This window comes from Gekko japonicus, unplaced genomic scaffold (genome assembly GCF_001447785.1).
Source record: "Gekko japonicus isolate JY-2015 unplaced genomic scaffold, Gekko_japonicus_V1.1 scaffold669, whole genome shotgun sequence".
NCBI lineage: Eukaryota > Metazoa > Chordata > Lepidosauria > Squamata > Gekkonidae > Gekko > Gekko japonicus.
In genome coordinates, this window is record NW_015167073.1 from 288,393 (window position 1) to 339,167 (window position 50,775).

Genomic DNA, 50,775 nt, shown 5'->3' on the forward strand with positions numbered 1-50,775 from the left:
TCCCTTCCCCTCCCCACAACAGACACCCTGTGAGGTGGGTGGGGCTGAGAGAACTCTGACACAAACTGCTCTTTTTTAAGGACAGCTGTGCCAGAGCTTGTGACTGACCCAAGGTCACATCAGCAGGTGCAAGTGGAGGAGTGGGGAATCAAACCCGGTTCTCCCAGATTAGAGTCCGCACACTTAACCACTACACCAAACTGGCTCTGCCATTGCCTTCCTCTGCAGAGCCTTCCTTGGTGGTCTCCCTTCCAAATACTGACCCTGCTTGGCTTCTGAAATCTGACAAGATCAGGTCATACACCGTGCCACCTTCCCTCTTTCCCTGACATTAGTTCTGGAGAAACGGATGTGCAGTTGGTTGGATCATGGTGGGGATATGTCCAGTCCAAAGAGCATTGTTTTTTTCTTCTTTTTATCTTTATTTAGGCTCTCAAGTTTAGAGAAATTAAGGGCGATGAGAGGCAGAAAGGGATAAGATAAAAGTGTCCAAGCCCTCTTCAGGCAGTGTATTAAGTGAAGTCAATACCTTTTCAGGATGGAGAATGCCCACAATCTTAGCCAGAGCAGATGGTCCTGATAGGCCCATCCACAGAAGCATCAATGACCAATAGGAGTTCCACACCTTCCTCTTACATACTGCAACATATAAGCTTACCTCAATTCTCCACCCAGGCGTTCCTCAAGCAGAGATACATTTTTCATACTAGTGGCTAACATTAAGGCATGCGACAGCTGGGTGGTTTTTAGTCTGCTTTCTGGTGCCAGATGTTAAAAGATCATGTGAAAGACAACTGGATTGTCCCCGGTTATGGGAACATTTTCTCTCACCCTGTGATGGAGGCTTTTCTATGTTGCTCTGAAAGAGCTGTTGACTGTCGTTTTCTTCTTCCAGTATGAAAACTTCAAGCTGGAAAAATGACAAGATCCTGTGGAATGAATTATGGGCCATATTACTGGTTGGGGATACATTGTAGGGTTGATTGAGTCTCGGAGCCTTCATTCCAAAGAGGAAGGAAGAACACAGTGATATCCATTTTTTCCAAGGAGGTGCTTCAAAGCTCAGGCCAGTGTGGGAGCTGCTTTGAGATAAATGGTCCATCAAATCTGTCTATATCTGGACTGGCAGCACAGCTTCTGAGTCTCTGATAGACTTCCATAACATAAATCCTGAGATCTTTAAGTGGCAAGCCAGAGACTTCATGCATTCCAAGGATATCCTTTAACACTAAGCTCTGGTTACCAAACCCCCTTGAGGAGGGCTCATACAACAATTTTGCAAAGCCTTTTAAGATAAAGAGTCCACACAACCCATTTTCTTCAACAGTTTGACTACTCTCAGCATTAGAAGACTGACAGCATTGTGGTGTCTTTCCCTGTGACCTGTCCAAGATTCAAGGATTCAGTAATGTAGTAAACTGTGGATATACTCCACAGTTACTACTCTGATCCCTGTGGTACTTCTCCTGTGGTTCATTAGCAGTCTGTTTGTTCCTTTAACCTCTTGGGTATCTGAAACACTTAGAGCACTTAGAAAAGTGTTATACATTTTTTTCTTTTTTTTACTTTGCAGCTTTTCAAATCATTTGTAAGTTGTTGGCAAAAAAGAAGAAGAGAGGAAAAGGAATTTTCGTATTTATTTATTTCATTTAGTGTTATACATTTTTTTCTTTTTTTTACTTTGCAGCTTTTCAAATCATTTGTAAGTTGTTGGCAAAAAAGAAGAAGAGAGGAAAAGGAATTTTCATATTTATTTATTTCATTTAGTGTTATACATTTTTTTCTTTTTTTTACTTTGCAGCTTTTCAAATCATTTGTAAGTTGTTGGCAAAAAAAGAAGAAGAGAGGAAAAGGAATTTTCGTATTTATTTCTTTCATTTATAGCCCACCTGGCCATCAAGGCACTGAGAATAGGGATGAACCAGTCTGTCAGTTTGAAGCTCTTTTAGAATTAAATCCAGAGTCCACATTTCCCTCTCATGATTTCTTTTCTTTTCTTTTTTAATTCCAAGATTGATTGTATTTTTTTCCAGTTGTTGTTTATAACTCTATTACATCCAATCACATGAACACATGAAGCTGCCTTATACTAAATCAGACTCTTGGTCCATTGAAGTCAGTATTGTCTACTCAGATTTGCACTGGCTCTCTGGGGTCTCAGGCAGAGGTCTTGCACATCACCTCCTTCCTGACCTTTCTAACTGGAGATACTGGGGATTGAACCTGGGACCTTCTGCATGTCAAGCAGATTGCCACTGAGCCACTGCTGTTCCCCTTCCAACTCCAAAATGCTGTTTTTGCCCTATAAAGCCCTATATGGTCTGGAACAGAGGTACCCAAACACCCACTGAAGTTTTCACTGAAGGACCTCTTCTGTGTGCCCTTATATACTGAAACTAGGTGGTTATGCACAAGAGGCAGGGCCTTTTTGGGATTGGCACCCACACTTTGGGATTTCCTTTCCACAGAAGCTTGCCAGGTGGCAAATTTATGTTGCTTCAAGCACCAGGCATCTTTTCCTTTTCTCAAGATTTTTTATACCCCATATAGTTGATGTTGTGGTAGGAATTAAGTTTGACTCTGGCCAGTGGGAAAGACTCAGACAAGACTGTTCAGAAAGAAGCAACTGGTTTATTCCACTGCAGCAGAAGGTTCCCCCAGCTCTCCATCTGAAGGACCCAAGACATAGTTTTCGGTCACCTTATATACACTCCCAATGATCATGCCTCAGCAATGTTAGGCTTCTTTGTTCTGTTTATCTACCACCAGTAATTTCCAGTTCACTCATCCTTGACTAGCCAAACACATTCTTCTTTAATCTGAACAAGACACCCCAGCACACATCTGTCATCCCTGCTGGCTCGGCCACCCTGGTTTGGCCTTCAAAGATTCTTTCCACCTCAGCTATTTCTTAACTGATTTATTTGTTCATCAGTCTCCAGGTGGTGGCTGGAGATCTCCCATTATCCCCACAGGTATTTATATTATTGTTTCTTTATCCTTCACAATTTTAAATTCCATGCCAGTAGGAATTTTGCCTTAGGATGCGGTTTGAGGTGGCATTTCCCAGGCTGTGGGTCTTAACCCACAAGTGGGCCATGTAACCTGCACAAGTGAGGCAGAGAGAGACAGAGGCTGGATGCTGCAATGGGAGTGGTCATGTGTGGGCAACAGTGAGCTTCTTGGATTTTAGCCTCCCCCCTCCAGGTTACACAAGTTTAGTGGTTGCTTTGAAGCCTCTCCCAATTTTTCCCGAGGGAGGACCACTTTGCTGCAGCCTTCTTTGGGCTTTGGACATGACATCAACGTTCCATTCCATTTTTAAAGTCTGCTCTGTTGATTCATGAGCTATTGACTAGCAACATTAGCTTCTTTTTCATGTGACATGTCCTCAGTCTCTGTCTGCCTCTGTCTTGTGATAATATGGGGGACACTTTTGCATGCTATACCCAAGACCCGGGAACGTACTTTATGTCCAATCCCAACTCTCAAACCAAGCCCTTCTGGCATAGTATGTGCAGCAAGCAACTCACAATCCCAGACAAAATATGTACAAACTAAGCCAGACACCAACACTCAAAGTTTGGGTTAAAACCTGATGAGTGTTTTTATTTATTTATTTATTTATAGTCAAATTTATACCCCGCCCTCCCCACAAAGCAGCCTCAGGGTGGCTTCCAACAACAAACACAACAACACAGAATAAGAACATAAACAATACAGAATTAAAGCACAGCATTTAAAATAGTACATTACAAAATATCAGAATACTGGTGGCAGTTAAAAATCAAATGAATACAGTGGTGGTACAGTAAGAAAATTTCCCAAGTTTCCTGGTGCACTTGATTAAGACCACCTGTTAATCTTAGATCTCTGCTGTGCCCGACCAACCTGGAAAGCATAGGAATCAGTTTGCTGTTTCTAAAATAACAGTCTTGGGGAACTTCAAAGATGATTGAATTTATTGTTAAAGAAGTTTTCACAGTAGGTTCTGGATCACACATAAGGCTGCTGAAATGGGCAATTAGGAGAACAGGATTCCAGGGGCCTTTAACACTCTGGGGAACCATAGATCTGTGTAGTGAGTAATCAAAGTTGAGGATAACAGGGAGTCTTATATGACAAAAGGAACATGTTTATTCAGTTGATAATAATATAATTCCTTCCCACTCCAGCCTGCTAGCTGACACAGAGCCGGGAGGTGCATTGTACTTAAAAGTTATGTTTGTCCTTTCAGCAGTTCTGCCTTAAATGCCATAACTAGACAGCTTGAGCAAGTTCACTTTTTTTATCTGGGAACAGCACCCAAACCCTGCTGTCAAAATCAATCCCTACTGGACTCCCTGCCAAGACCAGGTTACCTCCTATCCTTTCCCCTCCAAAATCCAACTGCCCTATTTGTCTATTGGCTGTTGACAGTTAAACTCCTTCACTCCCCACCACATACACTCCCATTACATTCAGCCTGCTTGAATCTGATTGGTCAGTTCAAAACAGGGAGAAAAGAGGGTGGGATTTTCTTCTGTCCATCACAACCCTGACCTGGATAGCCCAGGCTACCCGGGACTTGCTAGGTCTTGTAACCTAATCAGGGTCAGCCCTGGTTGGTAGCTGGATGGGAGACAACCATGGAACCCCAGGGTCACTACACAGAGACAGCCAATGGCAAAGCACCTCTGCTTGTCTCTTGACTTGAAAACCCTACGAGGTCTCTATGAGTCGGCTGTGACTGGATGGTAAAAAACAACAGCAGCAGCAGCTGGCTGGCAGCAGGGGCCAAATATGGTTCTGTGTGCCAAGGTTCAAACTTCCTTGCTATACCACCAGAAGAGAAAGGGATCAAGTAAATATAATCAGTGGCACCATCTTGGCCCCATGATGCAAATGTAGACAGCATTGTCTGCAAGCCCACGTAAAGAACTTCCAGGCTAAGCAGTGATTAGAGTTCCTTTCCCAAAGACAGCATTTATCACCTACTAGCATATTATTCATGGTAAGCAATGTTGGAAGAAAATGTGTTCCCACACACCCCCTCTGGTTCATGTTCCCCTGAATGTAATGCCTCCTTACCCAAGGCAGAAGGTGCAAGTTTGGAAACGCTGAGCGCTGGCCAGAGACACTCCAAGCCAAGGTCTCTCTTCTTATATATTGTTTTTATTTAAAAAGGCTCAGTATTCAGAGTTTACCTGACAAGATTGAACAGCAAGACGCTGTATCAACTTGCCATACAATACACTTCTATTGCAACAAACTATAGACAGTAAACACACACAGAAAAATGAACGTGCAGACAAAGTAACCCACCCCAAAAGCATGCAAGAAACGAAGAGGCCCCTTCGGGTTGACTTCCAATCTCTCAGGAGCTTTCCTGAGCTTTCAGAAGCCAACGAAATTCTGTTGGGGTTCCACCAGTATTTATACCCAATGATCAAAGGGTTTCCTTGATAATCCTATCACAGTTACCAAATTACAAGTGGAAATTGCCTACTGTAAATTGTTTTCCTGGAAGTTGAGATTGTAAATCCCTTCCTTACACCAAAAGTTCACACTCATTTACTGGGATGTTTTTTTATTGTTTTCCTGTGTTCCCACCATTTGGGGCAACACTGTCCTTTTGAAGTTATCAGAGGGCTACTTCAAAGGGGAAGGTGAGGTATGTGAAATCCTGTTGTCTCTGAGATCGCATATTGAATTAGGGTCCAGCTGCAATTGCTATTGTCTTTAAATTGTGGGTCTCATACTCATATTGATTCAAACAAACTGTCCTTTTGGTGTTATAGCTGAGATAAAAGCAGGGTTTGTGTGAAATTCTGTATCCCAGGAATTTATTTTGCATTTTGGATCAGCTGCCCAAATGGCCACACATTTTATGGCCTAGGAAATTGGGGTCTGTCGCTGACCAGCTGCTTATTGTAAATCTCACACCTGGGAATGGAATGTCACTGAGAGGCATGCTCTGCTTAGAGCAAACAGGGCTTCAAAAGAATCATGGTCTGGTGTAGTGGGACAGGCTCATAGCTGTTTTTCTAGCAATGACAGAGATGAGTACATGGATTTTGTAAACTCTCTTGTTCATTTTAAACCCAAACCTTTCCATATTTCTAATATTTCTAACCACAAGCAACTGGCAGTGATTGGACAAAATTGATTGCAGTTCATTAAGACATCCATGCTCAGCTTTTCTGTTTAAAGCCCCTTCTTTGCAGCATCCTGGACACAGCCCCATGGATGTCCTTGTTGCGCAGGGTATAAATGATCGGATTGAGCAATGGGGTGACCACAATATATAGGACAGCAAGTTCTTTGTCACGATCAGGTGCTGCATCCGACCCGGGTGTCAGGTACACAAAGATGAGAATGCCATAGAATAAGATGACCACTATCAAGTGGGAGGCACACGTGGAGAAGGCCTTGCGCCGCCCGGCTGCTGACCGCATGCGTATCACAGTTGCCAGTATGAGCATGTAAGACATGAGGATAACAAAAAAGGGAATTACGATGATCAGTGCAGCCAGAATGATAATGGTGCGCTCGGTCACATGTCTATCAGCACATGCGAGTTTCAACACAATGGGCATGTCGCAGAAGAAATGATTGATGCGGTTGGGACCACAGTAGGGAAGGTGAAGGGTAATGCCCACATTTATTGAAGCAAGAAGGAAGCCACTTGCCCAAGAGGCTGAGGCAAGCTGAACTTGACGCCACCTACCCATGGCGGTGACATATAGCAGAGGACGGCAGATGGCCAAGTAGCGGTCATAAGCCATGGCGCCCAGCAGAAAACACTCGACGCTACCCAGGCAAATCACCATGTACATTTGAAAAGCACACCGGGGGAAGGAGATGGCTCCGTTTCCAGCAAAGAGATGAGCCAGCATCTGGGGCAGGCTGGAGGTGACATAGAGGATCTCCAGGACGGAAAGATTTGAGAGGAAGAAGTACATGGGGGTGTGGAGGGAGGCGTCGCCTTGTACCAGCATGATGATCACGAGGTTCCCCACCACGGTGAGGGCATAGATGAGGAGGATGACCAGGAAGAGAAAAATTTGTGTCTTGCGGTGGTTGGTGAGTCCTACCAGAATGAATTCTGTGACAGAAGAGAGGTTCTCAGCCCCCATTGTGGGCTCCTGTCTGCAGAGAAAGGGCAAGAATCAGCGATGTAGACATGTGTAGCTCTCTGTCACATGGAAGTAAACAGTTCAGCTCAGTACCTTTACTGGCATAGATTGAAAGCGCGACAAGAACCACAGTTTTAATATACAAATCATCGCTCCAGAGCATTAACATTATATCCCCTAATCCTCCTAACAATCGAGAAATACCTCGCTCTTGAGAAGGTAATATGGGGGCACTGGTCCGCTAAAAGGAAGGAGACAGGCCTCTGTCCCGGATAGTTTTGCCTGTTGTGCAAAAGGGGACTAAATTAAAACATCCCATACATTTAACATCACGGTGGAGCAAAATTTGAGTGACCAGTTCTGGTTTTCTACTGCTACACTGACAGATCCTTTAAAGGTAAGGAAGGAACATTTGAAAATCTCCCACAGAGAACCACTGATGGGAGGACAATGTAAACACAAATAGCCCATCAAACTCAACATCAAGAGGTCAGTCAAAACAAAAGCGAGAGAGTCTTCAGTGTTGCCTTTCAGAATGTATGTCACAAGTTTCCCATAGTATGAGGGCATTGAGTCCAGACACATAGTAGTGCTGGTCTGCTGTAGTAGAAACAATCTCAGGTTTCAGTCATGATGGATTGGATCCAACCAGATTTTCCTCTTCTGAACAAGGGAGGAGGGGGGATTTTCAAGGCTGGCTCGCTCACTAGGCGAACTAGGTGTTCGCCTAGAGCACACCAGCCCTTAGGGGTGCCAAACTGCACCCGCCCCCCCCCGCCTAAAGACCTGCATTTCCACAGCCGGATGACCCCCGACGCTGCCCGCCACCTCTTTGGCCAGCTAACTTCTCCCTGCCTGCCCTCTCGGCTTCCCAGCGGAGCGCTTCTCCTCCTCCTCCTCGCGGCCAGGGACTGGCAGCTGCAGCAGGAGCAGCAGCAGCAGTAGGGCCGGGGAGCGACGGCTTGTGAGCTCCCCGTCGGTCAGCCTCTTCTCCAGGTGCCCTGACAAGGGGCGCCAAACTGCACTCGCCCCCCGCCAACAGCCCCCCATTGGCTCTAGCCGGGGGGGGCACGGGGGGCGCCAGAAGGGATCCTTGCCTAGAGTGCAAAATAAGCTGGGGGCAGCCCTGGGGCTTTTGGCTCACCAGAAAAGGAGAACCAGGAGGCCTACATGGATGAAAAGCATTTAGGATAGGGGCTGTAGCAAGGTGGCCAAGACTGAAGTCCCATAGCAACTTAAAGACCCAACAAGATTTCCATGGTATTTCTCGAAAGTTTATACCCTGGAAATCTTGTTGGTTTCTAAGGTGCTATCGGACTGGAACCTTGCCATTCTACTGCAGGCCAACACAGCTACCCACCCAAAACTGTAGTAAGGAGGGAAGTTCTTTTGAGTGAAAAAACTGACTAGATCCAACCCTATCAAAGTTAACCATCTTAATAAAACCTGGGAATCCTCAGTAGTTTCTAGTGTCAACTACTACAAGCCATGGTAGCTACAGGGCACCTCCATTATCCAGAGGCAGAAAAAATGCTCAGTACCAGTGCTAGGAGGCAATATTGGCAAAGGCCTCGGCCTCTGTTGGCCCTCTTGTTTTCTTATGTGCTGTGTGCCACTTCTTTTCAAGAACAAGGGGGAATATCTAGGATCTTTAATGCTGTCCTCAAGGCAAGAGGCTGAAGCACCAAAATGTTTCCCTTGACCTTGTGTGTGTAAAGTGTCTTCAAGTTGCAGTCAATTCAAGGAGACCCCAGCCAAGGGCTTTCAGGGCAAGCGAGAAGAAGGTCTGCCATTGCCTTCCTCTGCAGAGCCTTCCTTGGTGGTCTCCCTTCCAAGTACTGACCCTGCTTAGCTCCTGAGATCTGACAAGATTAGGCCATACACCGTGCCATCTTCCCTCCTTCCCTGACATTAGTTCTGGAGAAACTGATATGCGATTGGTTTGATCGTGTTGGGACACTTTCAAAGAGCACTGGTTTTTCTTTTTGTCTTTTATTTAGGCTCTCAAGTTAAGAGAAATTAAGGGCGATGAGAGGCAGAAAGGGATGAGAGGAAAGTGCCCAATCCCTCTTCAGGCAGTGTATTAAGTGAAGTCAATACCTTTTCAGGATGGAGAATGTCCACACCCATAGACACATCAGTGACCAAAATTAGTTCCACACCTCCCCATTGTATACTGCAACATATAAGCGTTACCTCAGTTCTCGACTCAGGCATTCCTCAAATGGTGACACATTTTTCTTGCCGGTGGCTAACATTAAAGCATACAACAACCGGGTGGTTTTTAGTCTCCTTTCTGGTGCCAGATGTTTAAAAAATGAGGTGAAAGACGACTGGATTGTCCTTGATTATGGGTGACATTTTCTCTCACTCAGCGATGGAGGTTTTTCTATGCTGCTCTGAAAGAGCTGTTGACTGTCGTTTTCTTCTTCCACTATGAAAACTTCAAGCTGGAAAAATGACAAGATCCTCTAGAATAAATTATGGGCCATATTACTGGTTGGGAATACACTGTAGGGTTGATTGAGTCTCGGAGCCTCCATTCCAAAGAGGAAGGAAGAACACAGCGATATCCATCTTTTCCAAGGAGGTCCTTCAAAGCTCAGGCCAGTGTGGGAGCTGCTTTGAGATAAATGGTTCATCGACTCTATCTATATCTGGACTGGCAGCACAACTTCTGGATCTCTGATAGATAGACTTCCATAATGTCCATAAACTTAAATAAACTTCCATAAATTAAAGCCTCTTAAAATAAAGAGTCCACACAACCTATTTTCTTCAACTGTTTGACTACTCTCAGCATTAGAAGACTGACAGCATTGTGGTGTCTTTCCCTGTGACCTGTCCAAGATTCAAGGATTCAGTAACGTAATAAAGACTGTGGATATACTCCACAGTTACTAGTCTGATCCCTGTGGTACTTTTCCTCTGGTTCATTAGCTGTCTGTTTGCTCCTTTAACCTCTTGGGTGTCTCAAGCACTCAGAGCACTTAGAAAAGAGTTATATAATTTTTTGGGGGGGTTTCTTTTTTACTTTGCAGCTTTTCAAATCATTTGTAAGCTGTTGGCAAAGAAGAAGAAGAGAGGAAAAGGAATTTTCATATTTATTTCTTTCATTTATAGCCCACCTGGCCATCAAGGCACTGAGAATAGGGATGAACCAGTCTGTCAGTTTGAAGCTCTTTTAGAATTAAATCCAGAGTCCACATTTCCCTCTCATGATTTCTTTTCTTTTCTTTTTTAATTCCAAGATAGGTTGTATTTTTTTCCAATTGTTGTTTATAACTCTATTACGTCCAATCATAAGAACATAAGAGACGCCTGTATAGAGAAATTGCTTTCTGCTTTCTATATCCACATGCCTTCTCCAGTGATGTCTTTTGATAACATGCTGTGTCTCTGTTTCCTGTTGCAGGCCAAATGGTCCAGGGCAGACCAAATGGCCTGAACTACCTAAATAGCCATGCCATATAACCACACATTCTTTAACACCTCTAAGTGAAAGAGCCAGACCTGATAGCTCCTGGCTCTGGTGCTCATGGAGCATGTCATGTACACCATGGAGAAGCTGGAAGCTGGGTCACCTGACTGCAGGCGGGGCTCTAAACTTCTAGCCTATCCCCACACACAGCTATGACAACCAACAATTGGGCACACCCATGCCCACTCGCAATTGACTAATGGCCACAGCTAATTTGTGACTGGAATTGGGCTATAATTGATCGATCCCTATGGGGGTGGGGTCTCTCTTAGTTCTCTCCCTTCCTCCTCTTGTCAGAGTCTGTTTTATTGCACCTGAAATGCTGTCCCTTGCGAAACAAAGACCTGCTTTGTGACTTGGAGCACATGGCTTGTACGAGATGGGATTCCTACTCAAAATCCCTTGGTGCTACCTGGATTATCACCATGGACAATCTTGAACTCTTGGATGCTATCCTGACCTTGGTAACTATGTATCTTAAATGTGTAGTTAAGGCAAATTGCCCTAGCCTTTGTTATTTTTGTAATCTTTTATAGTCTGTTGCTGTGCTCTGTACTGAATAAAGGTCCTGCTTATTTCTAACTTGTCTGTGATGTTGTAACTTGGATTCCAAGTCTGAGTCTAGTGTCTAACGCTCACCCCATATGCTACCTTGGTAAGAGTAAAGCATGCATCTCTGAGCTAGGGTTGCTACTGTGTTAAATCCCAGATGCTAACTAAGGGCTGGAATCTCTCCCTTAGAAAATGCAGGGACTAGTTAAAGGAGGTTCTGGTGGCGCATTGTTCTGAAACCAGAGAGGGTATAGACCATCTCGTGGTTTGTTGTTTAATGTACTGAAAAAGTACAGGGTTCCCTCCCATCCCTGGACTGGCCTGAGGGGGCTAATCCTGTACAACGCCAATTTTGGATCAGGCCAAAGGCCCATCGAGTCCAACACTCTGTGTCACACAGTGGCCAGAAATACCAGTGCCATCAGGAGGTCCAGCAGTGGGGCCAGGACAGTAGAACCCCTCCCACTGTTGACCCCCCCCAAGCACGGTTGACCCCCCCCCCCCCCGAAGTTCCCAGACACAGGGTCATTCTACCATAATAGAGAAATTTGGTATTTTTAATTCCTGGTGGCAGCAGTAATCTACCAAGTTTATGTGAACATAGTGTGTTTTGAAGGAAAAACCGTCTCCCCAATAAGGAGGACGTCACACCAACTGTCAACCTTTTCATTTAAAGCCTTCGAAGCACCTTGACCACTGCACCATGGACATCTTTATTCCGCAGGGTGTAAATGATCGGGTTGAGCAGGGGAGTGACCACAATGTAAAAGACTGCAATTTTCTTGTCAAAATCAGAACCTGAGCCCAACCCAGGCCGCATGTACATAGTGATGACAGTACCATAGAACACGGTGACCACTATCAGGTGGGAGGCACATGTGGAAAAGGCCTTACGCCGTCTTGTCGTTGTCCTCATTTTTAATATTGAGAACAGAATGAGCCCGTATGAAGTCAGAATAACAGCCAAGGGACCCAGGAGGATCAGTGCAGCTGTCCCCAAAACAACCTTTTCCGTAATATGGGTTTCAGCGCATGCAAGCTTCAGCACAGCTGGCAACTCACAGACAAAGTGGTTTATGTGGCTGGGGCCACAGAAAGGATGGCGAAAGGTGCAGCTCACGTTTACCGTTGCGAGGAGGATGCCTAGTCCCCAGCAGAAGGAAGCCAGCTGCAACTGGTGCCACCTGTCCATGGCGATTGCATATAGTAAGGGGCGGCAGATGGCCAAGTAGCGGTCATAGGCCATGGCACTCAGCAGGACACATTCGGTGCCCCCCAGGGTCAATATCAAGTGCATCTGTATGGCGCAGCCTATGAAGGAGATGGTCCGGTTCCCGGACAGAAGGTTCAACAATGCCTGGGGTAACGTGCTGGTGACGTAACACATCTCCATGGCTGCCAGGTGAGTGAGGAAAAAATACATGGGGGTATGGAGGCGAGAGTCGGCCCGCACCAAAACGATGACCACTCCGTTACCCACGAGGGTGAACAAGTAGATGACAAGGATGACCACAAAGAGCAGAACCTGCATCATGCGGTGGCTGGAGAGTCCCAGCAAGGTGAACTCCTTGACGGAGGTGAGGTTCTGAGTCACCATTCTTGGATTCTTGCCTGCAGAGAGAGAATGAAAGTGGAAGGGAAAGTGTCCTTCTCTGAGAACAGGACAACCTTTTAAAAATATATATATTGCGCTTTGATCTCCCCATCGCTATCATAAATGCAGGACAAATCTGTCAAATTCAGAATCTCCACCCAGGGCCGGCTCCAGGCGTTTTTGTGCCCTAGGCGGGGCTATCTTCTGGCGCCCCCCCGCCCACACGCCTACCAATTATGGGGGTTGCCAACCTCCAGGCGGGGCCTGGAGAGAAGGATCCCTATGGGTCCTTGCCCCCCTCCGCCGCCACATAAATCAGCTTGCTCTGGAGCCATTCCTTCCTGAGCCGAGACAAAAATGTGTGAGCTGGAGGCTAAAAAACTGTGAGCCAGCACACACTCACTCAGCTTAGAGGGAAGACTGCTTCCAGCGGAGCTGCAGAAAAGCACACACATAAGCTGCAGTCTTTGCAAATGGGGGGGGGACAGACAGAGAGAGGAGGGGAGGGTCTGTCCTTTCCAGTCAGCTTGGAAATTCGCGCGCCCCGCAGGAAGAACGAAATGTCTCAACCCCTGATCCTATGGGTTATCTCTCCGGCCTTCCCCACCCCCACCAAGTGTCTTCTAGAGAAGGGGGGGTGGAAAGGGGGAGAGGGATTTCTGCATCGCAGCAGACGTGGGTGGATGGAAGTAAAGGGGAGAGGAAACTTCGCGCTGCTTTGGGAGACCAAAGAATTCTAAGCAAGATGAGTCGGTCTGTCTGTAGCTGGAGAAACGGGCAATTCCAGGAGCACCTTCAAGATTAACAACATTGGTGGCCGGGTGGGAGCTTTCGGGAGTCACTGCTCTCTTCTTCAGATACTTGGAACCAGCGCTCCCTCTGAGCTGTGGAGTGTTGTGGGCAAAAATGCTCCCTTGTGAGCTACCGGCGTTAAAGTTCCTTCCCTCCTTCCCTCCCGTCCGGCTTACCTTGGCCCTCCCCGAGGTGCCCCTCCCTGTCTGAGAAGTGGCGGCCCAGCCTTGCGGGGCAGCCTGTAAAGCGCCAACAAGTTCTCTTTCATTTTGGCCGAGGAGCAGCCACTTGACACCCCCGTGAGGGCCGTGAACATAACCGCCCCCCTTCCTCCCTCCCTTCCTCCCTCGAACGAGACCCGAGCAGCAGAGGAGAACGGAGAAGGCGCGCCGCGCGGAGAGGCTGCCCAGCGAGCCCCTGGGCGCTCCGCCTCGCCGGCTGAGGCACCCCTGACCCTAGCGGAGGGAAAACGAGGAGGGGAGGAGCGTCACTCACCACAGGCCGCGAACGCCGCCCCCTCCGCAATTTCTCTCTCCCTCGGCCGGCATAATTGGCAGCCTCTTTTGAAGCCCCTTCTCAGGGCGGGGCAGGCAGCCGGCAGCCGGCGGGGCTGTAGTACCTTGGCGCCCTCTGCCTCCTCGCCGCCTTCCTTCCTCCCTCCCTGCCCTGCTTCCCTCCCTTGAGTCACGGCAGAGAGAGAGCGCAAGAGAGGAGCGGGCCCCGGTTAGGGCGGCGGCGGGGCGCAGTTTGGCGCCCCTGAGAGCCGGCGCGCAGTTTGGCGCCCCTGAGAGCCGGCGCGCTCTAGGCGAGCACCTAGCTCGCCTAGCGGACGAGCCGGCCATGTCTCCACCCAATGACAGTCTACGAGAAAAGGCTGAGGGACTTGGAAATGATCAGTGTTGAGAAGAGGAGGTCGAGGGGGGGACATGATTGTTCTCTGTGAGTATTTGAAGGCTTGTCACTTAGAGGAGGGCAGGGAGCTGTTCCTGTGGGCAGCAGAGGAGAGGACTCGCAATAATGGGTTTAAATTAAGGGCAGGAAGGTACCGGCTGGATCTCAGGGAAAACTTTTTCACAGTAAGAGGTGTGCAAAAGTGGAATCAGCTGCCTAGAGAGGTGGTGAGCTCCCCCTCACTGGCAGTCTAAAGGAACATCTGGACAAACACTTGCCAGGGATACTCTAGGCTGATGCTGCACTGAGCAGGGTGTGGGACTAGATGGCCTGCAGTGCTCCCTCTAAGCTGAGTTGGTGTGAGCGAGCTCACAGTTTTTTAGCCTGCGTCTCACACATTTTTGCCTTTGCTCAGGAAGGATGGCTCCAGAGCAAACTGATTTCTGCAGCAGCCAAATCGCTTGCTCACAATGCCAGCAGCTCACCAAGTAGGATTTTTGCTCAGAAGACTCCACGCCTTAGAGGGAACATTGAGGCCTGTATGGCCCCTTCCAACTCTGCAATTCTATGTTTTCTGTCTTTATCCTTCCTTCTTGAAGGCAACAGTCTTGGCTTTTACTTCCTTGTTTTATCCTTGCAATAACACTGCAAAGAGCTAGATCTGAGTCCAGTACCACCTTAGAGAAGAAGAAGATTTTTGGGGTATGAGCTTTCAAAAGACAAAGCCTTTGAGAACATGACTGGCCCAGGGTCAACCTGTGCGTTTCACAGCAGTGTGGAAATTTTAGTTCTGATATCCCAGGTGCTAGATTGACATGTTATCCACCACACTGCACTGGCTCTTCTTTTGATTCTCCAAGTTTCCTCAAAGATAGTTTCAGGCCATGTCGGTCTGCTTTAGAAAAGCAAAGATTAAGCCCAGTAACACCTTAAAGATCAACACAATTCCCAGGGTATACAGTTTTGAGAGTCAAATCTGGCAAAGTAGGCATGAACTTTTGCTCTTCCAGGGCCCTGTCCACACGAGAGGATTAGGGCCGGGAAAGGGACGGAATGGGGGCAGAGCAAACGGGCGCGATCCCACCGCAACATCTGGGAAGCGTACCGTGTCCGTCCCCGATCCGGCCCTTCCAGCGATGATCCGCACCAAAAAAGAACCACCTACCGAGGTGGTTCTTTTCAAAGGGCCGCAGCAACGCTGGCCGTGGAATCGCCGGCGCGTTCCTTCGCCGGCGCATCCCCGGCTCCTTGCCGAACTGCGCATGCTCCGACATAAGCAGTTCAGCAGACTCCCGTGCCTTTCTCCCCTTCTCCCCGGCATCTGATCGTGCCGGGGAGCAAATGCACAGCGGCTCAGGGGATCTGTATGATCCCGCCGCCGCGTGCCTATTTAGGTGCGGCTTTTTAAAAGCCGCACTTTGGCCGTCCCTTCTTCCCTCGTGTGGCAGGGGCCCAGGTTTCCCTTATCTGAACTTACCTACCCTTACCTACTGTGAGAGGAATCCTTTGTTTGTTCTTCATATCCTTCCCCCCTTTAAAAAAAAGGATTTCTTTAGGGCTGAACTGAATTATTCGGGGTGGAAATTCTGTAGCAGAAAAGGTGATTTCTCAGGGAGTATGCTTTCTTTAAAAGAAAGCAGAAAGGATCACCTGTACTATGAAATCAGGATCTCTTCCCTTCTCTTGGCTGCCCCCAGTGGTGTGAGAAGCAGGAACTCCTTTGCCTTAAGGGTGAACGGGTTCATTTGAGTCCCCCCCAGATATCTACGGCTTGCCTTTAAGACAGGCACATGCCACCATTTGAGGATACAGATACAGTGCTTCCACATGGTCAGCACAAAACATGGTTTGTTGCCTGGAGAAGATGACCCTTTCTGCGGTCTCTTTTTAATCCATGTTCATCGCAGTGTCCTCCAAGCAATTCTGCACTAAAGTTGAATTCAGCCTTCTTTTTAATCCAGTTTTCTCTCCCATTCTACATCACATCACCTCCTTTCAGTGGTCAGTCTGGTTTCAGCCTTCTGTTGACCCGGGTTATTTGGATGCTGTTTTGCTGTGGACTTCAACTGCCTCAAGTCAAACCCTGAGAAAATTCAGAGTGGCAGGCAAATGCAGAAAGAACTGATGTCAGATGAACAGTGAGCTCACACCTTAGCCAATTTTACAGTCCATGCTGTACCTGACCATGGAGTGTGACTAGGGCTATTTTGGGGCAGGAACGCACAGGAACGGAGTTCCAGCTGGCTCCCAAGTTGGCCACACCCAGCAGGAACTCATTAGCATAATAGGCCACACCCAACAGCAGAAACTCATCAGGATTGGCTACATTAGGGGTGTGTGGCCTAACATGCAAAGGAGTTCCTGCTACAAAAAAAGGCCCTGGGTTTTGACAACAAACAAGGTAAACAGAATAACAAGCAAAAGGTGGGTGTGGTTGGATGACCACACTTCTGGTAACATGGGGGTGCGGCCTAATATGCTAATGAGTTTCTGCTGGGCTTTTTCTACAAAAAAAGCCCTGAGTGTGACCATAGTGAGTGATCGTGCATACATTCTGGAATTTCTTTTGTACATTTCTATGGGCTCCTGGGGGGGTGACCTCTCAGAGGAGGGGCAATGCAAAGAGCTTCTTAATAAAGCAGTTTCTTCTTCTTCTTCTTTTTAGATAGTTATGTTTTGCTTTTGGTGTAGTGGTTAAGTGCGCGGACTCTAATCTGGGAGAACCGGGTTTGATTCCCCACTCCTCCACTTGCACCTGGCTGGATGACCTTGGACAAGCCGTAGTTCTGATAAGAGCTGTCCTCGAAAAAGAGCAGTTTCTGTCAGAGCTCTCTTGGCCCCACCTACTTCACAGGGTGTCTGTTGTGGGGAGGGGAAGGAGTTTGTAAGCCGCTCTGAGACCCCTTTGGGTAGTGAAGGGTGGGGTATAAATCCAATCTCTTCTTCTTCTTCTTTTTCTCCTCAAAGGGGAGCCCAATGCAGTTGATAGCCCCAGTCTCCCCTCCTTCATTTTATCCTCACACCAATCACTCTGTGACACACATTGGGCTGAGAAGGAGAGTGACTGGCCAAGGTCACCCAGTGAGGAGGAGGAGGAGGGGAAGAAGAGGAAGGGGAGAAGTTACATTTATCCCCCGCCCTTCACTACCCGAAGGAGTCTCAGACTAGCTTACAATCTCCTTTCCCCTCCCCTCCCCTCTCCCGTTAGGTAAGTGGGGCTGAGATAGCTCTTTTGAGAACCGCTCTCAGAGAACCATGACTGGCCCAAGGTCACCCAGCTGGCTTCATGTGGAAGGAGTGGGGAATCAAACCCAGTTCTCCAGATTAGAGTCTGCTGCTCTTAACCACTATGCCAAGCTGACTCTCATGGAAGCTAAACTTCCATGGCAGAATCAGGATTCAAACTGGGGTCTGCTAGAGCCTAATCCAGCTCTCTAACCACTTCAGTACGAGAGCTATTCCAAATTTGAAATGCCTGTGGATGTCGGCTACCTGATTACAGAGGCCTATCTGCATCAGTTAACAATAGCCTATTATCTGAATGCCCAGTGTCACGGCTGCTGCTGAACAGGAGCACTTGGCCCCAGCAGGAGATCTAAGTACTGCTGGGGATGAGCATTTGGCCCCAGTAGAAGACCAAAGTACTGCTGGGGATGAGCTCTCGGCTCCTGAAAACCCCGCACCTGACAGGACTGAAGCCACAGAAGCTGCTCCAATAACAGCTGAAGCAGAATCACGCCGAATCAAAACTCCCCCTGACTCGCCTCCACTGGTATCCCACTTGTGGGGACAATGCCGACAGGAAATGGCATCCCAGCGTTGGGAGGCGTGCATGCATGGTAGGTGCTCTTTTAGCCCTGAGTACTAGCAGGAGCCGGGACACAATCAGGGTGCGCTAATTGCCGACAGCCTTACGAGCTATTTAGCTCTCTCACTCGTGCCAACTAGTTGTGCTAGCAACTAGTCGTTCTGGACGAAGCTTTGCACCTCACCACCCGTGTTCCTGTTCCAGCTCCTTGTTTTGACTTCTCGGCTCCTGACCTCGGCTCGTATGACTATGCTCCTGACCTGTACCTCGGACCTCTGACTCCCTGGCTTCTGACTTCTTTGGAACACTGGCTTTAACGACTACTCTAACGGTTGGTGATTTGGACTTGGTCTCTCGGTGTTTCTGCTTGCCCAGTTTGGACTTTGGACTGCTTTTGGACTACCTTGCTCTTGCCTGGCCTGGTACCGCGTTCGTGACACCCAGTAACATATAATCTTACCTGGGTTCTTCTCACTGGTGTTCCTCTACAACGAAGAAGGAAGCTTGCATGCTGCCCAGGTTCAGTTAAGGTGCACAGCAGCTGAGCGAGTTGGGTCCAGCTATTTAATTCAAGATGATGGGGAACTCTTTGGAAGGTCAGGGGACTAGTAGAGCGTCCAGGGAGAAAATTTACAGCATTTCTCGTACGGGAGGTGATGTCTGGTGATTTCTTTCCCCCGGCTCTGAAAATTGCCCGCAGTAGCACCTAAGTAGCCTAAAAGTTTCATGCCTTTCCCCCCACTCCAGTTGGAATGCCTCTGAAATTTCCTAGGTGGAAAAATGGCCAGAAGTGTCAAAAGCTCCTCTGAAATGAGTTATGGACCATGGACACATGCTACTTTAGAAAATCTTGGACACATTTTCTCCTTAGTTTGTTGCTATTAGTTATCAGGGTTTCTGTTTCTACGAGAAAGGCATACACAAATAAATGTCAATAGGACAGCTGTTGACCAGCTATTTTACTTCTAGGATAGAAGCTACTTTATGCTGTGAAGTGGTCCACTTAGCCTAGCATCATCTTGTCTAGCAGCATATTTCCAAGGTTTCAAGTAAGATGTCCTTCCAAGCCAGGTTCCCAGAGATCCTTTAGCTGAAAATATGAGGAACTTCATACATATGTGCAGAGCATTAGCTCTTTGCCCAGGAGCCCTGTCTCTTAAACCATTGTGGCCAATGCACCTCCAACCAGTTTGCAGATACCTAGAATGTAACAAGTAACACAATTTGGCTTTTCCCACTGCCTAAGAAATCTCAGCTTTGGAAGGCATGGCAGCAAGCTGCTTGGGGTTTTTCTTTTTTCCCTTCCTGGAGATTCTCAAAGATTTGAGGATTCAGGAAGATGACAACGACTGTAGATCTGCTCTCCTGGGACTGCACCAGTCCCTTAATAGCTTGGGGTGATTAATGGTTGTTTGTTAGCTCAGTCTCTTGGGTCTGTTGAGTAAACTCAATCATTAGCTATTTGGAGGGAAAAGTCCTTTGCAGTGCAATTCCAAACAGAGTTGTACCTTTCTAAACCCATTAAGGCAATTCTGCATTGGCTTTCCCTTTCACTGTTTTACAAAACCCACATTGGAAGAGAAATTCCCCTCTGCATTGCATGCTGCTTTCACTTCCTCCGATAAAATCCATCAGATTTTATGGCACCCTTTACACTGCATGCCACTTTCACTTCCTTTGATCATTGGATTTTATGGTGCCCTCTTCACAGCATGTCACTTTCACTTTCTTTGATCATCATCATCATCAGACGAAGAAGAGATTGGATTTATACCCCGCCCTTCACTACACAAGGGAGTCTCAGAGAGGTTTACAAACTCCTTTCCCCCCCTCCCCACAACAGACTGGGGCTGAGAGAGCTCTGACAGAAACTGCTCTTTTTCAAGAACAGCTGTGCCAGAGGTATGGCTTGCCCAAGGTCATCCAGCAGGTGCAAGTGGGGGAGTGGGGAATCAAACCCGGTTCTCCCAGATTAGAGCCCACACACTTAACCACTACACCAAACTGGCTCAGGTTTTATGGTACTTTCTGCATAGATTTATGGCCGTTCAGGGGTGACTTTGCAATCAGTATGGCGTTGCCCCAGGGAATTTGAATGTGATTTTCAGCTGCACCTTTTCATCCCAGTTGACAAAATATGGAGCGAATGCTAGATGCAGAATCCCCCTAAATTCAATGGACTTGGAAGGGTGTCACTTTGCATAGGACTAAACAATTAGTTTTGCATTATTAATTTACTCCCATGATGCACATCTTCTGATTATTAGGGAGGGATCACACAGCCAACTGTAGCCCTGGACTACTGTACAGCTTTTCTGTGGCTACTAGTATGCTGAATATGTGAGTGCAGTGAGGGTAGGGTTTATAAGTGGTGCTGGGTGTTCGATTAATATGCTATTTCAGTGCAGATGGGACCTGGTAGATATGGGGGTAGGATTTTTCAGAGATAGGCAGGATTTGGTGAGGATGCCCACTCCCTGCCTAACCTATATAGCACCCCAAGAGTCAATTATGCAAGGGCGTCATTGTGCAATACTGTGCAATATAGTCAATGGGCCAAGAGCAGGAAAAAATGACATAGTATCAGGGAGTGTGGCAAAACTTCTTTGTTTCTCTCTCCCCCCCCCCAGGTGTCTGCTTATGTATTATGTTTGGATGTGGTAACCCATTCTGATAGTTAGTTTGTGCTTTTTATGATGTCATCAAGGTGGCCAAAGCCAGTTTTTCCTACCATTTATAAATGGAGGTATAGCTTGTGAACCAAGAGACCAATTTAAAATTTTAAAGCACCATTAGAAAGCTAAATAACTACTACTACTACTACTACTACTACTACTACTACTACTACCTACAAATAACTAATAACTAATACTAATAATAATTTACTGTTTTCATGATATGGCATAGATCAAGGGAAAAGTCCATTCCCCCCACACATTTTGTACAGTTTACTGCATATGACACTTTACCTAATTCAGATAATCATCTAAAGCATATTAGACAATTATAGCCCATTTCTGTGCCTTTCCAATGAGCCATAGCATGAAGAAATTCATTTTGATATGCCATAGTTAGGTACATGAGAATGGATCCATTTTTGTTACTGCAAATAAACGTCTTTTAGTTTTGTACATTTAGCAACAGTTCAATATGCATGCATTTTTATTTACAAAGGCTACATTAGAATTTCACAACTTCTAAAACTGAATATTTTATTCAACCTATTTTTAATGTTCATAATCACTGTAATTATCTTCTGAGCCCTCAAGTTCAACTGCAAAGTCCACAGCTGATGTTGTTGTTCTTGTTTGTTTTGGTTGTAGTTTACACATAGCAGTGCAAGTAAGTCCATAGGACAGACATGAGCAGTTTGGCAGTTGACAGGAATGCCCAAAATTTCTGAAAGAGAGATTGTACTATATTGACGGTAGCTCAAGATGAGCCCTAGACTGGGTCTACTTTCTTCATTTCATGGGATAAATACATGTGATACGAACCCACACAAAGACACATACCTATCAGCACAGTTAGATATTTTAACCATATCTCCATATTATTTGCTCCCTTTTGTTCAACTGAGGTTTAACTATCATAATGTAACACTTTGGACAAAATATACATGTCAGTAAACCAGCACTGGAAGCCAAGATGGAGAAGATCTCCACAGCCACCATGTACTTCCCTTTGGTGCTCAGATAGGTTGGAATAAAAGACAACCAAACACTGCAAAACATCAACATACTGAAGGTGATGAACTTGGTTTCATTAAAACAGTCTGGCAATTTCCTTGCTAGGAAAGCCATGCTCAGGCTTATGATGGAAAGGAGTCCAATGTAGCCAAGAACAATATAGAACATAGTGGCAGACCCTTCGTTGCATTCTGCAACTATTTCTCTTCTAAGAGACTGTGTGTCCAAATTGGGGAATGGAGGGGAGGTTCCCAGCCAGAGCACACAGATGCCTGCTTGAACGAGGGAGCAGGAAAAGACAATGGAGTTGGCCAGTCTTTTCCCCACCCACTTCCTCATGATGGACCCTGGTTTGGTGGCCATAAAAGCTACCACCACAGTGATGGTTTTGGCCAACAAGCAGGAAACAGCCACTGAGAAGATGATGCTGAAAGCCGACTGTCGGAATAAGCAGGTCAGCTTTGTTGGCTGTCCAAGGAAGAGCAAAGAGCAGACGAAGCACAGCAGGAGGGAAACAAGAAGCGTGTAGGTGATCTCTCGATTGTTGGCTTTGACGATGGGGGTATCTTTGTACTTAATGAAAATACTTAGTACCAAGACTGTGATCAGGGTAAAAAAAATGGCTACTGAGGCTAAACTGATTCCTAAAAGTTCTTCACAAGACAGAAAGCTTATTATCTTGGGAATGCAGCCATCTTGGTTCTTGTTTGGATACTGATCTTCTGGGCATTTGATACAGTTGCCCATGTCTGGAAAAAGAGAGAAAAACAGCCCACCTGAGTGCCAGTACACCTGTGATATAGTGCCAGTTATGATGTTTGTCTTCAGTGAGGATGGCTTGGCAATGACTGACCTCACCACCAGATGTAGACATGTGGAAATACTTTAAAAATATTCTTTCTGCTCTTGCTGGATGATTTTTCTGAAGTCTTCTTGCTATCTATTTATTGTGCTTAAAACATTTACCACTTCCATTGTGTTTAATTGTTATTTTACTCGCGACCCAGTTTGGCATAATGGTTAAGAGCAGCAGATTCTAATCTGGAGAACTGGGTTCGATTCCCCACTCCTCCACATAGAGCCAGCTGAGTGATCTTCAGTTGGTCACAGTTCTTTCAGAGCTCTCTCAGCCCCTAAAAACAAGTCTAGCTCGCCACTTAGTGGTGCAGAACGCGAAGAGCTCGAACTTGTAGCTGCCAGACAATCTTTGGATCTCCTGGCTATTCTACACACAATACCATATGATAATTAATTACTGTTATTTTACCCAATCATAAAGCATACGTACCTGCCTTTTCATGTCTGTAAGTAGTAAATACAGGAAAGGCAACTATGACCTCCCCTTAAATAATTGTAGCCTTCTAGCTTAAACAGAACTCTGCATACAGAGATGCTAAAAATGATTTACATCTAGGGTCAATATGGCAATACAAGTTGCTGACCAATGTGGAGAATTCCTTGGGGAAGTCTTGATTGCTCCAGTCCCATCATACTGGTATATGCACAATTGGTTTCTCAGCACATGTGACCCACAGCTGAAATCTGTGTGATGAATGGAAACATGAGCCTTGGAAACATGGGCCTTGTGTTGATCCCTTTCCCCAAATTTCTGATTCTGTGTAAAAATTGCCCTAACCTTTTCTGTAGGAACGATACAGAGCTCTGGTTTACCAACTTACTGCATACACGGTATGGTACATTCTCGTTAAGATACATTATCATCAGAATTAGCACCACATGCAGGAGAAGTTCTTGCAAGGCATCACGTACCCGTCTGGTTTGAAATCTTCCCATCTGGGCACAGATCACAATCATAGCAACAAAATTTCTCGCCTTCCTTCCTTTTCTTTAGGTAACCAGGAGGGCAGTGGTCATTACACAAAGAAAGGGGAGGCATCTATCCCAAAACATGAAAAGATTTTAGGATGGGCCCTAGGAGACATTATCGTTTAGGAAGAATGCAGCAATGAACAACTGAAATGGAATGATGGAGAATGTGATGGGTTGAATTCAAAGCTTCTGTCCTTGTCACACAAGAGCTTTTGTCTGAGGCAAAGCTTCCATCTGCACCAGTACTTTTGATCCAAGAGGTTGTGTGCCAGCAGAAGTGCCTGTGCACGTTTTGACGGGGGACCAGAACCTTTTTTGCATCTAGTCCTGTACCAGCAACAACCTTCTAGAACTTTCCTGATCATGATGGATAGGACATTAACAACAATATATCCTGTAAATTGTGCTTATTCATACTGGAGTGGCAGTATTGCATGTATGGACAATGTCCTATCCCCTCTTTGAAAAAGCTTTTTGGAAACGGATGTGTAAAGGCTGACAGGCTCCATCAGAGGTGGGAAAGCAGTGACCTTTTTACAGTCTCCATGCATTCACTTTGGAATTGAACTGTTTGAAAAGCTTATCTGCTATGTTTTGAAAACAAAGAAGGAAGAGAAGGAGGAGGAGGAGGAGGAGGAGATTGGATTTATACCCCGCCCTTCACTTGGAGTCTCAAAGTGGCTTACAAACTCCTTTCCCTTCCCCTCCCCACAACAGACACCCTGTGAGGTGGGTGGGGCTGAGAGAACTCTGACACAAACGGCTCTTTTTCAGGGACAGCTGTGCCAGAGCTTGTGACTGACCCAAGGTCACATCAGCAGGTGCGAGTGGAGGAATGGGGAATCAAACCCGATTCTCCCAGATTAGAGTCTGCGCACTTAACCACGACACCAAACTGGCTCTCAAAGTAGCTCACAAAGTAGAATTTTTGCTCACAAGACTCCACAGTTTAGAGGGAGCATTGCTGGAATGTGCAAGGCTTCAAAACACACCTCTCTTCCTCACCTGGGGACACCCTGAGGGGGAAAGTAACATGCAGTGAGGCCCTCCATCAGATTTCATCCTGTGCCTCCGCCTGTCACCCTCCTCTTCTCTTAACAAATCCAACCACCCTTCAGAGCTGGTGGTGGCATTTTGTGGTTGCGGCCACCACTGTCAGAATTCCGAAGAAGAAAAGATTGGATATGTACCCTGCCCTTCACTACCCAAAGGAGTCTCAGAGCAGCTTACAAACTCCTTTCCCCTCCCCTCCCCACAACAGATACCCTGTGAGGTTGGTGGGGCTGAGAGAGCTCTGACAGAAATGGCTCTTTTTTCAAGAACAGCTTTGCCAGAACTATGGCTTGCCCAAGATGCGGGTGCAAGTGGAGGACTGGGGAATCCGCGCACTTAACCACTACACCAAACTGGCTCCAAATGAACCCACTGAACTCTTTGAAAAGCTTATCTGCTGTATTTTAAAAACAGCAAACTGACAACGTTTTTTTGAGACAGGCACTTTGGATGGGAATGGAAATGATTGTGGACTGAACGCACATGTCTTAGACTTTGGAACGGTTGTATGAACAGAGCTTATTGATATTGCTATCTTTAATAAGTGTTGAATATTTATAATATATTCCTTGTAATTTGTTCACAGGTTTTTTCCCCTTGTTATTTAGCCTCTTTCCTGGGATCTCTCTTTGACTATTTATCTCCCTGAAGGTTGGCAACCCAAACTGGCCCCCACACCACGGGCGATTTCTCACTAGAGCTGCCTCATAGCGCAGCCGCCATTTGCTTAGACACAAACATGTAAATTTCACACCCGAGGCTGCGGGGCTGCATTTGACCCGCGGCTTCGCCCGATTTCCTCCGCAGTTTCGTGATCCTCAAAAACCAGGATCACGAAACTGCGGAGGAAATCGGGTGAAGCTGCGAGTCAGAATGCAGCCCCGCAGCTTCAGGTGTGAAATTTACATGTTTGTGTCGAGGCAAACCGCGAGGCAGCTCTAGTGAGAAATCGCCCCACGTTAATTGCTGGAGAAGGGGAGAGAAAGAGCTTGCAAGAGGGGGTTGCTGGAAGGTGGGATAATGGGGGTCAGGCAGGAAGCGGAAGCTAGGGGAAAGAGAAGAATACAGGAAGTAAGAGCTGGTGAGGGGAAGCAGGAGTCTGAAGAGGAAGAAAGCAAGATGTGGCATGTGGGAATGAGATATCCCCTCCCATGTAACTCCTCAGAGGTCCATCATTTGTAAAAGGCATGATCCAATAAAAAATGAACCATTACAAACCAAGGAACGGTGATAAAATTAGCATTTGAAAAATAACACAAAAGCAGCCCAGAAACTCCTCCTGGGCCCTTGCCACACGGCAGGGCAAACACTGGGCAAAGTGCGGCTTTTAAAAGCTGCACCAAAAAAGAGACGCTGCGGTGGGATTTCACGATCCCCTGAGCCGCGGCGGCATTGCTCCCCGGCATGATCAGATGCCGGGGAGGAAGAGATGAATGGGAGGGGGAGGCTGCCGAACTGTGCATGCTCGAGCATGCGCAGTACGGCCGGGGGCCGGGGATGCAACGGCGAACAGACGCGCCGGCGATCCCATGGCCAGCGGTGATGCGGCCTTTCATAAAGAACCACCTAGGTAGGTGGTTCTTTTTTGCCGCGGGTTTTGGCCGGTAGGGGCGAATTGGGGACGGGCTGGGGACGGGCGCAGCATGATTCCCAGATGTTGCTGTGGGATCGCGCCCCTGGAAACACAATCCTCCTCCCTTCAGAGATTAAAACCCTGCATCTAAAGAAAGGCCCTACAAGTTGTAGAAAAAGTTAATACTAAAGCTTTCTGTCTAATCTCTGTGGTGAGAGGGTTCCAGAAGGTAGGCTCAACCGCTAGACAGGCTCTGTTTCTCATCGTTGTTTATCTATGCAGTTGGAGGGAACCACTAATAGACAACCTTCTGCCCCACAAACCATCCTTACGCAGAATATGGTGTCCCATGAGAATACCCTAGAATTCATACCTGTTTAAAATGTCTTTGCCACACAATTAAATTTTCGTCAATGATGAATTCGTTTCCTATGGAATCCACCCTTCCAACTTTCATTCTAAGGGAAGACATGTTCGGGAATATGACCATGTTTGTTATATCATATCCAGTTTCTATTTCTCCATTATCGTTCAAAGACACACGTTCTCCAGCTGAGTTGTTAAATGAAATTCCTTGAAGAGACAGATGTAGCTTGAAAGAGGGAGATGGGGAAGAAAGCAGTAACAAGATATTGGGAACTGGTACTAAGATATCTGAACGTATGTGGCAGCAAACAAACTTTTCTGTTGTTTCATTCAGATCTAAGTTGCAACTATTTAGCATTCAGATCTAAGTTGCAACTATTTAGCATTCATAGATGACCGCAACTCAACATTATCCAGGTTCCAAGTCTAAGAAGAAATATGCAGCTACTAAAATTGGCCATTTATCCTGTTCTGTTGCTATGACTTTTTTGCTAATGCAATAAAGATATATATAATAATACTTTTTCCATTTATTAATTGCTTTCCCCAGTGAGCTCAAAGCGATGTACAGTTATTCAATAAAGACAAGGGACTAACAATGTTTGTAGGGGATAGGGAAGACAACATATATTCATTTTTAATTGCATGTGCTGTCACTGCCCGGTATAGACGTCTTCTGGCTTGGCTCCGCCATTTTCCGCATGGCTGCTTGCTGGCCAGGCTTCAGGACCTGTATGTCAATCGCCACACTGCCACCGCCTGGCTGGAACAGCCATTGCAGGGATTCTTTCGTAGCAGAGAAGCTATTTCGCCTTCCAAGCCTCTACCAGGACGTCCGACCGTCAGCTAACACCCTCCCACAAGGGAGATTGGCGTGCCCACCCTCTCTAAGGAGTGGTTCCCATTTTATCTACTCTCTGAAGCTTTCGAATCGCTGGGTGGACGATGAGCTGGGGACAACATGCTGGCTGCTCACACCAGCGCGGGGCTCGAACTGACACAGTTCGGATGTTAAGACAGTGGGATATACCCACTGTGCCACCGCTCCCCTGTATATAAAAATTTGCCATTGGATAATGTATTCAATACCATTTTGCCATGGAGAAGAAAGCTGGAACCTGCCTCACTATGTACTCATCTGTTCATTGACACAATGCAATTATACAGTGAAGACGATACCTGCCAAGATTGGATATCTTGAAGTTCAGCTCTTCTGTGTCCCACTGCTGTTCTCTGATTAGAGGAGTGCATGGCCTGCAAAGCATGTGCCACGGTATAGACAGCATTACTGATACCATAACTGTGGCCAGTCATGGGCATTTCAAAAACAGCCATAGGAAGGCTCTCCAGCCTCTCCTCCCCAGTGCATGTTTCATTGGCTTTCACTGGCTCTGTAGGATTTGGAAACGAACAGTCAAATGCTTGTGCCCAGAAGTCCTTGAGGAAACCATCTCCTGGTGCCCAATAAGGTTTTACAACCTGAAGATATTCCTGGAATCCTAGAAATTCATTTGCCTGCGTTTGAAAGGAAATTGCACCTTGGAAGAATTGGAGGTCTCCATATCTCAGAAAACCCGTTGATGCAAAATCAGTCTCACCCATCATAATCCACACCTTTCTCAATGACTCTCTTTCTTTATATCCTGGGACTCCCATCAACAACAAAAACATCATTATATTAATGGTCAAAGCTTCTCCATAGAGGACAAAGGTATGGGTTCGGTTCTCTTCAAAAGGGATGTAGATGTCTGCCAAGAAAACATTAACATCGCCCACATTGTTCCAGTTTGTTTGCTGGGGGATTCTTCCTGTGACGGATGAGCAGATTCCATTTTGGGAGAGCAACGGCTCCACAACCTTTAGGAAATGAGCTCCGGAGGCAACATCCACGACAAACAGTCCAACCCAGGTCCATCCAAAATGAAGGAGCAGACGAATCATGGCCATATACTGATGAGATTCATTTGGGATCATGCGGTAAAAGACAGGGAACTCTTTTGTGTCCCTCTCCACTGGGGCAAATGAGCCGTATGTGAGCTAGAAGGAAATGTGAAGATACACGAGAAAGATGGTAAGAGAAGTGTGTGTGTGTGTGTGTTTATAGAATAAATGTTTCCTGAAGGAATCTGCAAGTTTGACAACCGTCAAAAAGTCCCGAACTCTGTTTTCTGAATATTCTCAAACTGTGAGACTGTGGCCGCGGTCACATGGACCTCTTACCGCGCTAGTTTTCCCACAGTTCTTCTATCCGCGATATTTTATATCGCTTGGAGGTGGTCAGACGGTCCCTCTGTCTTCCGCTTCACTCGCGCGAAGCACTGATTACACAGCGTGCCGTCCCCGCGGCGGTGCATTTTTTTTTAAAAAACCAACAACCTGTGCATGCGCTTGTCTTCCCATGCACTTGGGCGTACATACAAGCTAATTTAAAAGACCAAAATAAAATCTAATGCCTGTTTGCACATGTGCATAACTTAAACCGGAAACACACACAAAAAAGGGAGGTGGGGAGGGTAGTGTGGTCACAGCGGATTCCTGTCCAGATACCAAAACCACGGATACAAAGCGCGAGATATCGGGAAAACGCCTGTTCCAACGAGTGTCAGAAAACACGGATAAAAAGAGTGGAAACTGAGGGATTCAGCCCACTTCGGTGCGGGAGGCGGGTTTGCCTATATGGACAGGAAACTTTAAAGCACGAGGGATCAGCAGCGAAGCCCGCACTAAATGTCCGTCTGACCTGACCCTGTGTCTAAAATAACTTCCACTACTTCACGCTTCCTGTTTCCTGCGTCTGCGTGTCCACTCTCCATTTGGCTTTGATCTTTCATGCCCCGGATGGTTTTCTTTTATTCTTCCTTCTCGAACACCAAAGAAGGTGATGCTGAGAGGCAGCTGGTTGATTCCATGGCACTTGTGCCAAAGGTTCTATGATTCTGTGGCCCAAGTTCATCTAAAGAACTCTGTGGTTCAGTAGGGACTTGAATCGAGGTCTCCCCAGTTCTAATCTCACTATACCACATTAGGTCTCATACAACATTTCACTCCAGGAGTTGAACCGGCAGGGATGAAAGTTTTGGAATAACCATGCTGTTCATATAAAGGAAGGGTTTTTTTTTTTTTTAAATGTTCTTTTGAATGGATTAATAATACAAGGCTGTGTGGATAATACTCGGCTTGTGGGTCAATTGTCTGATTTAGTGAACGTATTAATATGAGAAGAGTGCATTGTGTGTGTGTTTATGGAATTCATATTCGCAGAGCTCACTGGCTGCTTTGGTGATTCAGGTCTGTGAGTTCCCCCCCCCCTTAAAATTAAGGGAATCTGCTACAATTTCTGGGAAATGCTTTTACGACAGACATTTCCTAAATACATTTACGCTGCCTTGAATGGCAAAGAGTCACCTGGCACCTTAAAGGCAGCCACGACACTTTTTTTGTATTTTTGGTTACAGCAGACTAACACAGTTACCCTTCTGGAATCTGCACTGCCCCTCAGACACATGTCACCACCAGTGTTCCCTCTAAGCTGAGTTAGGGTGAGCTGGCTCACAGTTTTTTAGCCTCCAGCTCACACATTTTTGTCTTAGCTCAGGAAGGAGGGCTCCAGAGCAAACTAATTTATGCAGTAGCCAAATCGCCCGCTCACAACTTTAATGCCAGCAGCTCACAAAGTAGCATTTTTGTTCACAAGACTCCACAGCTTAGAGGGAACATTGGTCACCACATGCACATCTTACCTGTGGAGTCTTGTAAAGTCCTAAGACGTCTGCCATACGGTGTGAGACATCGCCACCGAGCCCCCCAATAACAGCTATCACATTTCTCTGGACATCACATTTGTAGCCGGGGACAAATGAGTGACTTTTAAAGAGCAAGTCCAGAGTAGTCCGATAGGTCATCCTCTCATCATAATAGCTGTCATAGATGTGGAAACCAAGAGTGACATTAGGCAAGATCTTGGGTTTCTTATTGATCTCATTGACTGCAAATGCCAAGGCCAGGACATGTTGGTAGAACTTGGTTATCATTCTGTAAATAGTATTAAGTGCTGTTTAACAGAAGAATTTTATCATGCACCAAGTGATTTTTTCATAATTATGGTCCATTCAGAGGAGGAGGAGGAGGAGGAGGAGGAGGAGGAGGAGATTGGATTTATACCCTGCCCTTCACTCGGAGTCTCAGAGCAGCTTACAAACTCCTTTCCCTTCCCTTCCCCACAACAGACACCCTGTGAGGTAGGTGGGGCTGAGAGAGCTCTTGACAGAACTGTCCTTGAGAGAACAGCTCTGACAGAACTATGGCTTATTTAAGGTCATCCAGCAGCTGCAAGTGGAGGAGTGGGGAATCAAACCCAGTTCTCCCAGATTACAGTTCGTGCACTTAACCACTACACCAAACTGGCTCATTCAGGGTTCTACTTTCTCACTTTTCATTTGATATCATTATTTTTAATTACTAAACATCTTATTCTGCCCAAACAATTCTTGACGATGCATCAAAATCCTGACCACTGAGCTATTCAGAGAATGCTGGGGAACTACCTTTCAAATACGGCCATCCAGCTGTCTTTGTCTAACATAAATTACCCCTATTTTATAGTAGCAGCCCTGGTAAATCACTGTCTGCATTTTGTCACTTCACAAAATGATTGGGAAAAGTGAAGGTGAAGCAAAGCTTACAGACATTTTTGTTTCAGAGGATCCTCTCTCAGGTATAAACGATTCTCAGGAGGAAATTCTCAGGAGGAAAAGTGAAGAGACCGACTTACTCTGGCACCTCAAATAAACTCAGCGAAGGCTGTTCTCGGAAAGGCATGATGTAAAATGGATAAAGGATCTGTGAAAGAATCCCACCAATAAGGAAGTCCCCTGGCTGGTACCATTCATGTGGAACAGGGAGAGGATCCATGGCAGAGCACTGGAGAGCATTTATGTCCCACCACATGAGAATGGACAGAAGTAGGATTAACATCTCCCCCACCATTCTACCCGCAAATCTTCTCCCCAGGTGCAACCGCTCCTGCTCTCCTATCAGGGGACTACTTTGGATGGCCACTGCTTCAGCCGGCCTACTTCATAATGGGAAACATGTGGGCCTTTTTTGATCCACACAATTAAAGAGGAAAGCCTCAAACTCTAGCAAGCGGGCACCTGGCCAGATTTCAAATCTTCACTAATATGTTTGACCAGACAGAGCCCTGCCAGTCTCTCACTCTGGCCTCCATCTCTGGGCACCCCTGGCTGGCTGGCTGGGTTTATAACCCCATTCGGAGGTGCTTCTTGATCATTTCCTGCGCCCCCCCCTTCTGGAGCCTTCGCTGAGAGGAAATTACAGTGGTTTACATAATTGTAAATGGAGATAATTCCCTCAGAGTTGAGGCCCGAAGAGCAAAATCAATAACTTGTTTTCTTCCTTTCGGAACTACCCCCAAGAGAGAAGCTGATATTGTCTCTTTTTATTTCTGGTGTCGTTTACGTCATGCTTTTCTTCCAGGGAGCTTTGGGAGGAGGTTATGTGTGGTTGTCCCCCTCTTCCATTTTATCTGCACTACAACTCTCGTGAGGTAGGTTAGGGTGAACAAGAGTGGCTAGGGGTGCCAGTCTCCAGCTGGGGCCTGGAGATCTCCTGCTTTTACAACTGATCTCCAGCTGACAGAGATCAGCTCCCCTGAAGAAAATGGCTGCTTTGAAGGGTAGAGTCTATGGCATTGCGCCATGCTGAAGCCCCTCCCCTCCACAAAACCCACCCTCTCCCAGATCCACCCCCAAAGTCCCCAGGTATTTTCCAACCCAGACCTGGCAACCCTAAGGGTGACTGGCCCAAGGTCATGCAGTAAGCCTCATGGCCAGCTAGCTGAGTTGGGACTTGAACCTGGAGTTCCCCAGTCCTAATTCAATACTCTAACCACTACACTCAAGGCCTGCCGGGATTCCTACTATGTCTACTTGTCCCTTTCTTTTCCCCACAAAAGGGGGGGGGTATTTCTGCACATGCCCATTTTATCCCTCCCCCTCAAAACCTGCAAGGGGCAGCCATTTTCTTTTGGTAAGCGGGAAATCCTGGAGAGTCTTGTGGAACAGAAGGATTTTCTTCTGCCTGATTAAACACACATAGGACTGCACCATTAGTGGTCAATTAAAGGAACTCTGCATATTTTGTTACCAGAACTTCTGGCAAACATTACCTCCTGAAAGGACAGGTATTGGGACTATTGAAAAATCTTTTCTGAATCAAAGGGACGGCAAAGGATGAGATGGTTGGACAGTGTCATCAATGCAACTGAGCAAACTTCAGAGGACAGCGGAAGACAGGTGGGCCTGGCGGGATCTGGTCCATGCGGTCGCGAAGAGTCGGACTTGACTGTGCGACTGAACAACAACAACAATCCCTTAATCTGATTTGGGCTAAGTGTAGGTAGTTAATTATCCAGCAGTGAAGGAATGCTTTTGAATTCTACTTATGGCCAGAGACCTCCTTGCTTTGTGTTACTTTACAACATGGAAACTGAGTTCTGGAGCTAGGGTTTTGGTGAGTGCTAGGTCAAGCTGAGGCCTATGGCGCTCATACCTTTTGCTAAAATGTCACTGGCAGGGCTCTTTTTGTAGCAGGAACTCCTTTGCATATTAGGCGACACACCCCTAATGTAGCCAATTCTCCAAGAGCTTACAGAACTCTTCTTACAGGGGCTACTGTAAGCTCTTGGAGGATTGGCTATTTTGGGGGGGGGTGTCGCCTAATATGCAAAGGAGTTCCTGCTACACAAAGAGCCCTGCGTTGTGGGTAAAAAGAAAATCTGACAAGGCAATTACTATGCTCAGAATAATTTTATCATTGAACGTTTATGAGAGATTCTAGAAATTTGGAACACAGTGAGCAGTAAACTGTCCCCTTGCCTTGCTCTATTGGCTGCGGCGGTAATAAGCTGTCATTCTGACTGGAGAATATATCACTTGCTTTGTCTTCAGGAAAAGATGTTCCACGTTTTTTGCACCCCCGAGCTATTTTGGCTGAGCTATCTTACTTCAGTACTAAAGTGTTTATTAACAGCCTGTGAGAGCCTGGCGACCAGTCAGGCAAGATTTTAATGCTTTAACTTTGGTTCCAAGCCCCATCTTTGGATCACTTTGGCGACGGCATCGTGGACATCCTTGTTCCGCAGGGTGTAAATGATGGGGTTGAGCAAAGGAGTGACCACAATATAAAAGATGGCAATTCTCTTGTCAAGGTCAGTGGCTGTGCCTGACCGAGGCCTCATGTACATGGAGATGACAGTGCCATAGAATAAGGTGACCACCGCCAAGTGAGAGGCACAAGTGGAGAAGGCCTTGTGACGTCCGGAAGCCGACTGCATTTGCAAAACAGAGGACAGGATGAGGCCGTAGGAGGTCAGGATAACCGAGAGGGGAACCAGGAGGATCAGCACGGCTGCCCCAAATATAACAGCCTCTGTGACGTGAGTGTCGGCACACGCGAGTTTCAGAACGACTGGCAGCTCACAGAAGAAATGGTTGATGTGGTTGGGGCCGCAGAAAGGGAGGCGAAGGGTACAACCCACATTCATCACGGAGAGGAGGAAGCCGCCTGCCCAAGAGGCTAAGGCCAGCTGCAACTGGCGCCACCTGCCCATGGCAATGACGTAGAGTAAGGGGTGGCAGATAGCCAAGTAACGGTCGTAGGCCATGGTGCCCAGCAGAAGGCCCTCAGTGCTACCGAGGGATAAAGCAATGTACATTTGTGCGGCACAACGGCTGAAGGAGATGGCTCCATTGCCAGCCAGTAGGTGAGACAGCATCTGAGGCACTGTACTGGTGACATAGCAGATTTCCAGGCTGGACAGGTGGGTTAAGAAGAAGTACATGGGGGTGTGGAGGCGGGAGTCCACCTGGATCAGCATGATGATCACCAGGTTCCCCACCACGGTCAGCAAGTAGATGAGGAGGATGACCACGAAGAGCAGAATCTGAGTCTTGCGGTGGTTGGAAAGTCCCACCAAGATGAACTGGGTGACAGAGGTGAAGTTCTCAGCCCTCATCCTGGGCTCTTATCTGCAGAGCAAGGAGAGAGGAACATTTCCTCAGAAAGAGTCATAAAAGAAGAAGCTATGCTTTGTTCTACAGAAGAACTTAAGAGAAGCCATGGTGGATTGAGCCAATGGCCCATCCAGTCCAACACTCTGGGTCACACAGTGGCCAAAACCCAGGTGTCATCAGGAAGTCCACTAACGGGGCCAGAACTCCAGAAGCCCTCCCACTGTTGCCCCCTCCCCAAGTACCACCATGAATACAGAGCATCACTGCCCCAGGCATGGTGTTACAGGTTATTCCCCCCCTCCCCCGGGAGTAAGGGATTGCACTTATACTCAGAAGTACTCAGCTCCAACTTTTTTCTGAGAATGCAAAAGAGCTCAAGTTGCAGAAGAAAGCAGAGAACTAGGAGAGCTGCAGATGAAGGGACTTTGGGCAGATGCCGTGTCCGGACTGGGGTTTTTAAAAGTCCGAAATCCTCTTTCGCGTATATCCTCCCCAAACACAGATGCTGCTGTTTGTCCCTGACTGCAATGAAGCGCATTGCACAACAGAGGGCTCCCGGTGTTTCTCTGAAACATTGTCTGAAGCTGAACTGCCTCCCAGAATTTAAGGGGAGAGGCTCAGGGGTAGAGCAGCTGCTTGGCACGCAGAAGGTCCCAGGTTCAATCCCGGGCATTTCCAGTTAAAGGGATCAGGTAACAGGTCATGTGAAAGACCTCTACTAGAAACCCTGATAAGCCTCTGCCAGTCTGAGTAGGCAATACTGGTCTTGATGGTACCCACGGGTTCATCAGGCAGCTTCATGTGTTTGTATTTTAGACCCATTCCTTCTATTTGCAGCTTCTGTTAAAGAAAACCATAGTCCCCTTTTCTTACGCAGATGTAAGTAGCCTGTTCTCCAGTCCTTACTTTATCCTCAAGGGCTCTTTTTGTAGCAGGAACTCATTTGCATATTAAGTGACACACCCCCTAATGTAGCCAGTCCTCCAAGAGCTTACAGTAGCCCCTGTAGAAGAGCTCTGTAAGCTCTGGGAGGATTGGCTACATTAGGGGTGTGTGGCCTAATATGCAAAGGAGTTCCTGCTACAAAAAGAGCCCGAGTCACAGCTGGTCTGTGAGGTAGATGAAGGTCAGGCTAAAATAAAGTGACGCACTCTCGGTCTCCCAACAAGTTCCATGGCAACTGAGGGTTGTGAACGCAGGTCTCTCAGGCCTTTGTCTGACAGGAGGAGGAGGAAGAGGAGATTGGATTTATACTCCGCCCTTCACTACCCAAAGGAGTCTCAGAGTGGCTTATTTATTTATCTTTAGATTTGTATCCCGCCCTACCCCGAAGGCTCAGGGTGGCTAACAGGGGCACAAAGTGCCAGGATGAAAACAATAAAAGCACATAATATAAAACAGTAAAATACAGTAACAAAATCACAGTGCTCCATTTGTCACAAGATGGGGTAGATCTGAAACCCAATGGTAGCTTTCCCGAAATCTATCATCCTTTTCCTTGCAGGGGAACCTCGCACCCCCAAATGGGCCAGATAGTCGTGGTGATGGTGCGACGGTGCATAGATGGCAATGATGGAGTAGTAGTGGTGGCGGCTCCTACTCGAAAGCCTGGCGGAAGAGCTCCGTCTTGCAGGCCCTGCAGAACTGAGAAAGATCCCGCAGGGCCCGGATCTCCTCCGGGAGCTCCTTCCACCAGGTAGGAGTTGCCACCGAACATGCCCTGACTCTTCTTTCCCTTCACCTCCCCACAACAGACACCCTGTGAGGTAGGTGGGGCTGAGAGAACTCTTTGAGAACTGTTCATGAGAGAACAGCTCTGAGAGAACTTGTGCCTGACCCAAGGTCACACCAGCATGTGGAGGAGTGGGGAATCAAACCCTGTTCTCCCATATTAGAGTCTGTGTTCCTAACCACTATTCCAAACTGGCTCTCAAAGCACTACCCTGGATCAGTTTGAGCCACACCATGGAGAACTAAAATCAAAATAGTGCTTTCAGTTGTAACAAAAGATTTGTGAAATTAAAATTATTCACTAAATAAAACAGAAAATATGATGGCAGTAATTTCCCCATCTGTTGAGAAAACCATGAGTGTTTTTTGTTTCCCCATTTCTTAAGAAAACCTCCTGACAACAGACACCCTGTGAAGTAGGTGGGGCTGAGAGAGTTCTTTTGAGAACTGCTTTTGAGAGAACAGCTCTGACAGCTCCCAAGGTCACACCAGCAGCTGCGCATGGAGGAGTGGGGAATCAAACCCGATTCTCCCAGATTTGAGTCTGTACTCCTAACTGGCTGTCTTTCTTTTGTGAGAATATGAGACTACCTTAGAGACCTGTTCGTAGATACAAGCCTCCCTCACACATCTAAGCAGGGCTATTTTGGGGCACGAACTCACAGGAACGGAGTTCCGGCTGGCTCCTGAGTTGGCCATGCCCAGCCGGAACTCATTAGCATAAGAGGCCACACCCAACAGCAGAAACTCATCAGGATTGGCTACATTAGGGGTATGTGGCCTAACATGCAAATACGTTCCTGCTACAAAAAAAGCCCTGGGTTTTGACAACAAAGCAAACAGAATAAGAAGCAAAAGGTGGGTGTGGCTGGATGACCACACTTCTGGTAACATGGGTGTGTGGCCTAATATGCCAATGAGCTGTGCCATCAGGGGTGTGGCCTGATATGCTAATGAGTTTCTGCTGTTGGGTGTGGCCTATTATGCTAATGAGTTCCTGCTGGGCTTTATCTACAAAAAGAGCCCTGCATTTAAGTATGTAGAACTAACATATGTAGCAGAACAAGGACTGTACCTTCTGACCCTGACCCGATGTACGTGCAGGCTAATATTAGCACTGAATAAATGCAGGTGCCACTTCTGCACACACAGGCTTGGATCAAGCAACGTGCAAGTGGTAAAATAAACAGATGTGTGTAGCATCTTGTGCTACACTTAGTGTTTTCCAGAATTTGGTTATATAAGATTGTGCACAAATGGGGATACAGTATGTTTGACTCCGTGCAAGCGGCTACTACAGTCTTTTTCTCTACAGTTCTCGAATGAATGCACAGGCCACTCTAGTTATGAAGGGAAGATTAAGAAAGATCCCTTACTCAGTCCGCTTTTGCGAAAGTTCTCAGGGGAAAATTGGTACTTTAGTACATATTTTATTGGCGCGTCCTCTTTATATTAGCCTTAGAAGTAGGTTTTTAACACAGTACTGAGATAATGTTTCATCTTTGCCTCGTCACAAGCTAGTTTTACTCAATTTATCTGACAGATTCCCTAATCTCACCCTTGCTGTTGCGAGATTTTTCCATTGGTCTAGTATTGCGTCCAGATACTGCTACTTAACAGAAGTGTTTTTGACCGCTCAAGGCTTTTAGTCAAGGAACTTTAATCAGATGAAAGGAAAGTGCTCTAGCTCACGCAGAAATTTTGCTCTGGACCCAGTCCATTCCCACAGCTAAGAATGCTGCTTTTCCAGGCTTTTTAATAAAGGGGATGGAGTCTAAGTGCTTACACTTTGTACATGCCTAGATTCTATGCCAACATCAGATGGAATATGTTTGGCAAAGTCTAAGATGTTTGATCCCATTCCCCTCTCAGTTTGTATTGTTTGGACCCGTGTGAGAGTCATGCTAGTGACAGTAGCAAGGAAAGTTAAAGGGGAAAATAAAAAAGGAGTTATGATTTTGTTTTGCACCTTTCCAAAGTCAGAGACGTGGGGGGAAATGACCCACGCTTACCAAACTTTCTCCCTTGAGTTCAATGCAAGTTCCCATAGAGTAAAATGTCAAGGTAGAACTCTTCTTCGCTCGCTTCAGGGATAGTACTTACCCTGCTTGTGTCCAGTAATGCAGCAGATTGCAAGCGACTCCCCATAATCCGAATCCCAAATTGTAAAATCAGATCTTACCTTCATGTTTCTTCCAGGGGTTCCTCAGCATCCCCCAGGGCTACTGATGAAAGTTGCATACTATGCAGCACTGAAAAGGCTACCCAGCGCTCCCTCTAAGCTGTGGAGTCTTCTGAGCAAAAATTCTACTTTGTGAGCGACTGGCATTAAAAGTTGTGAGTGAGCGATTTGGCTGCTGCATCAATCAGTTTGCTTTGGAGCCATCCTTCCCCAGCGAAGACAAAAACGTTTGAGCCCGAGGCTAAAAAACTGTGAGCTGGCTCACTCTAACTCAGCTTAGATGGAACACTGCCCACGACCCACCCTCAGTTGCTGATTGTTCGGTGGCTCGTTCCTCCAGCATGGAAGCAGAAATCATTTGCAATCTGCTAATGGTAAAAGAGCAGGATCCGGAGATCCTCTGGAGTTAAATATGGACTTAGGTGACTCAAAGATATACACAGGAAGCAATGTATGAACCATCTACTTTGCTGGCTTAGACGCTGCAGTTTCTCTTGGTGTCATTGACCGTCAGGAGAAGGTTCCCACTGTCCCATCATCTAGAACGGGGAGAGAAATCCTTTTAGCCTAGCCTTGTGTTTCTTGACCGGAGGTCATTTTCCAGGCCTTCAGAAGTCCGTCCATGTCATACTAGCTGAGATCCTTTACCTGGAGTTGGCAAAGATTCTTTACAAGCAAAATACGTAATTGGAAATGACACTCTGGCTCCTAGACCGCTCTGATGATCTTGCGACTAGTTTTAAAGCCCTTGAATATGATGGTTAGTCCTGACCTAGATGGCCCAGGCTAGCCCAACCTCATCAGATCTTGGAAGCTAAGCAGGGCCAGCTCTGGTTAGCACTTGGATGGGAGACCGCCAAGGAAGTCCACGGTTGTGATACGGAATCAGGCAATGGCAAACCACCTAAGTCTCTTGCCTTAAGACCCCTACAGGGTCTCTAAAAGTCACCAACATAACCATTCCCTGTGTCAAATCACAGCAAGCATGCTGGCTTTCCCCCCTTCTCTACAACTTGGCAAAGATTTGGTGATTCAGGAAGGTAATGAAGACTTCAGATCTACTCTGTGGGGAGCACGCTGATCCCTCAGTGCTTTATTGTGGATTATTAATAGCCTGCTTTCTCTTGATCCGCCTCATGGGTCTGAAGAGCTTCAGGTCCTCTCCAGGACAGAAAGACTTTTCACAACGCCCCAGGCAAATGTGGTCAATTAGCCAGCTAGCCAGCAACAAGGACTGGATGCATTCTTGCACAAGGCAAAAAATGCAACATTTTAAATTAGGATTTATGAAAACTGGATGTAATTAAATGCACATCATTAGTTGTGCAGTCTTTAATTTGGTCCCATTATCCGGGGTGGGGGGAGTTGTAAACAGTCGATACTGGCCCACACAAAATTCCAGGACAAGAACGAAAATCCATGTAATCCCTTTTTGTTAGGGCTGATGCAAAAGGGGTATAGATGAGGTAAATAAATATATATGTGACCCTCGTGTCTTGCCAAATTCATGACTATACTTGAAAAGTTGTTTCAACCTAGCCTGGTGAAACTATAATTAGAGAATTAGAGCCCCGCAGGCCTTCTGAATGGCCATTGGAGATCTGATTGGCTGTGTGTTTTAAAGCAACATTGTTTGGGCAGCAACTGCCAACACAGTGTTGGTTTTATTCTGGTGTACAATTAAGCAATTTGCATGACCACCATCTCTTGGGCTTTTAGTGGGTTTTCTTTTCTTTCACCTATAGTATGTAGTTCCCTGTCCCGATTTTCATTGTAGTTTTCATAGTTTGTAGTTATAGAAAATGCAAATTAAAAAATCCCCCACGGGGGGCATTAAAAAAGAAGAAGAAGAAGAAGAAGAAGAAGAAGAAGAAGAAGTTGGGCTGCCTGCTGCCAGAATGCTCCTATTTCCTTAAATGCCAGCTGAAGCGAGATGTGAGTAAACCTTAAAAGGAAAGCAACAGGTGGATAAACTGTGTTACGCCAACAGCTTTATCTACAGCTGAGGCTTGCTATAGTTTAACATGAGTTCTGACCAGCTATACCAGGGTCATGTCCAAACCCAGATTCCCAGTAATGTAGACCACACGGGTATTTTTCCAAAACAAATAATTTCTTTACTAAGCAATATCAAAGTTACACATACAAAATAATCAGTCTCTCAATTCACATACACTCAAGGTTCCTTTAGAATTACAGAAATAGAAATAAAATAGATTATCAGTTACGTGGAGGTAGGTAGGTAGCTATTCCGATTTATACTCGCCTGTGTCCAGAAGTCTTGTCTGTTGCAATGGGAATGGGGTAGAAAGTAATACCTAGGGGTTAAACTAAATCACACCTGCTAGAACCAGCTAAGCAAGTATGGGTCTCTTTGGCTGCAGTCCAAGAGATCTTGAAGTAGACAAAGGATTGTTGGATAGAAAGCTGGACCTTAGGGGTAGAAAATAAGATAGAGGTCGTGGAGAAGGGAGGTGGCTAGCAAAGACCTAGGGTTTGGGTATTTACTTTTATAGTTGAATCTCCAGGTGGGTGGCACCTTGCCAATCTGTAATCCCATTACAAGTCCATCCCATAGTTCTTCCCTATTGGTGCATGTGGAAAAGGGGCAGGTATGCTATGGGTTGGGTCAATATTTGAAAAACTACACTTTATCTCATTGAATAGCCATCTGGCCAGGTGTGAAATGTCGGCTTCCTGCATCCTCTTTGAAGTACAGATGAATCTTGGCGTTCCCAGGCATAAACAGGAAACTTGCAATACAGATGCAGATCAGGTCCGTGTCCTGCGCGACATCTCCTTTCAGTAATGGGGGAATTCTTCTCCTTGGTCACTTTTCTCTGCTCACAATGGCTAACATGTGCTCCTTCTTCCCATGATGCTCTCTGAGCTGAATGTGTGCAAGCTTGTTGTTGTTCAGTCGCACAGTCGAGTCCGACTCTTCGCGACCCCATGGATCATCTCCCGCCAGGCCCTCCTGTCTTCCGCCGTCCTCTGAAGTTGGCTCAATTTCATGTTCGTTGCATCGATGACACTGTCTAACCATCTCATCCTTTGCCGTCCCCGTCTTCTTTGACCTTCAATCTTTCCCAGCATCAGGGTCTTCTCCAGGGAGTGCTCCCTTCTCATTGGGTGGCCAAAGTATTTGAGCTTCAGCTTCAGTATCTGGCCTTCCAGGGAACAGTCAGGGTTGATTTCTTTTAGGATTGACTGATTTGATCTTCTTGCAGTCCAAGGGACTCTCAAGAGTCTTCTCCAGCACCATAGTTCAAAAGAATCTATTCTTCGGCGCTCGGCCTTCCTTATAGTCCAACTCTCGCAGCCATACATGACTACTGGGAATACCATTGCTTTGACCATGCGGACTTTTGTTGGCAGGGTGATGTCTCTACTTTTTATCATGCTGTTTAGGTTCGCCATCGCTTTCCTCCCAAGGAGCAGGCGTCTTTTAATTTCATGGCTGCAGTCACAGTCTGCGGTGATCTGGGATCCCAGGAACGTGAAGTCTGTCACTACTTCCACGACTTCCCCTTCTATTTGCCAAGGAGTGATGGGGCCGGATGCCATGATCTTAGTTTTTTTGATGTTGAGCTTCAAGCCCACTTTTGCGCTCTCCTCTTTTACCCTGAGCAAGAGGCTCTTTAGGTCCTCTTCACTTTCAGCCATTAGAGTGGTATCATCTGCATATCTGAGGTTGTTGATCTTTTCCCCAGCAATCTTAATTCCCGCTTGTGATTCATCCAGGCCAGCATTTTGCATGATGTACTCTGCATATATATTAAATAAGCAAGGTGACAATATACATCCTTGTCGTACTCCTTTTCCTATGCTGAACCAATCAGTTGTTCCATATCCGGTTCTAACTGTCGCTTCTTGGCCCTTATACAGGTTTCTCAAGAGACATGTGAGGTGGTCTGGTACTCCCATCTCTTTAAGGACCTGCCATAGTTTGTTGTGATCCACACAGTCAAAGGCTTTAGCATAGTCAATGAAGCAGAAGTAGCTACATTAACATAAAATGCAGGCAAGGGTTCCCTATGTGAAGTCTCTCACAGTAGGTGAAGCAAACAGCTTTCTTTGGCTCATGGTATACAGATGTGTGCACAGTCCATGTGTTGCGTGTGTGTAGCAGATATAAAACCATAACTTAGTTCATTTCCCAAACACTGGAAGAAATGAGTTGTTGGGAAATGAGTTGTTGGGAAACTGGAAGAAATGGGGTCCAGCAACCTGAGACCTGACCCAGCATGGTAAATCTTTTGTTCCAGTGGTAAAAACAAGGGCCAAGTTGGGTCATTTTATCGCACATGCAAGATTCAAGACTACTGGCAACTCACAGAAGATATCTTAACCACTCCTTTTGCATTTCTGGTTGGTGAAAATACGGAGTTTTGCTGAGTCATTTTCATTTCAAGAAATTCTACTGAGTCCCATGGATGTATTGATGTATTGGAAAGGTTGAAGACAACCCAGCTGCTTTGTTTAAAAACATTGCCATTCATTTGAATATTTATGTATGTACTATGAAAAAATAATAGCAAAAGAATAATTGGTTAAGTTGCCTGCTTTGAGAAGTGCACTTGTCTTTATTCATGCTCTAGATGTGTATTTGTAAATACAGCATGCATTGCAAAGACAGTAGAATTCCCATGTATTTTGTCATTTAATGGAAACCAAAGCCAGTGGAGGTGATGGTATTCCAGCTGAACTATTCAAAGTCTTAAAAGATTATGCTGTTCAAGTGCTGCACTCAATATGCCAGCAAATTTGGAAAACGCAACAGTGGCCACAGGATTGGAAAAGTTCAGTATACATTCCAATCCCAAAGAAGGGCAATGCCAAGGAATGTTCAAACTATCGCACAATTGCACTCATATCACACGCTAGCAAGGTCATGCTCAAGATCCTACAAGCTAGGCTTCAACAGTACGTGGATAGAGAACTACAGGAGGGCCTGGCGGGATCTGGTCCATGGGGTCGCGAAGAGTCGGACTCGACTGTGCGACTGAACAACGACAAAAACAAAAACATTGTGCCACTAGGCATGGAATTTCCCATTACTCAGGATGCAGGAAGGAGGGATCAATGAACTGGATCAACTAACTCCCTTACTCATCAGTAGACCCCAAATCCCATTCTACTAAACCTTTCTCCATTGAAGGAAGACTTAAGCCTTGTGCACACATTGCTGTGAATATTTGTAAGTCATGTGAGTGTTTACATTTTTATCAGCTTTTTATCTCTGCCAAGGAGCAGGGGGTGATATTTCCCCTCCTCCATTTTATCCTCACAACCACCTTTTCAGATAGATCCAGGTGGGTAGCCATGTTGGTCTGAAGCAGAGGCCATTGGGACTTTAATCTGAAGAAGCATGCATGCAGATGAAAGCAAATACCTTGAATAAAACTTTGTTGGTCTTCAAGGTGCCACTGGCCCAAGGTCACCCAGTGTGCTTCACAGTCACTTTGGATCCATCAGTCTCACTACTATGCTGCATATCCTTGTACATCTGTTTGCAGGAAACAGCCCATGGGTGTTTACTGTAAATATTAAACCCAGAATTGGTACCTTAGGTCAATGTGGAGTTTATGTCACATGTTCAGCCATACTTTCATTGAATGTAACGGAAGAATTGCTCAATATGGGTATAAAGGAAAGATCGTGTACACATGCTTTGTATGTACATTCACTTTCGTGTCAGTAGAGGTCATAAGATCATAAGAAAAGCCCTGCTGGATCAGACCAAAGGCCTGTCAAGTCCCGCAATATGTTCACACAGTGGTCAAACAGCTGCCTCTAGTCCACAAGAGGGTGACTGCAATAGCTTCCCCTGCCTGTGCTCCCCAGCAACTGAAATAGAGTGGTACTTGAGGGAGTAGAATAGTGGAACAGAGTAGATTAGGGGATAAAAGGATCCAAATTGGTAGAAGGGAGATGTCAGATGCAGCCCAATATGAATGGACAACAGTCCCTTGGTATAGATGAGGCTGAAAAGCAGTTAAGGCCGTTGCAGGATGATGTTGACACTTTATTGCGGTTGAACAGTTCTGACTTGTTTTCTGGATGGAAGAGCAGTCTTTCCTTCTCCTGGCCACACTCACAAGATTCAACTGAAAGTTAAAACTGACATTTCTCCCCATCAGTTGCCTACTGCATTCCCATCTGTCCAGGGTTGGGGCCTATGCAATAGGTGAAAAGCCCCCTGGGCTGGCCCTGAGTCCCGGACACCCCGACTCACTAGGGAAGGGGCGGCTGGAGCAGGAGAGGCCCCGGAGGACACCGGAGGCAGCGGAGAGCCTGGATCAGTGACCGGAAGCAGCAGCGATGGGGGAAGGGAGGCTGAGGCAACCACCATCTCCTTGGGGAACCCTGCCGCCACTGCTGGAAGTCCCGCAAACCAACAGCCACAGACCCAGCCTGACGAGCAGTCGTCTGGTCCAACGAGGGGGAAGGAGGAGGAGTTCAGATGGGTAGTGGGAGGGCCAGAAGGAGTTTTCAGACCTGGGGAGGAACGACCTGGAGTCTCTTGGCTGCATGGGAGAGTTCTGAGGGGGGGGGGGGGGGGGGGAGAGGGTAAGCCAAACTCCCTTCCCTCCCAGTCTGAGGCTTCTGGAGCGTCCCCCCAATGCAATGGTCACCATGGCAGAGGGCGGTGTACCCCCAGGCGTGCAGCCTGGGTGTGACACTGTCATATTCTATTTCATCCATTCCACCCCCTTTGTGTTCTCTCTTTTTTAAAACAAAAAATCCTTCATTGTCTTTCTTTCACTCATTGTGGCCTGGTTGTGTTCCCTCTGGCCTCGTGTCAAGAGTCTCCTTTGTGATCTATAACAGGATCGCTGCAGATGTTGGCTGTCCATGCCTTGGTTAAGCTCAGCATGCCTGGCTGATGTTTTCTGTATGTTTGCTGCCCTTTGTACCAGCAGTGTCTGAATGAAATGATGATGCAGCCATGTTTGGGTTAAAGGACACTTTATCAAACGGCTGATTTGCATCATCACAATTTGTCTCTAACTTTCAGGGTAGATTGGAATGATGTAAACCCAGAAGCTACCCTCCTTTTGGGTAGCTCCTCTGGTGCTCTCATCCTACCTTGCACATTAACTGTGCTAAGAGATGGATTCTAGGATAGTTAGGTGGATAGGGAACTGGTTGGAGAACCGCACTCAAGGAGCAGTTGTCAATTACATTTCATCTGAATGGAGGGAGGTGTCCAGCGGGGTGCCACAGGGCTCGGTTCTGGGCCCAGTACTCTTCAATATATTTATAAATGATCTGGATGAGAGTGGGGAGGGGCTACTCATTAAATTTGCAGATGACACCAAATTGGGAGGAGCAGCAAACACAACAGAAGATAGAGATAGAATTCAACAAGATCTGAACACACTGGAAAAGTGGGTGGATGTGAATAAGATGCAATAGAAGAAGAAGAAGAGATTGGATTTATACCCTGCCCTTCACTACCCAAAGGTGTCTCAGAGCGGTTTACAAACTCCTTTCCCTTCCCCTCCCCACAACAGATACCCTGTGAGGTAGGTGGGGCTGAGAGAGCTCTGACAGAAACTGCTCTTTTTCAAGAACAGCTCTTATCAGAACTATGGCTATCAGAACTATGGCTTGCCCAAGGTCATCCAGCCAAGTGCAAGTGGAGGAGTGGGGAACCAAACCCGGTTCTCCCGGATTAGAGTCCTCGCACGTAACCACTACACCAAACCTAACAAGGATAAGTGCCAAGTTCTACATCTGGGTAAAAAAAATGAGGAACATGCATACTGAATAGAAGATACACTTCTGGGTAGCAGTCTGTGGGAACAAGATCTTGGTGTACGGATGGACCATAAGTTAAATATGAGCACCCAGTGTGATGCAGCAACAAAAAAGGCTAATGCCATCTTGGGGGTGTATCAACAGAGGCATAACGTCCAAATTGCAAGATGTCAGAGTCCTGCTGTACACTGCATTGGTCAGGCCACACCAAGAGTATTGTGTGTCGTTCTGGAGGCCTCCCTTCAAAAAGGATGTGGACAGAATGGAGCGGGTGCAGAGGAGAGTGACAGGATGATCAAGGGGCTATGAGGAAAGGCCGAGGGACTTGGTAATGTTCAGTCTGGAGAAGAGGAGGTTGAGGGGGGACATGATTACTCTCTTAAAGTATTTGAGGGGCTGTCACTTAGAGGAGGGCAGGGAGCTGTTCCTGTTGGCAGCAGAGGAGAGGACTCGCCATCATTGGCTATTAGGAAAACCTTTTTTACAGACAGAGTTGTGCCACAGTGGAATCAGCTGCCCAGGGAGGTGGTGAGCTCCCCCTCACCTGCAGTCTTTAAGCAGCGGCTGGACAAATACTTGTCAGAGATGCTCTAGGCTGATCCTGCATTGAGCAGGGGGTTGGACTAGATGGCCTTCCAACTCTGTGATTCTATGGCCCTCGTCCAACTCTGTGATTCTATAAATTTTCAGCCCACTCTCTCAACATGCTGCACAGACAAATAAGTGTTTGGTTGATTCTGCTCAGCACCAACAGTGTTTCCTCTCCAACACTCCCTGCTGTACAGTGGGCTGTTTCAGGAAATGACCTTTAGACTTTGATTAAGCTTACCAATCTCAAGATAGCACCTGGAGTTCTCCTAGAATTACAACTACAGACTACAGGGACCAGCTCCTCTGGAAGAAATGGCAACATGAAATGGGAAACTCTATAATATACCATAGATTCTAAGTGAATCAGTTGTTCTAGAGTGGCTTCCTATGATTTACTAGGGTTGCTATAGCCATAGTAGGAGACCTCCTGCCAACCTGGTATTTTTCCCACCTGCACCTGAAGTTACTGCAGGAGAAAATGGTTTTGGGTGTTGGTTTTTTTTTGAGAAATCAGGGTTCAGGCTGGCACAATGTCAGTTCTTGTGAAAAAGTGGTGATGCCATGGGATGCTCTAGGTAGGATTTATAAAAACTCTATAGTTTTCCCGTATCCTAGAATGGCCCATGATATTACTTCCTGTTTTCACAGGAAGTGATAGCGGTGTATCTCTCACAACATGGCCATCCCATGGGAGATGCCCCTTGAAAGATTCTAAGCCAAGGTGTATCTGTGCATTTCTTTTTTTTCCCCAAAGGGAAGAAATTCCGACTGGCTTATTTGTTTTAGCAAATTGACACCAATATTTCTTAGTACAAAGCATGTTAAAAAGAAATCAGGCAAAGTATAGTATGTGGGACAAAAATGAAACATATTTGTGGTAATGATAGATATTTGAGGACAATTTCCTAGCAAAGTGTGGAGGGATTTTGCACCAACATTTGAAAGCTATTTCAATAATAGCTACAGCCTATTAAAATAAATGCTTATGACACCCTGGCGCTCTGTGCATTTCTGAAGACAGCACCAACTCAAAGACCAGTGACTGGACGTCAAGGCTGAAGACAAGATCTCTGATGTCCAAACCCAACATGGAAGTCTCCCTGGGTTAAAATTCAAAGTAGGTAGTATCCTTAATGACCCCCCCCCCAACAACCTCTGACCTGTCAAGCATCGCATCAGTATTTTTGTTCAAAATCTGTTTTTCGCAGCGTCTTCTTCACTGCCCTATGAATGTCCTTGTTCCTCAAAGTGTAAATGATGGGGTTCAGGAGAGGGGTGATCACAATATAAAAGACAGCTGTTTTCTTATCCTGATCAGGGGCGGAGACTGATTGGGGCCTCATGTACATGGAAATGATGGTCCCATAGAACATGGTGACGACTGCCAAGTGGGAGGCGCAGGTGGAGAAAGCCTTGTGCCGTCCGGAGGTAGACTGCATTCGTAACACAGAGGATAGAATGAGTCCATAAGAAGTCAGGATAATAGACAGGGGGGGCAGCAGGGCCAGCATGGCCGTCACAAAAAGGATGGCTTCTGCGACACGAGTGTCACCACAAGCAAGTTTCATCACCACCGGAAGTTCACAGAAGAAGTGGTTGACATGTTTGGGGCCGCAGAAGGAGAAGCACAGTGTGCACAGCACATTTACCACAGTGAGGATAACAGGAATTCCCCAGGAGACTGAAGCAAGCTGCAGTAGACGCCACCTGCCCATGAGAATGGCATATGTTAGTGGATGGCAGATGGCCAGGTAGCGGTCATAGGCCATGACACCCAACAGGAAGCATTCGGAACAACCCAGGAAGAGGGAAATGTACATCTGGAGCATGCAGCGGGTGAAGGAGATGGCTCCATTTCCGGACAGCAGGTGAGCCAGCATCTGGGGCATGGTGCTGGTGACGTAACAGACCTCCAGACCCGAGAGATGCGTCAAGAAGAAGTACATGGGGGTGTGGAGGTGGGAGTTTGTCAGCACCAGGATGATGATCAGCAGGTTCCCCACAAGAGTCAGTGAGTATATGAGAAGGAATACAGAAAAGAGAAGCAGTTGGGTCTTCCGGTGACTGGTGAGTCCCAGCAAGATGAATTCCGTCACAGATGTGAGGTTCTTAGCTCCCATTCTGGTGTTCCGCCTGCATTGAAAATGTAGGAGACTGTGACATTCTTTGGAAATGGGACAGCTTTAGAGCAAGCTGTATTTTACTCCCTAAAACATAGGAACTTGAAAAGAAAAAAAAAACCCTCACCAAACTCACCATTACGCTCCAGATCCAGTCACTACCAGAACTCTCTAGTTGGTTCTTAAAAGTTCCCTTACCAGATTCAGTCTCTCTCAAAAGTCCTTAATTGGGAGGGATTCCTCTATTTGACCCTCATGTCTTAAAACAGTCCTCATTCTCTCTGGAAAGTTTCTTATTTTCAGCATGGCCCAGTGCCGGTTTAATTACAAATGAAAACCTTTTGAAAATGGGAATGAACATGCCCTCCCCCCTGCTTTAGAACAAGAAAAACAGACTTTTTAAAAGAAATGAAATATTTGCTGTGAAGAAATGCCCATTTCCCTGGGGTTCATATCAGAGTTGCAATGATTGGTTCTGCACTCTTTACATGCTCAAAGTACCTTTCTATAGGTTAACAGCTAGAAATGGGAAAGCTACAGGGGACTGAGTTATCTCATAGGTACAGAGCAATTCAGGGATGTCAATACGCAGGTGGCTTCAGCTATCACCTCTGATGGAGAGCCTCACAAGAGGTGGGCCAGGCAAGAGGTTTTAAAATCACTGGGGAATTTCACATTACCCAGTTTCACCCGGTTTCAAGCCGGTAATGATCCGTTTTGAAGTGAACCGGTATAGGGCTGCTATTTCACACATGGCTTTCCCCTTCCGGTAAGGAGCTGGAGCTGAAGCGGTTCGCCATTTCAGACTGCACCACTTTTCCCCGCTTTCCCCCCACCATTTTTTGCCCGTGCGGGGGATCTCCAGCTTTTTTTAAAAAATGTTCGCTTTATAACGCTACTAGCAGTAAAGCCCGTTGTGAAAACAATACAACGAGATCTAGAAAGAGGCTCTGGGAGAGTGCTCTGGCTTTGGGCAAACAGTGTCAATTTGCTGTGGTGACCTCAGCAGGGTATAATGACAGAGTCCACTGTTTTCTCCAGAGGAACTGATCTCTGCTACCTGAAGAGCAGTTGTAATTGTGAGTGATCTGTAGCCCTCACCTGGAGATTGGCAGCAATTGTTACCCAGGACAAAATGGCTGGTTTGGAGGGTGGAGTTGGCAACCCCATCTCCTTCCCAGCTAACCATCAACCTACCATTATCTGCCCCTTTGACTTCAGCTGACTTCTGCCCTCCCTTCTGCAGAGCAGTTGTAATTCTGAGTGCTCTCCCGCCCTCACCTGGAGATTGGCAACAATGGTTCCCTATGTGGGACTGATTGGTTTGGTGGGTGGAGTCTATGGCATTGTGCCTGTCTGAGGTCCCACCCCTCCTCAAACCTCACCCTCTTCAGGCTCCATCCCTCAAATCTCCAGGAATTTCCCATCTGGAGTTGGCAACCCAATCAGGACTGGCCCCAATGTGTTTTTTCCCAAAAGCCAAAGTAGGTGACAGGACCAAGCTTAGTTGCCTACCAACAGGCACTGAGGGGAATGTAGGGTTGCCAGCTCTAAGGAGGGAAATACCTGGAGATTTGGGGGGTGGATTCTGTAGAGGGCAACAT

At 46.5% G+C, this 50,775-nt stretch overlaps 5 protein-coding genes across 5 annotated transcripts; all 5 read right to left on the reverse strand.

The window, feature by feature from the left end:
* Window positions 1–6,173: 6,173 nt before the first annotated feature.
* LOC107111711 (olfactory receptor 2D3-like) lies at window positions 6,174–7,118 on the reverse strand. The gene has a single exon (XM_015412723.1). The coding sequence runs from the start codon at window positions 7,116–7,118 to the stop codon at window positions 6,174–6,176; it is 945 nt and encodes a 314-aa protein (XP_015268209.1).
* Window positions 7,119–11,821: 4,703 nt separating this feature from the next.
* LOC107111712 (olfactory receptor 2D3-like) lies at window positions 11,822–12,748 on the reverse strand. The gene has a single exon (XM_015412724.1). It carries the CDS (start codon window positions 12,746–12,748, stop codon window positions 11,822–11,824), a length of 927 nt encoding a protein of 308 aa, XP_015268210.1.
* Window positions 12,749–21,772: 9,024 nt separating this feature from the next.
* LOC107111713 (vomeronasal type-2 receptor 26-like) lies at window positions 21,773–30,778 on the reverse strand. Its single transcript, XM_015412727.1, has 5 exons — window positions 30,488–30,778; window positions 28,362–28,784; window positions 26,755–26,973; window positions 23,696–23,822; window positions 21,773–22,674 (listed from the first exon to the last, which is right to left on the reverse strand). Exons 1-5 carry the CDS (start codon window positions 30,776–30,778, stop codon window positions 21,773–21,775), a joined length of 1,962 nt encoding a protein of 653 aa, XP_015268213.1.
* A 3,053-nt stretch (window positions 30,779–33,831) lies between these two features.
* On the reverse strand, window positions 33,832–34,782 carry LOC107111714 (olfactory receptor 2D3-like). Its single transcript, XM_015412728.1, has one exon. The coding sequence runs from the start codon at window positions 34,780–34,782 to the stop codon at window positions 33,832–33,834; it is 951 nt and encodes a 316-aa protein (XP_015268214.1).
* A 13,444-nt stretch (window positions 34,783–48,226) lies between these two features.
* On the reverse strand, window positions 48,227–49,171 carry LOC107111715 (olfactory receptor 5V1-like). Its single transcript, XM_015412729.1, has one exon. It carries the CDS (start codon window positions 49,169–49,171, stop codon window positions 48,227–48,229), a length of 945 nt encoding a protein of 314 aa, XP_015268215.1.
* Window positions 49,172–50,775: the final 1,604 nt, after the last annotated feature.

Excerpts from the sequence above, each read along its gene's own strand:
- LOC107111711 (XM_015412723.1), bottom strand. The coding sequence starts at position 7,118 with ATGGGGGCTGAGAACCTCTCTTCTGTCACAGAATTCATTCTGGTAGGA.
- LOC107111715 (XM_015412729.1), bottom strand. The coding sequence starts at position 49,171 with ATGGGAGCTAAGAACCTCACATCTGTGACGGAATTCATCTTGCTGGGA.
- LOC107111712 (XM_015412724.1), bottom strand. The coding sequence starts at position 12,748 with ATGGTGACTCAGAACCTCACCTCCGTCAAGGAGTTCACCTTGCTGGGA.
- LOC107111713 (XM_015412727.1), bottom strand. The coding sequence starts at position 30,778 with ATGATAACCAAGTTCTACCAACATGTCCTGGCCTTGGCATTTGCAGTC. Across the intron at positions 26,974-28,361 it reads AAAGAGAGTCATTGAGAAAG|CTACATCTGTCTCTTCAAGG; the intron begins GTGTGGATTATG and ends CCCTCTTTCAAG. Across the intron at positions 22,675-23,695 it reads GAAGATTTCAAACCAGACGG|ACATGGGCAACTGTATCAAA; the intron begins GTACGTGATGCC and ends CTCTTTTTCCAG.
- LOC107111714 (XM_015412728.1), bottom strand. The coding sequence starts at position 34,782 with ATGAGGGCTGAGAACTTCACCTCTGTCACCCAGTTCATCTTGGTGGGA.